At 43.8% G+C, this 72,089-nt stretch overlaps 1 protein-coding gene across 2 annotated transcripts; it reads left to right on the forward strand.

Moving 5' to 3' along the window:
- Positions 1-12,204: 12,204 nt before the first annotated feature.
- Positions 12,205-39,878, forward strand: AXIN2 (axin 2). 2 transcript variants are annotated; one of them, XM_034790054.1, is made up of 11 exons: positions 12,205-12,500; positions 14,489-15,437; positions 22,074-22,214; positions 29,127-29,229; positions 31,401-31,541; positions 31,841-32,328; positions 32,499-32,681; positions 32,999-33,229; positions 33,888-33,983; positions 35,247-35,414; positions 39,661-39,878. In XM_034790054.1, exons 2-11 carry the CDS (start codon positions 14,614-14,616, stop codon positions 39,785-39,787), a joined length of 2,502 nt encoding a protein of 833 aa, XP_034645945.1. In that variant the 5' UTR covers positions 12,205-12,500; positions 14,489-14,613; the 3' UTR covers positions 39,788-39,878. The 2 variants fall into 2 exon arrangements, with proteins under 2 accessions (XP_034645945.1, XP_034645944.1); XM_034790053.1 differs by lacking the exon at positions 12,205-12,500 and adding an exon at positions 12,857-13,281.
- The last annotated feature ends 32,211 nt before the right edge of the window (positions 39,879-72,089 follow it).

Consider the following 72,089-nt stretch of genomic DNA (forward strand, 5'->3'; position numbering starts at 1 on the left):
TTGTCAACTGACTGCTTGAGAGAGAGAGAGAGAGAGTATACAGATAATCAGGTTTGCACTTATTAAACTAATGATGTGAAACTAACTTACCAAAAAAAAAAAAAAAGGAAGGAAGGAATAACTTCAAAGGTATTAGCTCACATGTGGGATGCAAACCTCATGTCTTCTATATACAGGGCCTTCCTCTTATTTTGATCAAGTCTGTTCCCAACACTTCTGTTGAACTACTTGCAAGCCTTTGATCTTGTTATCAACATGACCACCAGTCAGAATACTGCAGCTTGCATAGCATATGACAGTACATATGACATCAGTCACAAAGTGTGAATAACACAGCTTTTGGGTTTAAATTTTACTGTCATGTTTCTTCCCTGGGCTGCTCTTTTTCCTTCAGTCTCATGCAGAAATGTACCATACTTCAATAATGATTCACACCTTGCACTTTTTCGTCCAGTGATCCTGATACACGTCACAAAAGTGGGAAGAGTAAATAGTTCTACCCTTTTCTCTCTCTCTCTCTCTCTCTCTCTCACACACACACACACACACACACACTCTCTCTCTCTCTCTCTCTCTCTCTCTCTCTCTCTGCCAGGTGGGGACAACAAGGTACAGAGAAGCTTGGCACAATTGGGATTGTGTAGGAGGGTTTTGACCTGCCTTATGGTACCTAGGAAAGTCAGGAAGGATACTTGTCACCACTGGAGGTGAGGTGACAGGGGTTTGGAGAGCTGAGGGTGGACAGGATTTGAGACAGCCAGCAGCTAGAAGCGCACTCATCTTTCTCCTTCCAGCCTCAAACTTCCCATCCTAAACAGATTCGTTAGCTCACTAGGCAGGCGGCTATATTTCTTCTTGACCTAACAGGGCAGACACTCCTCACAGCCAGGCAAGCAGCTCTCGCTAAGTGCATCTCCCCTTCCCACGTACCCCTCTGTCGCACACGCCTTCCAGATACATGCACAATTAAATGACCAAACAAGGCGGCATTTGCCTCTGCTTAGGCTTAGTTTCCCTCTTGTGCCACCAGCTGCCTGGTGTAATTGTGCATACTAGCTAGTAAGAGACAGGAGAGTATGCTTAACATTTTCCAATAGGTACTGTGGTAGCCAACATGCTCAATATGACACCAGGGTAGCAGGTGACACGCTAGCAGCACTGGGGCTCAGCAGAGGCAGCTAGGCCCTGTCTCAGTCCTTCAGTTGGTTAGAGCTAGCGGAGGCACCATGGAGAGAAAGGTCAAGGAAATGCAGTGGGGGAGTCACACAGGGGACAGAGCAAGGACACCATACGCCAGCACCTGCCCTGGTGGCTTTTTGGTGGGGTGAGAGATGCTTTCATTTTGCTAAGTATCAGGGGGTAGCCGTGTTAGTCTGTATCTACAAAAACAACAAAGAGTCTGGTGGCACCTTAAAGACTAACAGATTTATTTGGGCATAAGCTTTCGTGAGTAAAAACCTCACTTCTTCGGATGCATAGAGTGAAAGCTACAGATGCAGGCATTATATACAGACACATGGAGAGCAGGGAGTTACTTCACAAGTGGCGAACCAGTGTTGACAAGGCCAATTCAATCAGGGTGGATGTAGTCCACTCCCAATAATAGATGAGGAGGTGTCAATTCCAGGAGAGGAAAAGCTGCTTCTGTAGTGAGCCAGCCACTCCCAATCCCTATTCAAGCCCAGATTAATGGTGTTGAATTTGCAAATGAATTTTAGTTCTGCTGTTTCTCTTTGAAGTCTGTTTCTGAAGTTTTTTTGTTCAATGACAGTGACTTTTAAATCTGTGATAGAATGACCAGGAAGATTGAAGTGTTCACTTACTGGCTTGTGTATGTTGCCATTCCTGATGTCCGATTTGTGTCCATTTATTCTTTTGCGGAGGGACTGTCCGGTTTGGCCAATGTACATGGCAGAGGGGCATTGCTGGCACATGATGGCATATATGACATTAGTGGATGTGCAGGTGAATGAGCCCCTGATGGTGTGGCTGATGTGGTTGGGTCCTCTGATGCTGTTGCCAGAGTAGATATGGGGACAGAGTAGGCAACGAGGTTTGCTACAGGGATAGGTTCCTGGGTTGGTGTTTCTGTGGTGTGGTGTGTAGTTGCTGGTGAGTATTTGCTTCAGGTTGGGGGGTTGTCTGTAAGCAAGGACTGGCCTGCCTCCCAAGGTCTGTGAGAGTGAGGGATCATTTTCCAGGATAGGTTGTAGGTCGTGGATAATGCGCTGGAGAGGTTTTAGCTTTTTTTGTGAAGTAACTCCCTGCTCTCCATGTGTCTGTATATAATGCCTGCATCTGTAGCTTTCACTCTATGCATCCGAAGAAGTGAGGTTTTTACTCACGAAAGCTTATGCCCAAATAAATCTGTTAGTCTTTAAGGTGCCACCAGACTCTTTGTTGTTTTCATTTTGCTGCTCTTTCTGAGTCTGCAGCCCCAGATGGCTGCCTGTCTAACCCAAGCACTGGTTATTTACAACACACAAACTGATTCCAGAGATTGTGATTTAATTAAATGGAGAATAAAATGACCTGGTGATTGATTGATGTGCCAGGCACTTTATATCTCTTATATGTTTTGATGAAGGACTGGAGTGTTGTGTTTACTGCTGAACTTGGAAGTCCAAGCTACTTCTCTCTTAACAAGATGAACTTTACAACTAACAGTGTTGCTACATTGTCCACACCCTATGCCCTTGTGTGAAGGGGTTCACGTCCGGCAGGTGGTACCTCATTGTGGCTGTTCTAGGATCAGCTCTCAGCCAGTCCGGTGCCCTCTTCTGTCAGTTACTCAAGCTGTTACTCCCCCCTGTCCCCTTTCACAACTCAGCCCTCTGGCCTCATCACTATATAATCCTCCCCTTCCATGGTAATAAAGTATTTCCAGTTCAGCTATCCAGTTGGGATCTTCAACACTCCTATGCCACTTCCCCTACCTCATAGGGAAACCCAGGCCAACCCTCTACACTGGGTTCCCTTCCAGCCCAACAAGCAGCCAACATTTGCATAGTCCTACCCCTGGCTGCTGTTTCCCTGGGCTTCTTCCTACCTAGTCCTCTTAGGCTTTCTTTCCCCACAGCTCCTCTGGGGTTGACCCTTCTTGCAGGGCTAGAACCCCAGGTCTTATACTCCCTTTCCCCCACTCCCAGAGACTCTTTTCCTGCAGCCCCTTTCTGCTGCAAACTTCCTGGCTTTATAATCTAGCCTACTCCTACCCATCTGGGCTTCTTTTCAGTTAGGTCTGGCTGTCTTCTAAGTGCACCTAGCCACCTTAACCCCTTCAGCGGCTGGTGTGCAGTGAACTCCCCATCACACCTTCTGCAATAGGGATAACAGAAGGGATTTTCAGGGGAAGAAGAACACCTATATAAATAGACTCCAACTTTTCAATATTTTTCATTAGTAGAAAATATATAACACCAGATTCCATGGTGGGAATTTCAAATTTTGTGTCCACTTAATAGTAATTCTGCCAAGCCCGCATTTCTCCAGCTTACCTATCAGAATGTCACGTGGGACTGTGTCAAAAGCCTTGCTGAAGTCGGTATATTATGTCCACCTTCCTTGGTGATATGTCCCTACTTCCACTCCCCGTATGTATCCCTTTTGGTTTTTAGATGGCTCAAATATGCTCCTTTGGGCAGTCACATTGGCCTCCTGTGCCTCTGCCTTGGAATAGCCGCATGTTGAACCTCCAATATTATATCTTTTAGGAACTGCCAGCCCCCTTTAACTCATTTTCTGTTAGCTCAGAACAAGCATTCACATGAATAGGTCAAGTTTTTCCAAGTCTTTCCCGGAACGATTGGGACCCATTTTGAATAGAAGGTCCCCTTTGTTTGCTGGATCAGAAAGTAAGCCCCGAGACAATTTAAACTCAGGCTATTTATCCAAAAGTTTTCCTCTGGAGAATCCAGTTTGAACTAGTCTAGACAAGCTTCCCTAGGAGGTGGTACCTCTGTAGAGGTGTTACAACCTGAGTGAATTTGCCTAATCGCCCCTCCACTGTTCTTAATACCTGGAGAAGCTGTGGTTTCCATCCCCCAGGGAATTACATACAATCACTGGCCCACAATGGTATGTAAACTTAATTCAATAAGGTTTAACTTAATTCAGTAAGCATTGTCCAAGATATTGCAGGAAGCTGCCATAGCTCTCACACTGACTTCCTTTGTGAAGCACCTTGAGCTCTATGGATGAAAAGTGCTAAAGAAGAGCTAGGTATTATTATTTCTCAAGGCCTTAAGATATGATTGTGCAGTGGTGCTCTTCACATCATTATTCTTTCCAGGAAGCACAAGGTGCACAACACTTAAAACTAATGTTGGCCGTCAAAGGCAATTGCTTAGGATGCTGGTTATGTGTTTTCTTCTAAACAAAAATGAGCCAGATTCTCAGTCAGTGTAAATCAGAATAGTTCCACTGACAACAGTGGAATGACACCAGTTTACACCAGATGAAGATCTGGCCTAATAATTTGTCCTCTATTTCTTTTGTGAAAATCAGAGGTAGGGTCTAATTTAGCATCTTGCGAAACATCCACAAAACTGCTCCTCCCAGTGGTACCGGGAGGTGTCAAAACTGATCAAGTTGTCCTTGAGCAGGTGGACAGCTTCAGCTAGGTTTGAGCTGAGAAATGAAACAAAGCATTAGAAATTCTAGGAGACCAAAAGTGGCTTGATCAAATATGTCATCACAGACAGCGATATTCCAAGGTGAAAACAGTTTTTTAAAATGACCAAATTTAGCTCTCTTCGTTTGATTATACCCATAAATAACTATGGTCAGGAGAGCTGACCAGGGCTGCACTGGTGTAGTCTTTTGAGATTCAGCATTAGTGGCATTTGACCTACTTTTATGCGGGAAGGCAACTATCTGGAGACGTCTCTTTCAGAGTGAGACACCAGCGAAGCAACTGCCTTGTGGGCAGAGAAGACATTGATGGAGCAATATGCTTGAAAGTTAACTAGGGGAAGTTTGGAAGAATACACATTGGTCTAGAAAATGTTTGTGTTATAATGGGCCCTCTGACTGTTTGGCCTCATTGCTAGCATTACACAGAACCACTGAAAGCCGAGATGAAGAAACCTGATTTGATCAACTACTCGAGTTCCTAAAGAAGCACAATATTTTTCCATATGAATTTTCTTCCCCTCTGCTCCAAGGAGGCTTCTAGGAAAAATTCCCTTTTTTCCAATAAGCTGATTTCAAGCACTTTGCCCTAAATGTAAATGTCATGTCCATAATGTCAAAGGGGGTTGGCATGGTTGGCTGTCACTGCTTAAACAGACCATTTTGACACTTTATGACACTTTCACTGTGGCGTTATATAAAACGCAGAATGTAAGGTGCTGTGAAGTGAATATAAATTGTTAATTTTGCTATCTGTTCAGTGTGGGAATTCAGATTCAACTGTAGGCTGGTGAATCACGGGGAAAATCAAAGATATCCAGTTTCCTTGGTAGCTGTAGTAGCTCCCTGAACATAGAAACTTTCCAGTAGGCTATAAACAAGGATTTCCACAGTGCCAGATACTGGTAATGATGAAACAAACTCTGGAAGTTCTACTTGTACCCACCATTGTCTATTTATTTCATCAGTCTAGTCCCAAGTGGACTCTAGCAGTGTATGTACCACTCGGCATGTTTACACATCACAGATGATAATGAGAGAATATATTATTATAAGGTTACAAAGTTTTCATTGACGGGGAGAGGGATAGCTCAGTGGTTTGAGCATTGGCTTGCTAAACCCAGGGTAGTGAATTCAATCCTTGAGGGGGCCATTTAGGGATCTTGGGCAAAAAAATCTGTCTGGAGATGGGTTAGACTAGATGACCTCCTTGAGGTCTCTTCCAACCCTGATATTCTATTACATGACTTGGGGATGTTCACATTACCCAACAGTGGCAAATCACACATGATTCATGCAGGATTGTCCCCAGGTTCCAATACAAGCTTTATAGTACCCATACACCACCATGTATTCTGTACACCATGTATTCTGGGTTGTCCTTAACACCAGGCTACCTTCTTTACTATGAGTCCAACTGTCCAGGTGTTAGGGGGAAAGGGATGTGGTAACTAATACGTTTACAAAACCTTTCGAAGTTTCCCAAGTTACCTGGCCCATCTAGCCAATTCCAGCTTGTGCTTGAGGTTGGAGGGGAACGGAGTCCCTAACTGGGCTTGCATAAAAGTGCGCTTGTCTCTGCAAATGTGGGCCACGGTGACTGTTTTGAAGGACAATGATGGTCAAGTAGCCCCACGGGATATAAAAGAAATGGTACCAAGTCTGCATTAATGTATATTGGCCCCTGTGCTGTATCACCCTCCAGGTATCATTTCCAGGGCAAGGTCAGTGTTATTACATGAGGGCTGTTTACCAAAATGGCCACTATTTGTTTAAAATACACTTTGACAAAAATCACATTTTTGAGAAGCTAAACTATGAAAATGATGCCTGGAGACTTCTTTGAAAGGGGGTGCGTGTCCTGTCTCACACATGTTTGTACTGCTTTGACCCTGCTAGAACAAAACTCTAGTATAGCACATGATGCTGTTTCAGCCAATCAGACTAGAGTATATAGCCTGGATAATTAAATGGATGTTACCCATGTACGACCTTAGAGCTCCAGTTCTTCCCCTGTGAATGATTTAACCACAAGAGTTAGTAAATGGGAGAGAGAGCTTTTAATGTCCAAATTTCTGGTTCAAAGTCAGTCCAGGAGATAGGTATCCAGAAGCTACTGATTACCCTCTGATGGCTGTTTGGTGATCTCAGTCTCCTCCCTAATCAACAGGTGTCCCCATCAAAAATCTCACCACTGGAATGGACAATGAGACAAGAGTTGTAAGCTCTTCAGGGAAGCGGCCATCTTTTTATTATATGATTGTAGCGCCTGGCACAGTGGGGCCTAGATCCATGACTCACCACTAACCACAAAAAATACTACTACTACTAATACCAGATGCCTTGTAGAGAGAGTTCCTCCAAATCAGAGTTGAAACACAACAGTGGGGCAGCCATAGGGAAGCTTGCTGTACCTCCCCTATGGATAGAGGAACTCCATCTTCCAGGGTGGAAAAACTGAACACTTTCACCAACAATAAATCCCCTTAAATTATATTTTGTTTTAAATTGAAATGGCACCAAAAACCTCCCATGGTGCCCAGGAGATGCATATATTAATATGTGACTCTGTTAGATACACGGTTTCTGTGCTGTCCAAGATTCAGCCAGCAAACAGTTAATCAACAAATGCGCTCTTCAAGAGCCACCAGTCTCTTAGGGTACGTCTACACTACTCGCCGGATCGGCGGGTAGCGATTGATCTATCGGGGATCGATTTATCGCGTGTAGTGTAGATGCGATAAATCGATCCCCGGTCGCTCTCCCATCAGGAAGCCATGCAAAGGTCTCAAAACCACAGGTCAAGGGAAATAGCTTGTTTAGCAATACAATTAGTTATGGATATTGCAAACCTAAAACATGTTTTTAAAGGGTATAAAAGAGAAGAGAAAAAGATGCAGTCCTTGTCTGGGAAGATTCTTACAGAGACACTCTCACTTGAATGAGCATAATTTAACTTACTATTGTCACAAGTATCATCTAATATTAAGTGAAAGAGACTAGAGAAAAAGTATATATTTATTTTGTTTTTTCCCCCAATTTGCTCTGTGGATTGACAACACTTGTTATAATTTTCTCCCCTGTATAATCAGTTAGGGCCTGGGCCTGTGAGCACATCAGCATATGGATAACTTAGCTGAGGAGTCCACCTGTCTTCTACAGGACGACTCACATATGTAAGTGCTTGCAGGCCTGGGCCCTTCGTTGTTTGTGTGGGGTCTTTAACACAGCAGCTAGGTGTGAAACACATAGGGCCTGATTTTCAGATGACGAGCATCCACATTTCACTGCATAACCCTCTCACACTCCGATGGAAGGCAATGGGAGCTGTCAGGTGCCCAGCACTTCTGAAAACCAGGCCCTTAAGGAACAATCTATTCCACCTTGCATGTGACACTCCTTCTCTTTCCCACACCTGAAGAAGAGCTTGGTGGAGTTCAGAAGCTTTGCCAATAGAAGTTGTTTTTCACCTCACCCATCCTGCCTCTCTCAAGCCCTTAAGGAAATAGGTGTGATTGTAGAACACGATAGTTGACAGGGGAGTGTAGGGGCAGGTGCACTACTTCAAACTGCTTCCCCTTTTTTTCTTTCTTTTTTTAAACTGATGAAATTGGCGGGGCCTCTTTGATGTTTAAACCCAGGGAACAGATAGCTTTGGATGGGAGATGAGTTCACTGCATATCTCTCTCTCTCTCACACACACACACACGGATGACCAGATAGCAAATATGGAAAATCAGGACAGGAGGTGGGGGGTAACAGGTACCAATATAAGAAAAAGCCCCCAAAATCGGGACATCTGGTCACCCTAATCTCACACACACACACATACACCCCTCCCCCTTTCCACTGGGACTCCTGCAACAGGGCTGAAGAGAGGAACAGGATTCCCATCTATACTTCAACCTACCCAGCCCTTACGCTTTGCTTACAGTGGCTGGCCTTTGCGTTTCCCTGCCGATCACAAGGGATCGCCCATCCTCCTCCCTCCCCCCACCCTGCCAAGCGCGCAGCTCATTCATGAAAGGGAACGCAAGCCCCGCCTCCTCCGCACGCCCGACTGCAAATGTATCAATCGCCGGCATGTGGCTCTCGCCCCGCTGACTGTCCAATCAGAGAAGCCAGGGGAGGGCGAGGGGCCAATGGGAAGTGTCCGAATGACACACACCAGCTGCATGGTCGAACTAGAGCTGTCAAACCTCATGCTCTCTGGGAGAGATCACCCCCCCCCCCAAGGCTTTTTCTTTGACACCCTCGGACCTGCAGAGCGGCACGAAGACAAAGAATCATGCAATAGCACGGCGGGGAAGGGGCTGTGTGTAACCATCCATTCCCAACTCAGAAATAAAAGCCCCCGCTCCACCACAACATGATTATTCCCCCCCCCCCCGCACCACGTACCACTTATGGCACCCCAATTCCTCCAGCCCACTTACCAATTATTCCCCGCACAGAAAATGCCCGAGACCCTCATGCTGATTATCCCCCCAAATACCCCAGTGCCACGTGTTGATTGTAGCCCCCAAAATATGCACCACGGACCCTGGCCCCCCTGCCTATAATGTTTTCTTGCCCCGTGCACTTGGTACCTCAGGTCAGGAAATTAAACCCAAATATGCATTAGAGACAAGTAAGTGTCCCACCAACTTTCCCACCACGGCATTAAATGTGCATCTTTCCCCTGGCCCATAAAGTCTAGTGGTTTCACTTCAATGACACGCTTCGTCGGTTAGCTTTGATTTTACAGAAATAAGCGGCCAGATCCTCAAGAGATATACACTGGCACACATCCAGGAGAGTCTCTGTTTACACCAGCTGGGGGTGTGGCTCTATTGACTTCAATGGAGCGACCAGCTGAGGATCTGATCCCATTGATTTCAAGGGAGCTATGCCAAATAACATCCGTGGGGATCTGGCCCCATTGTCTTCAGTGGATATGCACGAGCGAGGATCCAGCCCAAGGTTGTTTTAAAGAAAGAACCCTCCAGGGACAAAGTACGTTTCTGTGTTATCCGCCTTTTTTCCATAGTATTTCCTCCCACTTACTCCCAAACCTAACCAAAAATGCACCAGTTACTGTTTACATCTGGCCAGTGGCGTTAAATGATGGTGAACAAACGAGAAAGACTGCTCCAGACTCTGGGTACTGGAGACAGGCTGATGGAAATTCTACATAATTGCTATTTGCATTGCCTCCACTATGTATACTTTGGGGAGGTGGGGGGAATGTGTGCAGAGCAGAGAGAGAGGCAAGTCTTGTAGTTAAAAGTTAGTCTGAAAGGCTAATAACAGGTTGCATGTAGCTTTTGCATTTCCAAGGGATTGTCATAAATTACATTCACAAAAAAGAAGCTGGTGTTTGAAAAGCATAGCCCACGTGCTGCTCGTAATTCACTTGCAGTGCCAGCCCTGCCCTGCAGTAGTCGCCATTCTAGACACTGACTTCTCCTCACACAGGCATTGTCGAAAGAGTCCAGCGATCTCAATTTTGGCACCTAAATCAAGTGGTCTGATTTTCAGCCTTTTCCACTGAGAACAAATGAGTGCTGAACCCTTTTCAAAATTCAGCCCTTGATGCATATAGTAACGTTCTGACCATAACATATTTTCCTTAGATTGTGAGCTTTTTGGACTGTGCTTTTTGAACTGGGGCCCTGCTGTAAATAAATAAGTACATCTAATAATGCATGTTTCAGAGTAACAGCCGTGTTAGTCTGTATCCGCAAAAAGAAGAACAGGAGTACTTGTGGCACCTTAGAGACTAACAAATTTGTTAGTCTCTAAGGTGCCACAAGTACTCCTGTTCTTCTTTTTGCTAATAATGCATGCAACTCGGTGCACATGAATAGTCCTATTGGGCCTACCCACGTGAGTAAAGATACTTACATGCATAAATATTTGAACGATGAGGACCTTACATCATATACTCAGGGACTCAGTCTTTGTATGTACTGGGACAAAGCACTGTGAGTGAACCTGTTTGCGGCCTCTGGGCGGAATCATAATCTAAACAATAACAAGAAAAATCTGATTGCAAAGTTTTTTTCATGCCATCGAGGACAAAAACACCAGTTGCCTTGTTTTGGCCGGGCAGAGGGAAGTTTTCCCTGCTTTTTGTTCATTCCTTTTAAAAAAATCTGAAATATGTGTTCTGTGTTCCTTAGAGGGGGACACGAAAAGTTTTTCAGTACACTAAAATAGAGATGAGCTGCAGCCACAAAGTTGGGACTGGACCTTCCACTTAGGACAGGGGTGTTCTGGTTCTTCCCTTCCCCCCAAAATAAACACATCTGCGTAAGGGGGGAAAGGAGTTAGTGCAGCCTATAATGTGAGACTCAGGTGACATGAGTTCTAATCCCAGCTGGATTGCGGGGTGACCTTAGATGAGTCCCTGTACCTTAGTTTCCCCTTCTGCAAAACGAGGGTAGTGATTTACTTGACCTCCCTTTATAAAGTGTGTTGAGACCTCCTGATGAAGTGTCATGCAAGAGCTAACCTCGGGGAGAGGAGACGGATTGAATGAGGAATACAGGTTTGGGGTCCAATCTCTAATTGAAGCCTTTTGTATAAAGTTTAGAAAAAAAACCCATTCTGTGTCTGGTTAATATTTCACATATGGGGAGAGAGGGATGTGAACACAGCTTAAACCAGAGTTCGGTTGATGTGCCAGTTACATTACAATCCGATATTGTTTAAGTAGGATGCACAGCCTGAAAACAGGCATTTGGATCATTAAAACGGGCCAATTTTCTCCTAAAATGAAGTTTTTTTGGAGGGGGACGTTAAGGTTTTTTTTTTATACCGCAGAAAAATGTCACAACCCTCCGGTACTAAAGTTGACCAGAAAAATAAAAGCAATAGACTGTTGGTTGGCATGGTCTAAGGAGGGAAGAGTTCAAGAACAACTGATACCTATCTCGCTGGCGGCTGGTTACAAAGCAGAGACAGAGCGATTGGGGGGAGGAAGGCGGATTGAGCACGGAAAGGGTTACAGGCCGGGCGCAAAGCTGCGAGCAGCCGTGGTGAAGGGGGTTGCCTGTCCCTTTAAGGCTCCGGCAGCTCTGGGAGAATTGCAGGGATAATACGATTGGGGCGGCAGGATCACTTACTTCTGACGTTCCAAGGCCTGGGGGAGTTGGCTGGAGATTGTTTCCCTTTGATAAGGTCCTGGCAACTTAGTAACAACTCAAGAGATGAAAAAAAAAAAATTCCAAGTCTGAAAGCTTTCATTAAAAAAAAAAAAAAAGCAACATAATAAAAAATCCTCCTTTGAAAAAGAATTAGCTCCAGCTGTGTGCCAGGCTGCCACGGGAGTGTCTGGCGCGATGGTGCAACAGGAAACTGAGGCGTGTATGGGATGGGTTTTTTTTTTTTTGGTGGTGGTGGGGGGGTGTTGCAGAAAGGCGCTTATCTCCCTTGCAGGACCGTTCTCTCGGTTCTTCACTTTGATGTGCACAGTTAAACCCACAGCTCAGTGTTTGTTGGAATAGCCTGGAGGACATTTGGTGCATGGAATGACTGCTTGAAACAGGACCTGAGTTGAAAGAAAGGGGGGGTAGGGGGTCAGGAGAAGCAGGGAGGGATCAGCTCTTTTGTATTTTTTTTAAAGGGGGGGTGGTTGGTAGAAGGAGAGGATCACCCTGAACTCTTTTGCTTTTACTCATACATTCCCTGCAGCCGCTTTCGTCCAATGCTCTCAGATGCTATTGCAAAGCCAGAGAGGAGGAGGAAGAAGAAGAAAATATAGGGGGGGCAATCGGGGCAACATTGCGGATACTTTTGGTGGGAAAGGGCTGGGGGGCGGAAGGGGGGTTGTTTTAAGGAGGAACGGAGCGGCGGCGGTGCGGAGAAAACTACTGAGATCCATGGTAAGTTGCAAAAGAATGTATGTGTGATCCTAGCGCTGCCCCCCCGCGCTTTTCTCCCTCTCCGGGGCGCTTTGATGTGCTCTTCGCTGGGGCTTTGAAGTTTTAAGGAAAGCTATTTATGTGCTAGCTATGGGCAAGCAGGGCTGGGCTGACACCGGAGTGGGGTTTTATTTTATTTTTGAATTATGTTGCAAAAATCCGAGCTCTCGGTGCCTTTTTTTTTTAATTTTATTTTCTGCAAGAGGGGAAGCTTTTATTTTATGGGCATGGTGGGGAAAGAGAGGCAGACATAGCAGGATGCATTTTTGTTAAAGGTGGATGTGGTGAGAATGAGATTTCTCTCCTCTCTTTCTCCCCCCCTTCTCCTCCTCCATACCCCTCCCACACCCCTCAGCACCCCCTGTGAACTCCAAAGAGGCGCTGCACGCTTAGTTAGGGGTCAGTTGTTGCACAGGACTCGGAGGAAGCAAGTAGTTTAGGACTCTCCCTCTCTCTCTTTCTCTAAGATCTCTTTCCAACCTCTCATTTCTCTGCCCGTCGCCATTTCTGGAGCAGGTTTTTTTTATTATTATTTGGCAGGATTGTCCTTTGAGGGCTTGGCGCCTCCTGGATTGTTTCTTCCCTTCTTTAGTTTTTATTTTTGGAGGGTCTCTTTTTTTTCTTTTCTTTTTTTGTTTGCAGGAGGGGTGGTTGGGTGTATTTATTTTTGCTCTAAGGTGGGGAGCAGGGGCTGAGCTTGGAGGAGATGAGAGCCCAGGCACGGGATGCCTCCAGCAATCAGGTACATTATAGATAAGGGGGAGGCACTTTCTCTCTCTCTCTTCCTTTTCTGCAAACGGGACTCGATATTGCGAGACTGATGATAATAGGGGTGACACTGCTTGTTTATGTGTGTGTGAATTTCTGCTTGGGTTTGTGCAGCAAAGAAAAAAGCCAGGAACTCAGTTCACGCTTTCTGATTAGTTTGAGAGCCTTTCACATGCTTATTAAACCAGCTTTTTATTGGATGGAAGCAGGTTTTATTAAAACTGTAGAAATAGCTTTTAAAAATCATTCTGCACCGTAGTGAGTGTTTACTTTTTATTGATCTTTTTTTTTAAACCTATAGCAAGATTTAGTTAGTTTCACATTTACCTTCTAATGATGGAAACTTGTTCTAATAAAAAAAAGTCACTAGTGAGTCAGCCTTTGGAGGCAAATGGGTTGGTGATTTCTTTTTGTTCTCTCCTTCAAACTTTTAACAAGTGCATGTGCTTAACTTAACCAAATCCATGGCAGTTTTTTTTTATTTTGAAGGCTGTAGTTAACTTCTAAAATGAGTCAGAACTGTTTTTAAAATGAAACATTGTAGTGATTCCGCCCCCCCCCCCCAAAAAAAGTCTTTCTGAACGTGCCGTTCCAAAACAGCATTCGGCATTGTGCTAGTAGGGCTTCTGGTGATCATAATCTAAATTTTTAAGGAGTGAGAGGAGAGGGGGGTAAAATGGAAACCAGATGCCGAGAAAGGCACGTCTTGTTCCCTGCCTTGAGTTATCTACAAAAAAGAGGCAAAATTGGGGGGGGGGGGGGGGAGTTGTGTGTGCGTGCGCAAAACTGGTTTACCCTGCAAACAGCAGGACAGAGCCAAGTTTGTGTGCCTGATGCTATCACTGAGAGGGGAGAAGGTTACCTGTATTTTTGTAAAGAGGGGTGTCTTCACTGGAGACGGGTTTGGTAGGTTGTGATTATATATGCAGTGTAAATGAAGGGTTAATTCTTTTTCTTTCCAGCCCCCCCCAACGCCCCCCAAGTTAAAAGTGCGCCGGGAGTTCAGAAAAGCATATCTGATACTTTTGATTAACACTGCAGATAGCTGTGCGTTGCCTTTTTTTTTTTTTTTTTTTTTTTTGAATGTGAAGAGTTGAAAAGCCTGTTTACTTTTTGTCTTTGATGTTGGGTGGATCTGGTTTTGATTAGATCAATACTCTTTTCTTTTCTTTTTTTTCCAGAGAGGAGGCTCAGAGGATCTCCTGCTGACTTGAGAGAGAGGCGCACATACACACACACATAGAGGTAGATTACTGAGGAATTTAAGGGGGGGCGGAAAAACCCTACCAGAAGAACTCGTGGAGCCATGAGTAGTGCTGTGTTGCTGACTCACCTTCCAGACCCCAGCAGCAACTTCAGGGAAGACGCCCCCCGCCCCCCTGTGCCAGGCGAGGAAGGAGAGACACCATGCCAACAGCCTGTAAGCTCGTTTGTCATGAAAAGCCAAAGCTTCAAGGCCATGTCAATTTCTTCCAACCCAAGGAGGAATGAGGATGGTCTTGGCGAGCCGGAAGGCAGTGCATCTCCAGACTCCCCTCTGGCAAGATGGACCAAATCTCTGCATTCCTTGTTGGGGGATCAAGATGGTGCCTATCTTTTTCGGACCTTCCTGGAAAGAGAGAAATGTGTGGATACCTTAGACTTCTGGTTTGCCTGCAATGGCTTCAGGCAGATGGACCTTAAGGATACCAAAACTTTAAGAGTAGCCAAAGCTATATACAAAAGGTACATTGAGAACAACAGCATTGTCTCCAAGCAGCTCAAGCCTGCCACTAAGACCTATATAAGAGATAGTATCAAGAAGCAGCAGATAGATTCTATAATGTTTGATCAGGCACAGACTGAAATTCAGACTGTGATGGAGGAAAATGCTTACCAGATGTTTTTAACTTCTGATATATACCTCGAATATGTAAGGAGTGGGGGAGAGAATCCTGCTTATATTAACAGCAATGGACTGGGGAGCTTAAAAGTTGTCTGTGGCTATCTCCCAACCTTGAATGAAGAAGAAGAATGGAGCTGTGTGGACTTTAAAAACAAAATCTTGCCTTCTGTAGTTGGGCTATCCAGCAAGACTTTGAGGGTTACAGCAAATGTCAGAGCTACAGAAACGGCTGAGAATGGATACAGGTAAGAAAACTCTATGGAAGAAATGGTCTTTTGTTTTGATTTTAATGACTTTGAGACTATTATTCTTTAAAAGGTTTGAGAAGTGGGTGTTCAGTGTTAGGTAGTTTTAAAACAGAAAGCTAACAACATAAGCCCCCCCTCCCCGTGTTTTGAAAATAGTCCAGAAATCCTATTAGTTAAGCATGCCATTGGTAGATTCAACACAGATGCTTATCTCAACCTTAAATATTCAGGTATTTATTTTGTTTTTTTGTTGTTGCTCTTTTCTGAATAGAAGAAACACTGTATTGTGCTGTTAAAGTTTATTGGCTCTTCCAGTTCTTATACACCAAAAACTTCATAGCAACTACATGAATTAATTATTGCAGCAACTTTCAAACATATTCCATGTAACGGTAAAGAGCATCTATATAGGCATATGAAAAATGAAACATTAGTTCACCAACTTCACCACTAACCGGTGCTTAAGTTGGTTGGTTACATGGAATGCAGTTGTGTAATAATGGAGCAGGAAATGTATGCACTTACTACATAATAAAATACATGTAAAGTTCATATGTGTAATATAAAATCTCTCTCTCATCACATTCATTATTGGTATCATGTCAAAGTCATTCCAGATGGCTTTGAGTCAGTGTATACAAGAGCATAAGATCTTAGCATCATGTATTTAGGGTTATAGTAGGTCTGGTATTCTCTTATTGGCAGTGTGCTTGAAGTTAAACTTATTAAAAGTTGGATCTATGTCTTAATGCCAAGTTCAGAGTGTGTAGTGTCTGTTATGCGATACCAGAGGCAAAGTCTTAATTATGCACTTGGGCAGAGAGATTTCTCTGATACTGAGCCCTTCATTTTGCTGTATGCTTTGTTGAAAAGGTGGACTGAGGGGGCAAGTAGCCCCTTACAAAATGACCATGATCATATTCCAAATGAGTAAAATTGTCTTCTGAAAACTTATTTTCCCTCCCCAGCCCCTTGTCCCTTCTCCTGCCAGCCTTTCCATTAATGTGAATTGTTGAATAAAGATCGGGGGCAAAGTGATCTGTTTTCAGTTGTATGCTCTGTCTGCTAGCACAGATGCAAGGAGTTTGTTTTTCAGTGTGGTGAGTGTTTGACATCTGGTTTACAGGAATTTTGAGAACAGTTTCTGTGATTCATGGACATCAAAGGGCTTCAGGCTTCTATTTCAGTTGTATTCTGCCTCTTAGAGGAGGGTGATTGTAGTGCATCTCTCTGTTCCTTTCCTGCCCTTCAGAGAGGCTGCAGCAGAATGGCTGTGGTGATCAAAGTGGATCCAGGGACTGTGGGGTTAATTCTTCTCTTACACCTGTGTAAATTTGTTAGTCTCTAAGGTGCCACCAGTACTCCAGTTCTTTTTGTAAATTTGGAGTGACTCCTCTGACATCTATGGTTACTCTCCATCTTACATCGGTTTGACTGGGAGCAGTATTTGGCCCCTTGTCTCTTCTTGAGACCAGCTTTTTAAGTGAAGAGGGGAGGGGCTATAATGCTCTTCCATTCAAGGGAGTTTGCCTGTCTCAGGGCCTAACTGGCAGCCAATCTGTGGGGACTTACAAGTGCTGTGAGCCTCACCCTCTTGCTGGAGTGTCATAGCTCAACAGTCTACTGTTCTCTAGTGTTAAACAGTGCTGAGTTGTGATGTTCTGTTATCTTTTGGTCTTCATTGGAATTCAACAGAGGGTTCTGTGGACCTTTAGTCTTAAAAGTGCCACAGGACCCTCTGTTGCTTTTTACAGATTCAGACTAACACGGCTACCCCTCTGATAATTGGAATTCAGTGCCCAGTTGGGAATGGATTTTACATTCTACCAGTTGCTTCTGGCTCAAGAGAACTTTTTCACAACCATGACTAGTGTTGCCTTCCTGGCCAGGAGTACTGATGGCCATCATGCCTTGAGATTGCAGCTCTTTCAAGTGAAGCTTTTTTTTTTTTTTTTTTTTTTTTTTTTTTTTTTGCGCTACTTAGATGTCAGATCTGCCCCCAGGAGGTCAGGTGGTGCTATCTGCTTTGATCACCTTCTCTTGCATTTTCAATAGCTTTTTGAATCAAGATCTCTTGACTCCATGGAGAATGCAGAGAGGGAGGTCAAGCTGAGATTCTTCCCAATCCAAAGGCCAGGAAACCGGTTTCCCTCCCCCTCTCCAAGTTATCCTTGTTCAAAGGTGTGTGCGCCCGCCAGCTGGTAGCTAAGGGGTGCATGGATGAGTTGTGTATCACTATTCACTGCATTTAGGAGTGGAGCTTGATAAAGAAGAGTTTTCACTGAGTGGTGGCCAAACCACACCTCCATCCTGGCATGTGTACGATTCAAAGCACTACACAGACGAACTGCCTACATCTGCCACTGTCTCCTAATAAATTTCAATTTAAGTATAAATAATAAGACAAAACCTAGGATTAGAGTCTGGAGGGAGGGGAAAAAAGGGAATTTGGTGTGTATTAAGTATTAGTTAGATATGTGGGCTCCTGATGTATAATAAATACTTTGAGTTTGTTTCAGATTTCCCCCTCCCCTGAAACACTTCTTTTTTAAAGTATTAGGTGTGTGTCTGATGGTTTTTGTGAGACTGCTACCCTCAAACCATTGAGTTTATGTTGGACCCAGGAATGTAAGATGGAATCTGACCATTATTTATATTTGGTTCTGAATTTATCATGCCTATGTTTTATGTACATGGAACTTTAGAGTGGTGCCTTTATAATATATTTTTATTCAATCCAAGGTGGACTCATCTGCCTCCCATTATGTTCTCTGTTCTAACATCTCTGAGACTGGCCTTGCTTTAAATAAGTTGGGGCTAGCAGATGGCCCTCTGCTGGCTCAAAGTGCTTCCTGTCCTTTGAAAGAACTCGCTGATGGAGCTCATTTTGTGTGAAGTTATTGGAACCAAGTTTGGCTTCAATTATCAAAGTAAATGATGCCATTGTAAAGCTATGCTTGAAGCAGTGTCCCACAGTTAGAGCATGGAAGCTGTGATTAACACCATTTTGCTAATACATATATTTTTAAGTTTTTTGTTTTTTTTACCCCTGTTGTGCAGTGATGTTTGTGTCTCAGTAAAATATTTAGTAAGCTTCATTCTTGCCTTGAAAAAACGCTGCTTGAGGATTTATTTCTCAGTGTATAAGTCTTTGGTTTAAACTGCCAGACTGATTTTTATTTCAGAGAGCCATAGGTTGACTGTGTGTGCGCTCACCAAAAATCAGGGGTGCTGGAACAGTGTGTTTAGTGGGGGTGATGAGAGCCATTAAACCAAACTGTAAACCCTGTATATGATGGAAACCACTGCAATCCACCCCTAGTTCCACCACCCATGCCAAAAATCTCCTAAATTGCATTGTTATAACAGGGGATCCAGAAAAGAGTCCCATAAATTCTAGTTGCATTGTAATCCCTCTGATTTTTTTTTACCCATTGCTTAACATAATGTATAGAGAGCTACATGCTGTGTGTCATCTCATCAAGATAAGAGATAAGAATAGACTGAGAAACATCAGTCGTTCTCCTTGACGCTCCAGAGCAACTGCTACCTGACAGCTGAAAACACTTTGCATATTGAGTTTGAAGATTTTTGTGTATGTGCAGAATCTGCATCAGAGAACTCCACTTTCCATAGGAATTTAAGATCCTTGAAGGCAATGTGCTGCATTACTGGAGTGTGGTCAAGTTTTTAAAAAGTTCATCGTAAAAAAACCCAGCCCTAATCAGTTTTCTTGAAGTATGTGGGAATTTCTATGTGGGGCGATTCTGAATCTTTTTCTGCCCCCCCCTTTTTTTTTAATAAAATGATTAAAGACAAAGTAAAAGTATGTGTGTTTTTAAGTTAACCAAGTTCTGAAAGGTGACATTCTTAATTATAACTTGCACAGTGGTTCAGTATCTCTGGGGGGGGAGGCGGGGTCGATTTTGGAGTACAGTACTCATCAGTGAGTTAAACTTGATTCACATAGGGTAGATTAAAAGCTGAATTTAGAGAGATGAAGGTATTTTACACACACTGAACCATCTTTCTATTAAGTGATTAGATAGCTCTACTGATTTGTTTAATAGGGTTGCAGCATAAACTATCAAATGATTAATTGCTTCTGTATTAGCATGATTAAATAGCAACACTGAACATGAAATAAAAGGACGGTACTTAAGACTCACTTAAAAGCAGGATTGCTTCAGTACATATGGTGAACATCTTGAAACCGAATACTTTACAATAATAAGCCTAATGGGTCTGGGTTTTGTAGAAGCAAGACATTAAACAGTTTCCAGTAGAGTGATAAAAAGTAGAGGCTTCAACCTTTCTGTGAGCTACCAAAAACTAGCAGTGGCCTAAAGAATGTCATTGGAACCTTACAAGCTGACTTGTATTAGCAAGAGGGTTGTATTATTTTAAAAGGACACCTTTTTTTGGGGGGTGGGGGTAACTTGGCTTTCATCAGCATGTGGAATTAATTTATCTTTTAAGACTTGACTTCTTTCCTGTGGCATTCCTTACTATCATCTATTTTTTTTTTTTTTTTTTTCACTAAAAAAAAAAGTCTTGATCTTCCCATTGAAATGACTTAGCATGCTTTGGAAAAGAATGTAATCCCAGCTGTGCTTAAATACCTGACTCTTTGCAACAAGGCCTCCTGCAAAGTTCAAGCCTGAAACTGGGGCCTAGAACTTCAGTCATGCTATTTGCAGTAGGGCTCTCATACCAAAGAGGCCCATCTTCTCCCCGCCCCCGCTTAAGCCTTTGCGAAGGCTCATGGTTTTCCCCTTGCTAGTGAAACAGAGGAATGCACCACAGCAGGGGAGTAGGGAAAACTTGTTGTTTGTGAGAGAACTGAATTAAGACCACTGAAGAGGTCGAAAGTGGGTAACTGGGGCAAATGAAACAAAGGGACTAGAGATACTAGCAGGAGGGGAAGTGCCACTTTCCATTAAGGCAGCTGTGCTGCTCACTTAAATCAAGCTGGCCTCATCCAATCCCAGAAGCGTTGGGGTGGGGAGTTTGAAAGACCATTTAAAAACCTGCAGAGCATGCTATCCTGTTCCTGAGGCCCCAAGTGCTGTGTAAGTGACCCTAATTATTAAAATCAGCAGACCTTATCAGATAATGAGGTTCTACTTTGAGACTCTATGCATCCGAAGAAGTGAGGTTTTTACTCACGAAAGCTTATGCCCAAATAAATCTGTTAGTCTTTAAGGTGCCACCAGACTCTTTGCTACTTTGAGACACAGACTCAAAAGCTTAACAGCCAAGACCTGCATTTATATATAAACAAATATACCTCTGAAAACCCCTAGGCACAGACCACTTACCACAGATTGAAAGATTTGTAAATGAATTTACCCTCTTAAAACTTGGAATCATTTTGATCTAAACATTGTCCAGTGGTTAGGTGGTCAGGGCATCTGGGTTCTCTCCCTCGCCCTGCAATACTGTGACATGTTAGGTCAGACTTTACAGAAGTGTCTGCTAATTCTTGATTTCTCCGTTCTTGGATACCCAACTTGAGACACCTAAGGCTGTTTTTTCATCCCTTCCCTAAGGTGCATTGATCTTAATCGGCACTGAGCACTCAGAACTCCTAGGCACCTTGAGGTGTCACTAAAAGTTAAAGTACTCTTGAAAACTGGCTTTGTAGTTTCCCTCTTTATAAAGGGGGCACCAGGGCACTCACCTTTGTAAAAGCAGTTTGAGATCATATTGTTAAACTGGCTTGTATAAATGCTTATTATTTATTAGTAATTCTAAAGCTTGTCTGATGTCAATGGTTGCAGTCAGTCATCTATGGTGCCTGAAAGGAAAGGTGGTAACATTTTCAAAAGCACCTAAATCCTATTTTCAGAAGAGACTTGGGTATTAGCTCAAGTCCTAATGACTTTCCGTGCACTAAGGGCTAGATTTTTAAAGGTATTTAGGTGCTTCTGAGATTTTCAGAAGCACTCTTTTGAAAATCCCAGTAGGTGCCTAACTATATCTTTAGGCACCTCAATACGGTTAAAAATCAGGCCTCAAATCACTTTTGAAAATGGGATGTTGGGTATGTCTACACAGCAATAAAAGACCTGCAGCATGGCTGAGGATGGCCTGGGTCCGCTGATTCAGGCTTGTGGGGCTTCAGAGCTAAAAACTGCAGTGTAGACGCACAGCATGAAGCCCAGGCTCTGAAACTCTACAAGGGGGTTGGTGTCTCAGAGCTTGTGCTACAGCCCAAGCCTGAATGTCTACTCTGCTATTTTTATCCCTGCAGCCTAAGCCCCTGAGACTCAGTGCTGGGGCTTTTTACTGCAGTGTAGACCTATTCTTCGAGTCCCAAATCCCTTAGGTGCGTTTGAAAATCTTGTCCAGAGTGCTCAGCCGCCAGGTTGATGTTAGTGTTTATGTAGAGAATGGTTGGTGACTGTGTAGTTCTGGGTCCGTCTTAACTCTGTGTTCGCTGTCAAGATAAACTTCTTGTGGACTAGAAGCATTCTGAGTGTCTATTGGACGTAAAACAGCGGAGGGATAGTTCTTTTTTTAAAGACATTCATTGTGTCTTACGTACACATCTACCATGAGCGCGACACTAACCTTCTGTGCTTTTTTCAGATTTCAAAATAACGCGACCACTATTTTGCTTGTCCCTAGGTCATTCAAGAGGAACGATCCTATTAACCCATACCATGTGAATTCTGGCTATGTTTTTGCCCCAGCAACTAGCGCAAATGATAGCGAAATATCTAGTGATGCCCTGACTGATGATTCCATGTCAATGACGGACAGTAGCGTGTAAGTATTCCACTTTAGCAAAGTCCTTTGGAATTTACCTCTTGAAAACTACCTGTGCTGATGTACCACAATGACTTGCCAGCATGACTGTTCTATCATTTTAATACTGCTTCCACTTTTTCCATTGGACGAAATCACTGGAAGGCATCTTAAGCCATCCAGAAGTATTGCTATTTACTCAAATGTCACAGAAATTGGCTGCAGTAACCATGGTGGGTGGTTCTTCCCTTTTTGTTTTTGTTTTTTGCCACTTTGCAACAATTCTCATTTTAATCCTCAACTGAGCAAATGTGTGTTCTCCCATACGCTGAAAGAATAAAATAGAAACACTGCTACTAACACATGAAATGTATTTATAGTTCATCACGCCTTTTTATTTGAAGGCCAAGCCTCCAATAGTATTTGATTTGTCATTTTAAAAAAACACACACAACTTTCTACAGGAATTGCTTTCTGTAATTCGGGTTCACCAGTAATGTCAGAATCAACACTAACAGGGTTACTGACCTGAAGGGACAATAGCTGCACATGACGATCTTTCAGAGAATTGTTTGAATGGAGCTTTATGGATTAAAATGTCAAGAGTCTTAAGAGCCTGTGGAGGAGAGGAAGGATGGTCCTGTGGTTGAAGACCAAGCTTGAGAATCATGAGGTCTGGGCTCTGCCACAGCTGGCTGTATAACCTTGGACAAGTTGCTTAACTTCTAAAATGGGGATAATGACACTTTTTTTCCTTCCTCCTGGGGGTGTACGGAGACTTAATTCATTAATATCTGGAAAGCACTTTGAGATCATTTGATGAAAGGAAGTATAATTAAGTGCAGGTCATGCCACTGAAATGGACCCAGTCCTTTGGAAAAGGTGTTTGTTAAATAAAGTAGTGTGTTCAAGGCCTTAATCTCATAACTGCAACTCCTTCAATGTCTCTGTTGGATGTGTATAGTTCCCCCCCCCCCTAAAGATCTGCTTGCTGGCTTTTTAAAGTCACCAGTCTGCTGCCTGATGATGTACACACGCTTTAATGGAAAACAGAGCACGTTTTTTTTACAAAACATCCTCGATGTACAGATGCGTTTATTTTATTTTTTTTAAAATGCACATGTGTGTTTTGAACTGATATTATGGAAAAAATAGCTTGTTGTCCCACCGGATTCGCTTATTGAACAATATTGGCATTAAATAAAAGAGCTGAATCATAGGGTGACTTCTTTATTTCTTCTTACTGGCTCTAGTTGTATGTGATCATGTGTCAACAGAGCATTCATTGGGTTAGTCATTTCTGGACCAATGTAGGGTCACTTGGGATTCACAGGGCTAGGATTAGACCCTCTCTTCACAGCAATGCCAATTGTAGGCCTTATACAGATGAGAGCACTGAGTGAGAAATAAAGTGCATGGTGGATGAAAGGCTTAACTGAATCGCTTTCAGCCTATTGTTAGTCTAGGGGAGCTTAGAGGGGATAAGAGGGTAGCAGGCCGCTTTGAAATTTACTTGAACAAGTGAATAGGAGCTCCCCATAAAGCAGTGCATGAAAGGAGCCTGGCTGTTTTTTCCTGCCGTAACAATAGCCAGTGTAGACTGTGAGGAGCTTGGGGAAGCTTGGCTGATTAAACTGCTGGGAGCTTCAAGTTTTTTTTTTTTTTTGGGGGGGGGGGGGAGGGACGGGACAGGGAAGAATGAGAGAAGAGAGGGCATGTGTGGATTTCAATAGAATGCAGGTTTACATGGTGTTAAGAGACAAACCTAGAAAAGTAATAGTTCCTGCTATAAACTGAGCCAGTCCCTGAATCTTTGAAAGTGCAGGACTCCCTCTAGCCAGACTTACTCCGTGGGGGTGGGAATGGCCCAACTACTGGAAGTGGTGGTGTGTGTGAGGTGTTTTATTTTTCGTGTGTGCGCGCGCGCGGGACGGTAGAACAGCTAAACTTGCAAAATTACCATCGCTAAGGCCTGATGTAAGTAAAACTGCCTCTACAGAAACGTCAGCAGCTATTGCCAATATTGTAATGCAACATGCATAAAATGTCTGGGATTAGTTTTCTTCTCTGCCTTGGATTATGTAGAAAATGGACTTTGCGAGAGATTCTGAGAACTTTCTGAAAAGTTCTGCTGCGTGGATTCCCACTGTTGTCACAAGCTGTGTCCTGGTGTTTTCTTGCTGCAAGTGTGCAGCACGCCCGCTTTCACACAAGGCTTTTACTATTAAACCAGTGTAAATGCAAATCAGCTCCTCGTGGAGTTACTCCCTGTTTATACTGATGTAAACTGAAGAGCAGAATTTGTCCCATAAAGCCTATGTCAGTCATACCAGTAAAGTGAGGTATGAATTTTATAAAAAATCTTCTAATGAATTGCAACTATAGGTAAAATTGCCAAACAATACACACCCTGTGTGTGTGTGTGTGTGTGTGTTAGTTTAGTTTTTTAAATGTCAAGTATAAATTTAATTTTGTAATAGCCATGAAGCATCATGCAAATTTCCCTTTCTTGATTGGGGGAGGGGGAAGAGGAAAGGGGACTTTTTTTTTTTTTTATTTGCTTATATCTTATTTATGGATTTACTTTGGACACAGGGGAATGCTGCTGAGCGAACTTCAAATATTACCTTATCTTACAAACCAGGCTTTTGATGTTGGCAAGATCAGAGGCTTGTTTCAGAGCCGTTGCCAAATGAAGATGGGAGTGAATGCATATGCGCATGAGTCTGATATTTCAAAGCAGCAGTAAAACTACATTCAGGTTAGGTCAGGCACATCTGAGTCAAAAGGCTAAGATAATTGGCTCAGTTTAAATGGCAGCTGACTGGAAAGAAGATTTCAAACTAGTGTTTCCCCCAGAAAGAGGTTGGCTTAGCACCAGACTGGGTAGCTGAAATGTTTATAATTAAACTATACTGTTTAGTGCCTAAACTCTGTAGCTCTTCAGCCCACAGCTTTTAGTAGCCAAGAAATGTGAGTGCATATGTTTACTGCTGGAGAAAGAGAAGAAGGTTATATTGAAATGACCTATTTGAGGAACTCTGTTTTTAAAAACAAAACAAAACACAACACCCCCTCTTCGCTCCAAATAGTAATCCTGTGCTATGCTCTATAACATCTGGCAAAGCCTAACCCTTTACAATAAAAGGCACTTTCTAGTTGTCACTGTGGCCTATACACATTTCAGCTTCAGATTTTTCTGTAATATCTTTTTCTTATTGCACCCAAGCTGGCTGTAAACTCCCAACTCCAGCTGCATGTCTTGTCTGTAATAAGTGATTGCCCATTCTTGTTTCCCCCTTAAACCTGGCATCATCCCCTGTTCCTCATTTTATGTGGAAGGCCTACATTTAAAAAGCAGACATCAAACCAACTACAAAATTCTCTTCCTTTTAGAAGGCCTGACTCTCCCAAGGCTACTAAGTAACCTTCCCATCTCAGTGAAATGTCTTTCCTTTTTTAAAAACTGTATCTTGTTACAAGCTGTATGAGCAAGGAGCTGATCCTGACTCGTGTAACTGCATTGAAGAGAGAATCAGGCCCCCTTCTCCCTAGCCCATGTTGGTGTCACCTTTTCCGTACCTTTTCTGCAGTTATCTATGACATATACACCCCACGCCCCACCCCTTTGTTGTCTTCCACCTGCAGCTATCTCATTGTGGCTCTGAATAAGTCTAACCATGGCTGGAGAGGGGTTCGTATGCTTGTTTCCAAGCCAGTGTTGTCAGTTGTCCGATAGCTGCCTGGGCTGCTCTTAAAGAACAAATGTACCATGCTTGGAAAATCCTGGCTGCTTATTGACTGAAAATGGTGCTGACTCAAAAGTCTTACATGACACGAAAGTTATTAACTTTAAACCAACCCAAACCAGGCACGTCTAAATGGAGATGGAAGTTCTGTCCTACGGTCACTTTTTGCGGATGATAGGGGAGAGATGCTTTTTTACTATGAGGCAAATCATCCCGGTTTGGTAGGAGCTACATCCCCATGGGAAGCACTGCAACTCTGTAAATTCCAGCTTGCTTTCCATTACTGCCCCCATGGCTGGTGCTGAAGGTCTGGCCTCTAAAGGCTGTCGTCCCCAAAGCTGGAGCACGGAGTGTTTTGGAGGGATCCGTCGGACGTGGAAGGGACTGGCAGCAGAGTTGTCCTTCTAGCCCTCGCCACAGAATGCCGTGGCCGAGATAAGCAGGACTGGGGTGAGCTGTTCAGGTTGTATATTTCTGCTGATTTTGGAGGGGAGCAATGCTATAGACAGTGGTTCTGTTCCCTCCCTCAGCTATCCCCTCTCAGTCCCTGGAGCCCTGAATGCGTGGGCTTCAGGCAGGGATGTTGCAGGACAGGCTTATCTTCTACCTCACCCCACCTCTCCTCCATCCATGCCGTTGCATTTTGGTTAGTGTTTGTGCAGGCTTCAGTGTGTGTGTGTTATGTACAGTACTAGCCCAGGCAGGTGGATACTTGACATAACGTGGAATTTCTGTCAAATAATACGAAAGCAGACAGTCTTACTCTGGTGGAAAAGATGCAGGGGGCCTTTAATTCCTCTGTATGGACAGTCTCATTTAAAACATCCTCACCTCGGTAACCCTCCAAGAACAAAATCCCTCTCACCCAATCCGCGTGATGAGCATTGACCTCCTTCCTCCTCTGTCCCCATAACTGCTGCTCAACCTGGCTACAATCCAACCCCTACTCATGTGTTGTTGCGAGGGGCAGGGCCTCCAAGCCAACTTCAATAGATATTTTCATACTTTTATTGCCCCTTCTTTCATCATGAGCATAAATGTTTAGTGCTTGCGATAATGACTGATAACCCCGGTCGTGGTACGAAACAGTGCAGACAGATGCTATGCGTGATTCTCCAGAGTGTGTTCCCATATGGGGCTCTGTGCAGACCTACCTGAGGCAGAATTGAAGGCAGATTTTCATTAGGAACTGAACTGAGGCACCCTAAACTCACTTTGCTTGTGACATAGCCAATGTCTCCAGTGATGATTGTCCACTCTGTTAAACATTGCCCCAAACATCTCTTCTCTTGACCAATGCTCTGTTCTGTCTGGATTTTCCAAAGTTTCAAACAATAAACTGGTTTGACCTTTTTCTTCAGTCTTTGCTACTCTGTATCACTTGTGAATTAGTTGCTTTGTAATGGAAACTTAGAAAGCACTAGGCCAAGACTTTCACAGATGACTAGGGGTTGTGCGCCTCAACGTTTGGGTACTCAACTCAAGAAACTACAATGGGGCCTGCTTTCCTCCATATTCCCCCTAGCCCCTTGGGGGTGGATGCTTGGCACTTTCTGAAAATTTGGCCTCTTCAAATTGTCTCAGGCTGGGCACCCAAACTGCATGCGCATGGCCTTAGTCCTTTCACTGTTGTGAGAGTGGGAAGTGCCATGCTACCATAATGGTGGTGGATCTTAAAATGGGGTTTGTGTGAGAGAGAGGGAGCGGTGTGAGGGATGGTTTTTTTTTTTTTTGTTTTTTTTTTTTGTGGGGGGTGGGGAAGGAAAATAGGGGTTGTGTGGGAGGGGAGATGGTACAGAAAGGGAGAAGTGCATAATAGTCTTTTCACTGGCTGTGAGTGGAATTTATATTCTACTCTTCTATAGGTCCTTACATCTAAGGACTTCAGAGCACTCTACAAATATTAATACTGAGGTGTTACCTCCCTATCCAACATGGTGCTGTATTATCTCTTATAGATTTGGGGGGGCGGGGGGTGGAGAGACTGGAGCACAAAGACCATGGTTGCGCCTCAAATTTATGGGAAATCTGAGACTAGAACTCATGATTAGTAGTCATGCTTTTCAAACACTGGACTATCCCTGCTCAAAGTTCATTTATTCATGGAGGATAGGTCCATCAATGGCTATTAGCCAGGATGCAAAACCATGCTCTGAAGTGTCCCTAAACTCTCTTTCCCAAAAGCTGGGAATGGGCGATATGGGATGGATCACTTGATGATTACTTGTTCTGTTCATTCCCTCGGAAGCACCTGGCAATGGCTACTGTCAGAAGACCAGATATTGGGCTAGATGGACCTTTGGTCTGATCCAGTATGGCTGTTCTTATATTCTTAATACTAATGTGGGTAAATCTTTGCATGACTAGATGACAGCATACCTCATTGCTAGAGAAAAAATATTGCTTCTGCTCTCTTGATGGCAATTTTCATAGCTCTTCTCACTTGGTCTGGGGATTTTTTTTTTTTGTTTGATTGCTTTATCCCAATGGGCTGACATAGCCAAGAAGAAGAATGATGTCCCATAGCTTTTGGAGCCTGTGTTGTAGTGACTTTACTGGCTTGTGCATGACAACCTCAAAGGCAGAAAAGGCATCTTGGGTCCCACCTGGGGGGGAGCCCTTTGTGACCAATCATTTTGTTATCTTATCTGCATAGTGTTGGCAATCTATGAAGTGCTTTAGACCTATCAGCCCCCCTCCAGTCTATAGTGACATACAGAACAAGTGTAAGGAGTGTGTGAAACCTATTACGGAAGGCCCCAGTCCAGTAAGCTGCTGTGTATGGGCAGAGCCCTGTTGAAGTCAATGGGACTCAGCAGGGATCTATCCACATTCAGATGCCTACACGAAGGGGGACGGGCTCGCTCAGCTACTGAACATCCAGGCCTAGTGACTAAGGCTTGGTTTCTTTTTTCAGAGGCATTAAACATCCATAGACTTATTGACTTCAGTTGGAGTCCTCAATGTTCAGGACTTCTGAAAATCAGGACCCTCAGTCTGTTTAGATTATTTCAAAGAACATGGAAGGGGGCTTGCTGGGAACAGTAAAATGATTAGATCATTTTGAATTCTTTCTTCTGTTTTGGAAAGTACTTGCAATGGTCCATTGATTTGCAGCATACTAAGTTGAAATAAATAGACCTAGGATATCCTGGTTGACTGTGACTTCTCTTTCTGTTTGCAGAGATGGAATCCCTCCTTATAGACTTGGGAGCAAGAAGCAGCTCCAGAGGGAAATGCATCGTAGCGTTAAGGCCAATGGTCAAGTTTCTCTACCTCATTTTCCGGTAAGTCTGATGCAGAGTCCTCTGAAAAATGGCTGGAGAGAAGGCCCTCTAATAATGCTAGACATTGCAACACCTGGAAGAGACTGGGAGAAATCATTGCAGGTTTACAGGGAAGGGAGGAAAATGGCTTCCTTCTCATTAGCTTGTTGCATCCTTTTGTCTCTGAATGCAAAGATTGACAGCTTCAAGAAGAGAAGCGAATAGATGGGTCAGCTCTTCAGCTGGAGTCAATAGAGCTACAGAAACCCAGAGGACCTGGCTTATTATTCTTACTTCCATTGGCTTGAGGTCTTTGGGCTTATTCTGTTATATAATTATTTATATTCTATAAACCCCAAACATCAGCTTAAAACACTCCTGAAAAGTTTGCTTGCATAGGGTTGCTTTGGTCACTGGTTGGGTTCTGTGTAAGGTTTTTAGCCTTTCTCTGGATCGTTGACTAGAGCTCACATTCTGGGTTCAAGCTGGGAGCACCCCATCTGGTTGATTGTATAGACATGAACATGGCTGCGTGGGTCCTTCCTGTCTAAATCTAACCTTCTCCCCCTCCCCCCTCCACCACGTTCACAGCTTCTGTGCTCTGATGAGGGTTGTGTTTTGCTTTTCCTGTACTGCCCCAAGACTTCAAAAACACAGTTGGCAGTTAATAGGATTTACTAGCTTCTCAGAAGAGAGAGATTGGTAGCCAGTATGTGCCTTCTAACAATAATAATAAAACAACTTCTGCCTTGGTTTTGAGGAAATCCAGTTCTTCTAGTTGTGTTGCTCCTGAAAACTAACTCATTGACTTGTTGATTCAGTGCAGACTTCAGGAAGGTGCTGCTGGTTCTTGCAGTGAATAAACTGTTTACACAGACAAGTAGAAACATATCTTGTCTTGAGATTAATATTCCAAAATTCCTCTTTCTTCTTTTTTAAGCAGCAAGACATTTTAGATACTGTTTCTGGGGTGGGTGTGTGTGTGTGGTGGTGGGGGGGTATGTTGGATTGAATGGGGATTTTATTTTTTGGAAGGGAGGGTGTTCTTCACCCCCTTCTATAAAGAAAGTTCTGTAGCCTGAGCTTGTAAATTAGATTATTTTGTCCCAGGGCGTGCAAATCGACTTTCTCTGTAAGGCAGTGCTTTGATCAGGGACTGAATAGAGCTGGCTTGTGTAAGAGTGACAATTCCAGCAGAGCGGCCTTTTTCTACCCTCACATCATTTCTGGAGCTAAGTGGTTGTCGGAGAGAGGCCCTGCCTCATCTGGTGGGTAGTACGGGAAAGAGTTGGCAGTTCAGCTTTCTGCTTCAAAAAAAAAAAAAAAAAAAGGTGGGGGGCAGAGGGGAAGCTAGGGGTGAGGGCGAAGACTGGGGTGTGTTTGGGGGGAGAAGATGACAGGAAGGAGGAGGAAGAACTCTGGTGGGTGGTTTCTCTTTCTTTTCTCCCATGTTTGCTTCTTTTGGCAGAAATTCTCGTTTGCCTTTTTATATTCTGCACTTGATTTGGAGATGTTCCCTTTTTCCCTTGATAGATCTGCTTGAGGCAGCCAAGCTCAGCAGTGTACCACTACTAGCCTGCAGCAGCTTTCTTCATTTTCTGTACAAAGAGATTGGGGGAGGGGGGGAGAGGGAGATCTAGGACACTGTTGAGACAACACTACCTCAAAGGTGCCCAGTGTGTAGCCAGGAAATAAATTACCAGCACTTCTCTGATCTGCAACTGTTTGACTTTTTTTTTTTTTCTCCTCCCTTTTTCTCCCCCATCTTATTTTTTTTAATTTCCAACTCCTTTCTGTTTATACTCCACTTTATTCCTTCAGTTAAAGGCTCTCCCTCCCACCTCAGAGGTTTTTTTTTTTTTTTATTTGATGTTTGACAACAGTCTTTGAAGATTTTCTACTTCAGAGTAGCTACTGATGGGCTGGTTGTACTACAGAGAGAACAAGCGGGGTTCCTCGGAGTGCGACCAACTGCTCCTGCCGAAGGCAAACGCTAGTGGGAAGGATGTCACTCCATGAGGCCACAGCACTAGCTCATAAAAATCCAGGGCAGGCGATGCCTACTTGCGCTAGTCTCTTCATCCAAACATGGAGACACAACAAGCATAGTGGGGCCAGAAATGGTGCACCAGCTAAAGTGCTTGCACTGCCTGCTAAACATGACTTACCCCTTTTGTCCCTGCTCTGTGTAGAGAACCCACCGTCTTCCTAAGGAAATGACCCCTGTGGAACCAGCTACCTTCGCGGCTGAACTGATCTCCCGGTTGGAAAAGCTGAAGCAAGAGCAAGAAACGATGGATAGTCTGGAGGAGAGGCTACAGCAAATCAAAGAGGTAGGAGGATTAACCCCTCCGGCGCCGGCGTGGTGCTTGGCGCCTGCTGAGCCGACATCTTTCTTGGGGGTGGGAGGGAGCGGCATAGCCTGTCTGCACTTAGTGTAATGGAAGACCGCTTTTCTTTGTAAGCTGTATTTTGCATGCTTTAATGATCTGTCCTCAGTACCGGTGTGTCTGCTGTCCAGCAGCAATGCACGCTCTGCTTTCCCCGCTCGCCTAGTGGGAAGAGCCCCTGTTCCAGTGCAGCTGGCGCCCTGTGCTTTTTATTTAGCTCTTACTAATGTTGCACCTTCAAGGAAGAAGAGAAGGAGGGATCAGAGCTACCTGCCAACACGCAGGCCAATCGGGAGGCAACAACCACTCAGCATCAGCAGCACTCGCTCACTCTCCTGCCATCCGGCAGCTACGAGGAGGACCCGCAGGCGATCCTGGATGACCATCTATCGCGAGTGCTGAAGACTCCCGGCTGCCAGTCACCTGGCATGGGGCGGCACAGCCCCCGCTCCCACTCCCCGGACCGCCTCCCGGGAGGCAAGCCACAGCCAAGCCCGGCGTTGCCCGCTGCCTGCACCCTCATCAGTAAAGGATTTATCACCAAGCAGACCACCAAGCACGTCCACCACCACTACATCCACCACCACACCATTCCCAAGACTAAAGAGCAGATAGAAGTCGAGGCAGCACAGCGGGTCCAGTGCTTCTGTCCTGGGGGCAGCGACTCCAACTGCTATTCGAAATGCAAGAGCCACTCGAAAGGGACGGAGCTTCCGCTGGAGCAGTTTGGGTAAGTTACAGGAGTTTATTTTTCAGTAAGAGGGAGGTGGGCTTGATTTAGAAAACCAGGTGGAATTAGCCCCTTAAAAACATTGGGAAGTGTGGTCATGACACGAGCCCAGGATATTAACGGTGCCTGCTGGGGGCGGGGAACCCTGTCCCCTGGTATCTCATCCTTAGCAAACCCGGCACGCTGACGAAGAGGAACGGCAAAGTAACAGATGGCGTCGCCCTGCCGGCCGGGGAAGCAGGGCTATCCGCAGTGCCCGGGCTCCAGCTACCTGGGGGCGAAGCAGATCGGTCACAGAACGTCTGGCAGTGGATGCTGGAGAGTGAGAGACAAAATAAGCACAAGCCTCATAGGTAAATATACAGCTGTCTACAGCAATATTGCTCCCGGTAAATATTTATATATTACATAGGCTGTCTATTTTTACAATCGCTAAAAACAAATGAGACTCTTTGCTCCTCCGGTTTAATATAAAAGCCATTCTGCAGAACCAGAAAAACCACAAAAATGTCATGTTTTTGGCAGTAAACCCTTTTCATGTTATGACAGACTTTGGGGAGGGAGCGAGCAGAATAGGAGCTGCTATTGAAGTCATATTTTCCAGCTTTTATAAGCCGGTTCCTTTCCTTTCCTCTTCTCTTCCTCCCCCCTGCCCTACTCCGCCCCCCAGCACACAAAGCACAAAGAAGGCCTACAATTTGGAGTCCACCAAAGGGATCCCCAGTGAGCGCCCGGCCCGCCATCACCTGTGGGGGAACAGCAATCACTCACGTGGGGCACAGCCTGCCCATCCGTTCGTCCAGGATCCCACCATGCCCCCGCTGACCCCGCCCAACACCCTCGCCCAACTGGAGGAAGCCTGCCGCAGGCTAGCGGAAGTGTCCAAGCCTCAGAAACAAAGGTAACTACAAAGGGGAATGGCGGGGAGGGGGAGTGAAAAGTCTCCTTAACTTTTCCAGCCCTGAGTGCCTCATTTTATTAGTTCTCTCTGATAGGCAGACGCCCCCTGCAGGGAATGGGTGTGAATCACCAATATGGCTTTCTTTAGGAGGAGCCTTATTTCAGGCTGCTTGTTTCCTTCTTCCCGCAGGCTCCCCGCCATCTCCCAAGGGGCATTACTGGCTGGCAGGCAGGTGAACTTAGCAAGCTAACAGTAGACATCCAGGTAGCTAGAAATTTTATGTGATGTGCATGTAGTCTTGCCTTCCACTGTAGGAAGAGGTCCAGATTTGTAATGGGAGGTGAGAAAGGGGACGCATTGCCACAAAACATATAACTTAAGCCCCGAAGATGAATTGGTTTTGTTTCGTTTTGTTTTGTTTCCCCCCAGTCCTCAATAGTTTGAATTCCACATTCTGCCTCTCACTATCACAATGTGTTGAATTAGGTTGTTTATCGTGCATTTGGATACGGAAGGGTAAATTAGTCCATAGCATTCTTAATTCTTCCTTTTGATTGTGTTTTGATGCAAAGAGGGAACTTAATGGCCTACAGAAGACTTCAATTAAGAAGATGTATTTTAACTTAATTTTGTTTGTTTGTTTATCCCCCAACTTCAGATGTTCAACCTCAAATCAGCAGAGGGATCGAAACCACTCATCTTCTGTTCAGGGGGGAAATGCCCCTTTTTGCAATGCAAGTCTAACTACAGAAGAGTATGTACATATATACATTCCATGTATTTCCACGGCTTTTAACTATACTTACATTAAATGGATGGCACTTTGAAAATAGAAGACATTTTTATATCTGAAGTTTAGTCTTTCAAACATACTTTTGTTCTCTTTCTTTAAAAAAAAAAAAAAGAGAGAGAGAAATTTTAAAATCTTGTTTCTGGTTCTTTTTAACTTGCATTCCTGTAAAGTGGACAAAGATTGGATTAGTCTAATTACAGGATGGTTCTTTTAACAAGAAATCTGCTACAGAGAGGTCTAAAATGGCCTAAATAATTAAAGTTTTCTTTTTTACCCTCTTCATCTTAAGCAATGAGCAATGTTTGAAGTCCAGACTAAGCCACCTGACTAGAGTCTTTCATTTTTAATTGGTTGACCTTAAATCCACCAGCTGTCTTTGCTAGGAGCTTTTTTTTCTGAAGCCACTCTACAAAGACTTAGAACAAATTAGGAAGACTACATTACTGTGGACTAACACTTTGTGACCTTTTGACATGCCAAGTATACATTGCCTCAGAAGTAGTTCTGGATTTAGCTACATGGCATTCATTGCACTGTTACTATTTTGTTATGTAGTAATTTTTTATTATTCTTTAAGAAGTGTTCCTCATTTCAAGTAACAAGGTCCACCTTATTTTTGCCTGGTTGTTCACGGCTACAGTAATGCTACCTGTGCATTCGGGACAAGTCATCTTAGTGCTTTGAGCACTTTTTGAATGGCAGACTTTGAAATTCCAGCAACACCCATTAACGAGTGTATACCTGGAGTGAAATAATTAAACTGTTATTCTCTGCCATATAATTTGTATGAATGAAAATGGTGCGAGTTATCTTTGTGACCTTTGAAGGCCACACATGAAATAGTTAATTTGACTTAATGGGAATGTGTTTAGCATAATGGTTAGCGCCCTAACCACTGGGGGTTACTGTTTGAGCCTCAGCAGACCATGTGATCTGTGTCCCTCATCCATAAAATGGGAACAGTTCTCTGTTGCACAGGTGTGCTCTGAGGCATGGTTCATGAATGAGCCTCTTATTATTTGTATTAGCACAGCACCTAGAAGCGGGCCAGGACCCTGTCGTGTTAAGTGCTATACAAACATGGCACATACGTTTGCCTTCATTGCATCGGACTTTCAAATCGAACCTGGCATCAATCTGGTTGCCATTGTCTATAGTAGAAATATTGGATTTCAGTGAAGTCTTTGTTTCCAAATAAGAAACATGCTTTGTTTTTTGTTGCAGTCACAAAGAGCCAAAGAAACTCCCAGTGGTTCATGCCTCCCAGTCCAGCGACTTGGTCGTCACTTATTTTTTCTGTGGAGAAGAAATACCCTACAGGAGGATGTTAAAGGCCCAGAGCCTGACACTTGGGCACTTTAAAGAGCAGCTGAGCAAAAAGGGAAATTATAGGTAAGAATCTCGTGGTTTCTTTCGTCTGCTGAGACTATGAACCAAAATAACCAGCAAATATGTTTCTGCAAACCCGCCCACAAGTAAAAACTTACAGCACCTTTTTCGGGAGGTTGGCTGCACTGGCTCACTCAACTCTCTTCTGTCCTTTTTCTATTCCCCCACCAAAGCCAGGGTGGTTTAGAGAGACAGGCTTGGGTACTATGTTGCTGAACTTGGCCTTGTCTCATGGGTCAGTGAGCTTGGTTGATGTCCCCCCTGATGTCTGTCCCCCAAGAATTGCATAAAAGAACACTGATTGGCCATGGGCAGCTATTGCCTACATGTTGACTCCCACAAAAAGGAAAGATGCTTTTGTGGTTACGGGGTTGGGCTGGGACTCTGAGAAATCTAGGTTCAGTTCCCTCTACCTCTGACTTCCTGCCAGACCTTGAGCTTAATCTATCGGTGGCTCCATTCCCCATCTATAATGGGGATAATGGCACTTCTCCGCCTCACAGGCGTTAATGTTTGTGAGGCACTTGGCCTCCTTTGGCAGAGCCTCCACATAAGTAAGGTAGGTTCATTCTGGGGTTGGGGATGTGAGAGATGCTTTCAGGAATTTTGTTTTCAACCTAGTTGAGTTCCGGCAGATGCTCTTGGCCTGTTTCTAAGCGCCTTTCAGTTAGAAATACCAAGCCTTGGAGGATGAATTCCATTGAATGACACTTAAAAAAACAAACAAACCCCGCCTCCCTATCTTCCCGCTCCTCCTTATAGCCACCCATATGAATATAAGGAATTCTAATGGTCTAAGATTGTGTCTGGTATCTGCGGCTTAGAAGCCAGTTTCCCCTGTTTGCTGTCTTTTTGTAACGTTCATTCCAATTACAGTGGCTTTGTCCTCAGTTATTTTTTACTGTATTAGCCAAACGGATCTGCTCAGTAATGAACTGACCATGTCCTATCGGTCGACAAGGCTCTTTCATCTGTACAAAAGAAACAGCCAGGTTTAAGTATTTTTAATTTTTTGTTTTGAATTCGGCACTCCTCCCAGGTGCCAGAGGGCGCCCTCTGGAGACAGAAGTCACAGAAATGTCAAAATAGTACAACTTTCCCCAGGTGGTCCCACCAGTGAATCTTCACTGGCTTTGAAAGGTCCACTAGAGTCTAGTCACCTGGTGGCTTTCTGTTTTATGTGGATGCTTGTCCAGTGGGGCTGGGGTTTGAGACCCCCATATCCCCCGTCCCTCCCAACTGCCTTCGGGTGGCAACAACTTGTAATTGCTACCAACTTGAGCTGGATCTGAACTGGCAACCAAGCAGTGCAAAGGGTGTCTCTCCTATTACCCTGTTCTCTCAACCGTCATTTAGTGCCTCCAGAACATCTCATTCGGTTTCCTATGAAATTCTTTCTTGTGATGCTAGGGTGCTTGAATAGGATATTAAAACTTCTGTGGCCTTAAAGCCCCTGCAGGTGCAATTATTTGTGCCTTGTCAGACTGTAATTACTTTAGAAAATGTTTTTAAGTGACTGACAAGGATGAAACAATGTTTTGCTTAGATCTCTCCCCTTTACACCTGGGTAAAGACAATACAGAAATTTATAAAAGGAACTTGGGTACGTGCCCAGTATTTTATCTTGCACAGACACAAGGTGAAACTAATTACACAAATGTGTGTACCTCCAGGGAATCATTTTGATCTAAGCTTTGACTTTTGGCTGGACTTTGAGTGAAACTGCAGGTGACCTTCAGGGAAGAGGGCCGTGCTACCCAGAGTAGAGTGAGTGTGTGTCTGTCTGTCTGTGCTGGGGAGGCAGTAACTAGACTGCTTTGGTCACATCTGGCATTGATTTCTTTTTAAGGCACACTTAATAAGCATGTCTTTGAAGCTTTTGCCTTTCATTTAATGCACAAAGACATGCATAAATGGTCGACTCTCAAAATTCTTTATTGATTGAATCAGTTTGCAACATGGGTACCTAAAAGCTCTATTATTGCTCCCTTTTCAATGCCAAAGTCAGGTGTCTGACTATGCAGTGGGATATTCACCCAGCACATTGTGTTTCCGTCTTTTTCTTAAATAAATAAATAAAATTAAAAAAATTAATGCTGATGACACACACACACACACACACACACACACACACACACACACACACACACACACACACACANCACACACACACACACACACACACACACACACACACACACACACACACTGGGTGGTGTCGGGTAATCTTAACATGGCAGCAGTTCAAAACAGAACAGCAACACCAGGCCTGCTAGATTCTATTGGTGCCAGATGTCAGGGGGGAAAAGGAGAAGCAGAGCTTGCCACATAAAACATGTTTGAATGGAAAGCCCATTTCTGTGAGCAAATAAGTGCAGAGCGACTTGTTTGAAGATGATGTGCGGGAGGATATTGCTTTGCCTCTCTCTCTCTCTCTCTCTCTCTCTCTGTGAAATAAGGTTGTAATTATGTAAAAGGTCATAGTGTGTTTTCTGAAATAAAGATTCAGTGTTCAAACAAACACAACATTTTTTGTAAACCCCAGCAGAGTTTGTTTGTGGGAAGTTATTGGGAAAGCAGGCTGCTCTCTGAAAGAGGGGTGGGGATGGGGAAAGCGGGGAGAAAGTCCTTAAAACCCATTCACATTTTTTTGCCTTTTGGTTTTGTTTTGGGCTTACTGGCTCATGGAATTACAGCTCTGACCTGCACCATTAAAATCAGTGGGAACTTTGCCATTGACTTTAGTGAGTGTAGATTCAAACCTTGTATGAAGAACTTAAATAAGAGCTATTTTCATGACCGAACCATTAAAAACACAATGCTGTACATCAGTCCAACTGGGAATGACTTTAAAAAAACCCAAGTAAATGTACCTTGACTAAATGTAGCTGTTTCACTCGCCCCTCTTCTCTCCCTCCTAATTTAGCTCGCCTTAAAAAATAAATTAAAAACTTCTTGTTACTAGGTGTTTAGTTTTTAAATACTATTTTTATAGCAAACTCATTATTTTAAAACTGCTAAAGCCCAATCCATGTTTTTAATAAAGTGAAAAATCCAAGTTAAATTTTGGGGAATCCTCCTATAAAAGTTATGACCTTTAACCCTCCAACACCTTGTTTGAAAATTATGGAGCAGGGGATTTTTTTTTTTTAAATCTTATCTGATGAGGATTTTCTTTTGCTGGTGATCAGATCACAAAGTGCTTTTTAAAGAGCGCGAGAGAGCAGGGCAGATTGGAGGAGGTGTGTGGTAGCAGACGGGCAGGCTCCTTAAATGCTAACCTTCTGAATGGAAGCCCTTCATTTGTGCATATGCAATTAAGCAGCCTTAGAAGGAAGAATGCTAGAAAAGGGATAAAAGGAACCTTTAATCAAGAAGCTGAACGGTCTAATTCGGGATAATAGAGGGGTCCTTACTGTTTGACACAAGAGGGGTGGGGGCACTTTTTGTCTGGGTGAGCATTGGCTTCATGATCTAACGACCCAGAGCAAAAGAGAAGGAATGCAGGACACTTCTACTTGACCTTCCAGTGTCAAATATTGCAAGCTTGACCAAGATTGCTCTTTGCATGCGACCAGTAGGAAGCATCCGAGAACAAACACAGCCATATCTGTGGATGCATGGTTTTAGTTTTGTTAAATGCAAGGCACCCTGTTTCACAAACTGGAGTAAGGGAGAAGTGCCACATACTTAGTCTTGTTTTGCAGAAAGCATGTGACAGACTTTGAGTTACTGTTTTTTTGTTTTTTTTCCTAAAGAGCCTTTTTTAATAAAAGCTTCTCAATGCCATATTGTGCTCCAGAATTTATGCATGAAAGAAAGGAGAACAAAAACTAGTTTTTTTTATTTTGTTAAGTAAGATGTTTGGCCAGAGTTTGCTCTGCTTTTTATTTTCTCCTGTTGAAAATATCTGCTGCCAACATGTATAACTTGTTCAAGGCACTGTCCCTGAGGTGCCCTATTTTATTAAGTAGTATACTCCATTCCTTTGCTCTTGTTCCTCAAACGCTGCTTGGGCTGGCTGCAGTTGCATTCATTCTAAATCGAATATTGGCATATGCATGCAAACAGATCACTTGTGAGTTATGGAGGATTTTAATGGTATTGGACTTTCTTGGTTATCTTGTTACGCTCATGTGAAAGGAGAATTGGACCCTTTGTTGGAAATGTTTGCTGCTGTTATCTAAAAAGAATTGTAAAGTAACACTTCATTATTTAAACTGCTTCCTCCCCCCCCCTTCTCCCTCAGGTATTATTTCAAAAAAGCAAGCGACGAATTTGACTGTGGTGCAGTTTTTGAAGAAATTTGGGAAGACGACACAATTCTGCCCATGTATGAAGGAAGGATTCTTGGGAAAGTAGAGAGGATTGATTGATGGCATCTGTGTTTCTTGAACGCAACCTAAGCTAAAGATGTCTTTGGACACGCAACAACAACAAAAACTTTGAAGGAAAGTTTTGAACCAATGAAGAAGAAAGTGAGGCCTATGAAGACTTTGCCAAATTAGCCTTAGAGAAAAAAAAATGGCATTTATTATTCATGAGTTGGGTACTGAGATGATAAAAAAAAAAAAAAAAAAACAACAACCCTGAACTATTTATTAAAAACATGACCACTGTTGGCTATTGAAGATGCAGACCATGTTTGAGAGACTTCCATACATAATATATGACTTCCTGGGGATCTGAAATCTATGGACTAAGAGAAACTGTGTATAGCTTACCTTACCAGTAATCCTTATTGATATTTATTGAATAGTCTGTTTTCCCTTAAGTCCAGTTTATGGATATGCTGCTTTAACAATGGTGAAAAGAGGGGTTGTGGGGGGAGAGGGGGAAAGAGTTGAAGGGGTTATTTTTTATGTCCCACAAGCTACAACTTGGGAGTTCAGCTCTAGGAGTGCATTAATAACTTCTACCACTTTAAAGGGATTGGGGTGGGGGAATTATGCTGTGCCCAATATTTCTCCAAATGAAGATAAAATTCTTTTCTAAAGAAATAATAATTTTAAAAAATGGTCCTGCCATTCACTCATTTAGAGATTGGTGCATTTTAATCTAAGCTGCTCTAATGTGTAATAAAGGTCTTTAAGTGTTAAATATGTTAGATGCAATATAGGAACAGCAATTGGTTTCTGTCCCTGGGTGGTGAGGCTTTTTCTTTTTGTTGCTCTCATTGTGTGGGACTCCATGTTCTGTCCAGTGCCTATCTTTCGCAAGGCAGACTATGCCAATCCCAAACCGAGGAGGAGGGCCGTAAGAGAAGCCAGTTTTCATTTACATTGTTAACACACCAAAAGGACACATTGCAAAAGCCAGGTTAAAACCCAGATGTGTATTCCACATAGCTAGCTAGCCTTTTATTTTGTTGGTAATTCTACTTCAATGTTAGCACATCTTGTATTTAAACTACATTCATATATGACAGGGTGAATTTTCCGATGCGTTTTTTGGTCTTACCTAAATGACACCCATTCAAGCCAATGGGAGTTGTGGGTGAAGCTCCTTGCAACACTTTGAAAAGCTTCCTCGTGTGAGTGGGTGTGCGTGCATGAGTGTGTGTGTGAGTGGGTGTGCGTGTGTTGGGACAAAGCAACCCTTTTCCAAGAAAGACCTTGCATTTCTACATTTGGGTTTTGTGTTGATTAACTTAATCTGTGCATTCTGTTTGCCATTGCTACTTTGTATAATACGTCTGTATATATTGTAGAAAATGTATGGTGGAAAAAATAATAATACACTATCTCTAGTGTTTGAAAATTTATTCAGTACAGTACCTGTGCCGGCATGGTGTTACTTTGCCATGTGTTGCCCTATATTCAGGGTTCAAGCTTTCCCTTGTTTGTTTAAGGGGTTTATGTATAAATATATTTTATGCCTTTTATTACAAGTCCTGTACTCATGACTTTTGCCATGGCATTTTGTTCTACTTATACTGTAAATTATGCATTATAAAGAGTTTCATTTAAAGAAAATTACTTGGTACAATAATTATTGTAATTAAGAGATGTAGCCTTTATTAAAATTTTATATTTTTCAAATTAATATGGTCTGGTTTTTAATGTCTTAGGTTTATGGTTTTGAATGATGGTAGCACCTCAAGGCCCGGACTGAGCTCTGGTCCCCATTGTGTTTGCAAGCTATCCAGGCCAGGGATAGCCCATAATCTAAATAGACAAGACGGACAAAGAGTCAGGGAGAGGAACTATTACTCTTATGAGACGCAGTAAGGGCTAAAATTTTCACACACACAACCTTAAGTCCCAGTTTCAAAAGTAACTTGAGTACTTAGGAGACTAAGGCCTTGGCTACACTCAGGACTTCCCAGCGCTGTGAGAGCTCTCTCGCAGCACTGTAAGTACTCCACCTCTCCGAGGGGAATAGCTTGCAGCGCTGCGAGTGAGCGTGCAGTGCTGCAGGCACTGATTACACTGGCCCTTTACAGCGCTGCACTCGGGGGGGTCGTTTTCACACACAAGTTGCAGTGCTGTACAGCGCCAGTGTAGCCAAGGCCTTGGGGGAGTGGGGAGGACGCTCCAGAAAGTTAAGGCGAATTAACTAAAGGTGTTAAGTCAACCTGTGTCAATCAAAGCCTATTAATCCCCTATGTAGATGTCTCATTCAGGAGGAAAGTGGCCTTAGATTGCGGTAACTTAATCCTCCTCCAGGTATAGAAGATCAGGGTTGGAAGGTCATCTAGTCCAACCTGCTCAAAGCAGGACTAATTTCCCAACTATTTTTTTGCCCCAGCTCCCTAAATGGCCCCCTCAAGGATTGATCTCTCAACCCTGGGTTTAGCAAGCCAATGCTCAAACCACTGAGCTAGTAAATCTCATTGCCTAAATCCCACTTTTTTTTTTTCACTTTTCACTCAGCGATTTAGGAGCCCACGGGAGTTGTCCCAAGGTCCCACAAGAAGTCTCTGACAGAGCCAAGAATTGAATCCAGATTACCTGAGTGCCAGTCTGATGCTTTAACCACAAGCTCCTCTTCTCTCATGTTATGGTGCAGAAACTTGTTTTAGGGATGAACAAACCTCATTAGGCCCTATTCATCCCTGGTGGAAGTTATTGGTTTCAGTAGCGTTACACCAAGGATGAATCTGACTCCAAGCAATCACCGACAAGCCTCCAAGTCTCATGCAAGTAGCTCTTGAAGAGTGATCATGGGAATGCCTTTGGCCCGTTGTGTTAGTAACTGAAGCCTAATCTTTTTCTTTTTGATACACCTGTGGCACCTATTGCTTTTTCCCCCACCCTCTTTTTTTTTTTTTTTTTTTTCCATGTAGTTTAAAGTATCTGGGTTGTTTTGTGTGTATGAAAAGACTTCATTTAAAACATCAGTAAAACTTCTATCAAAGGGCTCAACTTCATACCGAGTACACAGAACTAAGAACTGAATCCTTCAGTTAAAAAATAAAAAAGCTGCAGGCGCTCTTGCACATTTAAATGCATGGTGTCTTTTATATTAAACACCTTTTGAAGTTCATGGGGTTCATCTTAATTGATAAGCTGGACATAACGGATGGGTAGGGAGACTTCAGCAACATGGGGGAAGAAAGGTGTTTTTTTTTTTTTCCCTTCCCCATTCTACCATCAAAAGTTAGGAACTTAAGCACTGCACAGTAATATTATTTTTCTTCTGCTATTAAAATGAGTCACACTGTGCCTAATTCTTCTTGGGAAGATAAATGTGTTTGAGGCTGCTTGAAGTCATTCACTGCCATACGAGCCTTTGCATCTTTTTATCAATGTTCCAAAATACTCACCTCTGGTTTTTTTTTTCCCGGATGTCTGTAGAAACAAAAAATAAAATGGCTTCAAATACATGGCAGGCTGTTTAGCAGAGATGAAAGGGTATTTGAATAGTCTTTTTAAAATGAATGAAAAGTGAATACTCTTCTGTTTCAATTATAAGTGGGATGTGGAGATCATTAGACACCACCTTAATGTGACACTTTGAAAGTGTTCAGCTACCTTGACTTGTTCAGAAACCTTGTTTTGAACTTGTCCCAGGGGCCAGAGAACCTAGCCACAAATGTGCCCATGAAATGAGAGACCAGCATGAGCAAGGGCTGTCTACATGAGAAAGTTGTGCTGCTCTAATTTAATGGGTGAATTTAAGGCAATCTAATTAAACGGGTAGCTGGGTGCCATACAAGCTTTACCTCACCACACCACTGTGGGAAGTGCACTGACAAGAGCCAGATTTTTAATGGTATTTAGGGGTCACGTGACTTGTCTCAGATCACACGGGATGTCTGGCACAGCAGGGACTGGACCTTCCCAAGTCCTAGGCTAGTGTCCTAATGACACAACCAGCCATTTTTGCCTGCACTGCCTTCAAAGTTTGCAGCTCAGGTCAGCCTATGTATGCTAGCTTTAATTTAGCTATCGTGGTTTACTATAGCAGTGAAGACATGGGCAGGGTGGGTTATCAATACCAGTACGTACCTAGGGACCCAGTGGATGTGTACACCTCACATTGCTGTATGCTCACCGTTATTTTTAGCTATGCTAGTACCAGCAGAGCTAGCACGGGGCTGCCTACCCAGGCTGTAGGTGCACCTCTGATGTATAGACATACCAAAGTAAGACTCTCTAAGAGTGGCTTATATTGGGTTAGCTTAAGAAGGCTGTTAAGAACAGGTTTAACTCAATCAGAATAAGCTGCTCATACTGAAGTAAGTGCGTCTTCCGCAGTTTAACAGTATCAGTTTGAATGCAGCTTCAAGTTATGCCACGGCAGCTTGCTTGTGTCTTTGACTGGTGAACTGACCCCCCACACACAAACTCCCACCAAAGGCTAGTCCCGGGTAGTTGCTGGGCTGGTTTGAAGAGTCACTGATGCTAATTAGCCAACGTGATTTAGTATAGCCACCCTCCCTGGCCAGATTTTTTGGGGGACAGAGGGGTGGGGTTGTTCCCAAAGGGGTAGTGTCTTGTACAAAACATTTTTCTGCAAAAACACACAAGCCCCCAGATATGGTGCCCACAGACTACATGGTGCAGACACAACTGCTCTCCACACTTAAAGCATATGAATACTTAGTACTCACTGAGCTTTTTCCAGGTTTAGCACATGCCGGAATTAAACATTCATTAAACCTCGTGACACCCCAGTGACGTAGGTGAAGCTAGAACGTGCTAAACTACAGTGTGGTTTATAATTGGTGGTGCGGCCAGGGCAACTGCCCCAGTCTGTAGCTCAAGAACACTTCAAAGGGAGTTCTGGGCCTGCTGTAAGGTGGTTTGTGTTCCAACAAAAATAAGGAACTTGGTTACAACGTCATTAAAATGTGTAGCTACAACTGTAACGGTCTCCTATAGCTGAGCTAAATAACCAAGTTATGATGCTAGGCTTTGGTCTGGTACTAAAACACAGTTAAAGGCCTGGCCATGCGACACATTTTAATTGTATTGCCTCACCATTTTGTTCTGTTGTGGTTGTAGTGTGGGGTTGCCCTTCAAGAAGAGGCTGGGACTGTGGATTTTGGTCACAGTGGGCATGTTCTCACTGATGGCGTAATGTCCCTGGGACCCTTTGGCAGAGAAGTCGGCTTCTTCAGGTGCATGACAACGGCAACAGCTGCTGCTAATGATCAGACTTGAGATAGATGGTCCGGCACTTCATGAACTGTATCATACATTAGACAGGTGCTCCTTATCTTGCAGGCCCAGATAAACAGTAAGCATGACATTAATTCTATGAGCGCTCTCCATTCTGTTGGACACAGGAAGCAGAGCAGAGAAAATATGTAGCATCCCTTCCTCCTCCAAATAGCCTGGAAGGGGCAAGGAGGAAACACTTCTGATGCTCCTCCAGCAGCGAGGATAGCCCATGCACTAGACAACTATCAAATAATCATGGCACAGCACATTGCTTTGCAGCAGAAGATCAGCACATGAAACTGACCCATGCTAGTACAACAGCATTACAAACATGGTAACACTGGGTCTGTGGTCTTTAGTTCGAGGTGGGTGAGGATCGCTGCATTAGACAACACGTGACCTTAGCTCCGAGGAGCCGAGAAGACAGTATTTCCAGTGTGAGTAACTGGAGGGTAACCAGGCTCTTCTTTGACCTATGACTGTGAATACTTTAAACGTGTGGTCCAAGCGGGTCTACCATTGCTAATAGCATGCATGTTTCGGTGGCTATGTAGTCCATTCGTGACTGTGTGTTACAGGTCTCCCTCTGTGCTGAAGCCACATAGGGTGAGAGTTGTTACAGCCCCCACCTCTATAGCACCGACTCTTTAGCTCAAGCTGGAGCTCATGCTTTTAGCGCTGGCGCTGACACCGTGGGTGCTCCGGGGCTGGAGCACCCACAGGAAAAAAATAGTGGGTGCTCAGCACCCACGGGTGGCCCCACCGATCAGCTCCTCCTCCTCCCCGCGAGCACCTCTTGCCTGCCGGTGATCAGCTGTTCAGTGGTGTGCAGGAGGGCTGGGGAGGAGCAGAGGCAAGAAGAGGTGGAGCAAGAGCAAGGGGGTGGGAGAGGACAGGAAGAGGTGGGGCTGGGTGGGTGGGGCTTTAGGAGAAGGAATGGAGTGGGGGGCAGGGCCAGTGGTGGAGTGGGGGGGTCGATCACCCTTGGGGAAATTAGAAAGTCGGCACCTATGCTCTGGAGGGCTCTGGTGTGTTGGCTATGGGGAAGGCCCTCACATACGTACTACGCGGGGGGGGGGTGTCAGTCGTCAGACGCAGCATGTTACCATCATTTCAGGGTCAATGATGCAAGGGCTGACCAGCTGGCTTCACGAAATCATTTTCTAAAACAGGCCTCCCTCATCCAACCTGTATTTCTGACTCTGAGGATAAACAGGAAACAAAAGCCAGTCAGCTCCTTGGTTTAGCTGTCAAACAGATAGGCCCAAGAGCAAGCGAGTGTTCTTATTAATGACATATGTACTGTGAAGCATTTGTTCCCTTGCTTGTGATGGATTAAATATTCAGTATTACTAATGCCAAAAAAGTTCAAATCTCATCAGTCACAGCTGCTCCTCCCCCCCCAATGCATGAGCTTGGCCCCCCAATAACATGCGATTAAAAATATAGATCTATTAACTCACATTGGTGGGGCTGTTTTTTGCATGCTCCATGCCCTTACAGTGTTGTCAACGCACGCAAATTTATAGCGGCTGAAACGCTTTTGGCCACTGCTGCAGGACTGCTCACTAGAAGACCCACCTGACATCAAATTATACACCTTTGTGTAGAAGTGCACACAGCTGAATCACGTGCTCCCCTCAGGACGTGAGGGAAGGTCCTTCTAGCGTCTCCTAACACCTCCCTCCCCGCATGCCAATTTATTATTCATGCACTCCTCAGCCCCACATCAATGCTGCGCCAGCCAGCCCCACATTTGCCTGTCCCTAGCTACACATCAATGCTGTGTTGCCTTTCTCCCCACCCCCACCACACAACAATTAATTAGGCAACCTCTGCCCCATCTCATGTAATGTTGTGCCCCCCACCCAGCCAGACTCTACATTTGCCCCAACCCTGTACCCCCGCCCCCCAAAAAAACAACTTCTGCGCCTATTGCAGCCGTACAGGATCTTCAAACCTCCCCCATCCCAGCCATCAAGGTAAGCAGGGCCAGCCAGGATCTTCCTCTTTCCCTGTCCAGGGCTGGTGTTGCAGGGCTAAAGCTGAGGAGCTGGGAATGGGGAGAAGGGAGAAGAACCTCACTGAGCTGCTGGAGGGGCGGGGTCCTTCTGCTCCCTCCTCCCTCAACCCCTCTTGCGAACATGGAATCAGCTGCTTCCCAAAACCCAAACAATCTGTCAGTTCCTGGTTGGGGGGGCAGGGAAGAGTTCAGCCTGTAGTTTGCCACGGGTGTGGTTGGCTGGTCTTCCTCCAGAGGCGGGGAAGTGGGGCTGGCAGCCATTCAGTGGGGTTTTCCCTTTGGCTGGGCTGAAAAAATCGCTGGAGGCCTCACCAGATCATCTGCAGCAGGGGCTGAATTCATGACAGTTGGCAGCACTGTGCTAGTAGACATTTGGGGCCTACGTTTCTGGGGTGTCGGGCACCCAAAAACCCTATTGAACTCAACAGGCGTGGCACATGCTCAGCGCCTTCAAAAGTCAGCCCATAATTAATCTTTTAGTCACTATTAAAATGTTAGTCATAGAGCTAATGAGACAAAAAGCTTATTAGGCCCATCAAGGCTCTCCCCTTGCTTATACGGGGGTGTACCCTGCAGCTCATTGGCTAGGGGTTTGCCACAGTACCATCCACTGGACGCTCACAGAGGCCCTTGAATTAAGCTTCACCGTTCTCCCCTATGTGGTAGATAAGCACTAACCCCATTTTACGAGACAGGTAACTGAAGCACAGATTGGTTAAGTGCCCCGCTCAATGTCTTGCCGCCACTCTGTAGTAGAGGCTGGAATAGAAGAACCAAGACTTCCCAATCCTTCCATCCCATGCTTTATGCACAAGAGCCTCCTTTCCCCATTTAAAATGACCCAGCGCATCGGGGAGGGGGGTTTCTCACTTTATCCTCGCACTGTTTTCGATAAACCCACTTCCCGTAGGCAAGTGCCATGCGTGCAACAGTTAATTTTCATGGGCACCTATCAGGCTGGAGGATCTCTCTAACTGTGGAAATTTCGTCCCACTCCACCAATCCCATTGCAACTCTCCCCACCCTTCACCCTTCTTTTTCAGCCCCTTCATTAAATCTTTTTCTAAAACAGTTTATTCCCTTCAAGTTATGATTCAGATGTATCCCTGGATTAGGCTGAGGAAACCTATTGTGTTCACATTTTGCTTGGCTTGTGTAAGAGCTTCATTTTCTGTTCTTTCACTTTCCATTAACATCACATTAATGAAGCTAAATCAAACACACACATCCATCCATTTCACAACAGTAGAAACCAAACCCTGGATTCATTTTAGAAAAATACCAGGGATATCGTGTCTTTAAAATAAGAATCATATTCCAGCACTCTCAAACATTTTCTCTATTAATCATCCTGCCCAGGAAACACCCACACAAAGGAGGATCTGACTGGCTGAAGAACTATTTAAAGCAAATCCTTTTCTCTATCCCCCCCATCCTCCAACCCCCAGAAAAAAAAAAAAGATCAGAGTAGTTATGGGTATAGAAATCAGCCCTAGTTTGGGTTCTTTGAATTCCACAAGACACTGGTGATGTCCTCGATTTCTGTGAGTGATTTCGTTGATGAATGTGTGGGCACTGGCTGCTTCTTGTCCTAAACTTCCTTAGACAGCATTGTACTCCTTGGCTCTCTAGCCATTTCTTCCTTTACACTTTATTTCATTAGGACATTAATAATAATGGTTTAAAAAGTCCTGATCTGCATTTCCACGGCTTTAAACTACATGCGCCGTAAAACTGCAGACTCCCCTGTTAGATTATATGAATGCTCGGATACATTTAGGCTGCAGGGATCTTGAAATCACGTAGTGAGAGGATGTTAATTTTGGACACCAGGTCTAAGTAGTTGCATAGTTTAAGACAGTCTCTGCTGACCTCCCTGGGCAAGGCACCTCTTCTCTTTCACAAGAGAATCTATCTATTGGCAAGGCAGTCCATTAACTCTCACCTTCCATAGTTCAGTGGTTCTACTTGATAAGATTTGATGGGAAGAAATTTTTCAGCAACCAGAAAGAACCTCTGGGATTTCTAGCTTTCAACATTTGTCTTGGGCCCTACAGGAGTCTGGAATGCTTCTGAACCCTACAGTTCATTCATCTTTGAGAGCGCCACAGGTTCACTCATAATGTGCAGGCTACCAGTACATCCTTCTAATCTGTAGTCAGAACACTTTTAGCTACTTGCTTCCGCAGATAGCAACAGCACCTTACCAAATCATCTATAGCTGTTGTTCTTTCCAAAGCAAGGTCACGGGCACCTTCTCTGGTTAGGGCAAAGGTCCTATTTAATTGTTACACTCAAGGAGGTTAATGAAACCAACTGGGATGATACCTTATAGGCCTAGTAGGACATTATAATAATTATTGTCTTCAGCCACTGGTGCAATGACTCAAAGTGTTTTCTCATCCTCTCAAGCAACCTTGGTATATTTGGAGGGAGGAGAATATGGGAAGGCGGTTAGACCACTTGTGGTGGCATCCAGATTGGCTGCTGTACAAGGAGTTGCTAAAATTCTCCAGTGCCACAGCTGGTGAGGACCCTGCCAGCAGATCTGTTCCAGGCAGTGTACTGTTTCGAGAATATGGATTGCTTTCTCTTGGCAGGCGAGATGAACGGTTCTCACAGAGCAGAGTCCTCTATCTCCTTTGGGGACAATGCCAGGAAGATTCTGGTCAGACTGACCGGCTGCGGTGGATCTGTCTTTGGAAGAGGTTAAAGGAAACATACATTATCTCTGGCAGGGCAGGGAGTTCTCCATCCTTTCATGGCCTTTTAACCCTGCTCACTGCGTTTTGGTCATTTTCTTTCAGAGTGGTTCTAGAAGTGCAGGGGGAAATGGACAACTGGCCCTCTTGACTAGTAAAGCCAGGGCAGGAGGCACTGGGCCCATTTTTGGTAGATATCATTAATGCCTCCACCTTGGAGGAGAGGAGCCATTGTCCCTCAAATCAGTGATGGGCTAGGTCTATGCTGAAGAAACCAGGCTTGATTCTATTGATCTCTATGTCTAACCTTTTCCTTTTGATGAAGGTTGCAGGGCAGCATTTTTGTCATCTGGCGTCTTCTGATTTCTTTTATCCTGATCTTTATTTTATATCTGTGTCTATGTGGCCCATATATAATATGACACATAGACTGTACTCTTCTCATTGGTCGATGAGTTCTTCCTAGTGATAGACATAGGTTTGGCATCCACGTTGATACATTCAGATCTGTCAGCATGTCTTGATGTAGGGGGAGGGATAGCTCAGTGGTTTGAGTATTGGCCTGCTAAACCCAGCATTGTGAGTTCAATCCTAGAGGGAGCCACTTAGGGATCTGGGGAAAAATCAGTACTTGATCCTGCTAGTGAAGACAGGGGGCTGGACTTGATGACCTTCCAGTTCCTGTTCCAGGAGATAGGATATCTCCATTATTTTAATTTATGAGGTTTTGCTGAGCAGCCTGGGGTAGGGATGGGAGCCAATTAACTCTTGGGGAATTTTGATTCTTGCACTATTGCTCCACTGCCTTGGGGGAATCTCTAGTCTCTCGGACACCCCATCAGCGAGGCTGCTGTGGGAGATACTGAGACGATTTGGCCTATGATGCAGCCATTATGCAGCTGAGAAGCAGCTGTATGGCTGCTTGCCATCTTGCCCTGACAGCATGGTGTATCCTGCTCTCTCAATGCCCAGCCAAAGCAGAACAAGCTCGCTGGAGCTCAGCTCAACTGAGATGGAGACCATGTATGTAAGGGGAAAACCTTTATGGTATGTTGGGCATGGTGCCTTTCATCGCTGTTGAAAGGGTTCTCGATCTGCAGGAGCTTTTTGGATCTTGGATTCCTTGATGCTATTGGTGGCCAGAAGTGGATTTTTTATCGACAGCAGGCGAGGCACATATTATCGTATCGCTCCGTGGGAAAGTGTGCCCCAGCTACCCATACAGCTGTGACTTTTAGAGCTACCCTTGAAGATACAGCTGGCACAGAAGGCAGCTGCCCACCTATATGGTAATGTGAGCTTCTAGGCATCTCTGACACCATTACATCAAGTTTCTAAAGACTGCCGGGAGCAAGGTGGAAATTGGTCAATAAAGCCTTCTATGGCTTAGACCCCCAGCTACTTTAAAGACGGCTGCTATGCCCAAGTGCTGCCACAGCATTTGAGATCAGCTGTGGCACTCTGCTAAAGTGCCCTAGATTTGCTCTTGTCACCCAGAATCCTTCAGACCATTCTCTTCACTTATGCTTAGCCTGCTTTGTTAAGGAACATGGAATTGCCAGACTGGATCAGACTTATGAGCCATATAGTCCAAAACAGTGGCGAGTACCAGATGCTTCATAAGACTATGCCTGGGAGTAAGTGGCTATTGAATAACTAGCTCACAGAGAAAGTTTCTTCCTAACTCCTGTCACTTATGACTTATGTCCTGAAGCATGAGGGTTCATAATGCTTCCAAAAATTTGCCCTTTAAAAAAAAAATCCTTACTGTTGTAGCTTTGGATTTTCTTCGTTATCTATACAAATGTCCAGTCCTTTTTGAGTCCATCTTTGTGGGAAATGCTTAAGACCGCAGTCGGCTGCCTTTTCATTTGCATTTACTTATCAACTTAATTTACGAAACTGAACAAAGTGAAAGTGGAAATGAACAATCCTAAAGAAATAACACAGGGGACAATAAGGGTAACTTCATTACGAAAATCTGATTCAGAAAAATACCAGAGGAGGAGAAAAGGAAATTGACTTTATAGGATTATTCTATAGATGTATATATGTAAATAGTTAGTAAATAGATACAGTGCTAGTCGATGGTGCACAAGAATATGTACTTACTGGGTTTGTAGGACCAATAAAAGTTGTTGTGTGCTGCAAACAGTATATGAACAATGGAATAGCTTCCTCTGGCAGTTCTTTACATCAGCGCTTGAAACTTACAACGCTCTGTTCAGTTTCAAACAGTAGCATGCACAGCATATAGGCCACCAGGATTTATGGGGAAAGAAATGGAGCACAAATCGATGGCGATGACAAGGTCAGTGTAGGAAGAGTGGACATATTTTTACAGGACGAATTCTGAAAAACAGGCAGGTGCGTGGAAGAGGGTGAAGATAATAAACGGTTTTGAGAGGCTATTGTCTATGTGGCAAGGGTATTCACCGTCAGAATATGTTATTAAATTGTTAAACTGGGCAGCGTTTGTGGTTTCCACACAAAAGCAGATATGAACATTTTGATTGAGTTTTGTGTTAAGATTCACTCACAGCTCAAAGCAAAACTCGGGGAGGAATGTGCCAATTTAGACTAGAACTAGAGAAAATGTTCTCAGCAAACTCCTAGGAAGTTAAACCAGCAAGTTTCATAAAGCTCAATTCAACAGGTAATTTGAAGAGAAATAATTTTCCTGCTGACACACTCACTCCCAGAAAGGCCCCTATTACTGAACACCTTCTAAATAGCAATACACCCTATATATTTGACATTCCCCAGTATCGTTTGGACCTGTCATTTAATTCCTTTTCAATTCTTTCATGCCTTTTAGAAAGAGATGGGCCTAAACAAATAGGCTTGATCCTATCATCATCAAACTTTGGTGACATTCATATGCAGGATTTCCAGTCTCTCTAATGTATTAAATCACCCACCTTAAACGTGCAGAGATAGTTCACATCCAGATTTATACGTCGTTGCCTTTTTAGATGGGCTTGGACCCATCTCGAGGAGGAATGACCCAGGTGACAAAATAGCCAAATCGTATCTCCACGTTTTTCTTCCTTACTGTTTATTTTAAAACAAACAAACTAGGGCTGTCAAGCAATTAAAAAAATTAATTGCGATTAATCGTGCTGGTAAACAATAATAGAATACCATTTATTTAAATATTTTTGGATGTTTTCTACATTTTCAAATATAGAGATTTCAATTACAACACAGAATACAAAGCGTAAAGAGCTCACTTTATATTTATTTTTGATTACAACTATTTCACTGTAAAAAACAAAAGAAATAGTATTTTTCAGTACACCTCATACAAGTGCTGTAGTGCAATCTCTTTATCATGAAAATGGAACTTACAAATGTGGAATTATGTACAAAAAAATAACTGCATTCAAAAATAAAACAATGTCAAACTTTAGAGCCTACAAGTCCACTCATTCCTACTTCAGCCAATCGCTTAGACAGATAAGTTTGGTTACAATGTACAGGAGATAATGCTGCCCATTTCTTGTTTACAATGTCACCTGAAAGTGAGAACAGGCGTTCGCATGGCACTGTTGTAGCCGGCGTCGCAAGATATTTACGTACCAGATGCACTAAAGAGTAATAAGTCCCTTCATGCTTCAACCACCATTCCAGAAGATATGTGTCTAAGCTGATGATGGGTTCTGCTTGATAACAATCCAAAGCAGAGCGGACCGACGCATGTTAATTTTCATCATCTGAGTCAGATGCCACCAGCAGAAGGTTGATTTGCTTTTTTGGTGGTTCAGGTTCTGTAGTTTCCACATCTGAGTGTTGCTCTTTTAAGACTTCTGAAAGCATGCTCCACCTCGTCCCTCTCAGATTTTGGAAGGCACTTCGGATTCTTAAAGCTTGAGTCGAGTGCCGTAACTATCTTTAGAAATCTCACATTGGTACCTTCTTTGCGTTTTGTCAAATCTGCAGTGAAAGTGTTCCTAAAACAAACAACATGTGCTGGGTCATCATCTGAGACTGCTATAACATATAACTGCGAGTAAAACAGGAGACATACAATCCTTCCCCAAGGAGTTCAGTCACAAATTTAATTAACACATTATTTTTTTAACAAGTATCATCAGTATGGAAGAATGTTCTCTGGAATGGTGGCTGAAGCATGAAGGGGCATATGAATGTTTAGCATATTTGGCATGTAAATACCTTGCAACGCCAGCTACAAAAGTGCCATGCAAATGCCTGTTCTCACTTTCAGGTGACTTTGTAAATAAGAAGCAGGCAGCATTATCTCCTGTAAATGTAAACAAACTTGTTTGTCTTAGCGATTGGCTGAACAAGAAGTAGGACCGAATGGACTTTAGGCGCTAAAGTTTTACATTGTTTTGTTTTTGAGTGCAGTTATGTAACAAAAAAATCTACATTTGTAAGTTACACTTTCACGATAAAGAGATTGCACTATGGTACTTGTATGAGGTGAATTGCAAAATACTATTTCGTTTATCATTTTTACAGTGCAAATATTTGTAATAAAAATAATATAAAGTGAGCACTGTACATTTTGTATTCTGTGTTGTAATAGAAATCAATATATTTGAAAATGTAGAAAAACATCAAAAATATTTAATACATTTCAATTGGCAATCTATTGTTTAACAGTGCGATTAATCTCGATCAATTTTTTTAATCTCGATTAATTTTTTTGAGTTAATCACGTGAGTTAACTGCGATTAATCGACAGCCCTAAAACAAACTGATGAAAATGTTTTTTTTAAAGTTCATTATTGTTAATTTGGGGCTATTAGTTGGTCTGTCTGTCTGTCTTTATTCTTTCAGAGTCACTACTGTGAGCTGGTCATCATTGGGGGTTGAAGGAGAAGTCATTTAGGACATACCTTCCCTATGTGACAGACTGCCAAAATAAGGCAAAAGCAACTAGTCACTTATTATATTAGCATGTAGAGCCTTTGTGTTTAGAGTCTTTGTAGATTTGCACTGCCTTTAAAAACCTTCACAACTGTCCAACATGGGGTGTTTAATTACCAGGTAAAAGAATTTTTTTTGTGTGACTCCATTTAATTATTTGATTGCACAGTAACCAAAGAGTGTAACAGGGCTGTAGCCAGAAGGCACTTCAAAGCAATGCCTTGATGTTTCTTAGTGGGCATTAATGGTTTCTGAAGGCAGGAGATTGTTTAAAAAAATATTAAAACCCTCCTCATGATCCCGCCAGCAATCTCAAAAAAATGCATAAACACTGGAGTCCTCTGCCAGCGAGGAGGAGAAAAAAAAAGTTCAAAGGGATCTGAGAGTTTTCATGTAAAGTTTAGAGTTTAAGGCGTGACTGTTGGCTATGGAGCCCCACTGTTTGAACTCTTGTTTATTAAAAACAGTTTCCCAGCATTTCACAGAGTTCAGAAAGACAACAGAAAAATGCAGGCTTTTTCCCTGTGCAATGTTTAAAGGCTCTATTGATTTCTACCGATATCCTTCATCTTTTGTGTTTTTTTATCACTTTCAAAAGTATAGCACAATATCCAAGAGAAGGCTGAGCAGGGTTTCAGGAACAGAACAGGCCTGGAATATGTTTCCCTCCCCCACCCCAGTACTGCCTTAAAAACAAACAAAAAAAACACGAGTAAGTATTCACTCCAAGTTCTCAAGAGACACAAACATTTGGATGACATCAACATTACCTTCAATAATGAACTGACAATTCTGTTGGCATAACAACACGTTTTGCTGTCACTATCTACCCTCCCCCCTTCCCTGACAACAAAACTGTTGATTAATGTCCCATCAAACAATGGGACACTGGGAAAAGAAAAGATTGCAATGTCTCTGGTGGGAATTGATCATTCAGCCTATCTTGTCTCATCACTGTAATATGCAGGCACCTCTTTCCTCGTATTATCTACTTGTATCTGGCATCCGCTGATTTAGCCAATCTGATTAGCTCAAAAAGCCCTCCATGAAATCCAGGGCTTTTCATTCAGATCGGAAATGGACAAAGGGGGCAATGGAGTTTGCAGTGCTCCAGTGTAATACGATTATGGTGGCTTTGGTTGCTTAAGAGCTAGGCTTGTGAGTGTGGCATCAACTAGACCTTCCATACGGTAGCTACATTCAGCCCAAACAGAATGAGTTACAGTGATTTAACCAAGAGGTCAATGGAGTTATACCAGTGAAAGGTATCTAAGTATCTAATTAGCTAGCTATCACTATAGTATCTGAACACTGGGGGACGTATGAGCACCTGGTAATATCCTGCATTGTCCTGGAAAACAAGCTTACAAGTTGTACATTTTATACAGAATTCTTAAACCTAATTGAATATATTTGGAGGTAACAAGGCTCAGAGCCACCCAAACTTTGCATTTAACGACAGAGGCTGCCATCCATCCAGCATAGGCCTAAAAATCATGTCAGGAGAGATTTAAAAGGTGTATTAGGAAGAGAATCAGAGTACACATAAAAAAACAAAAACAAATTGAAACATCTGCTGACCAGGTAGCATTGGTAACATGAGGTCTGTTCTCAAGGCCAAATCCTCAACCCTAAATCACTGGAGCTACCCCAGCTGAGGCTCTGGCCCTGTCATTGTCTAAACAATGTGTAGGAGAAAGTGCTGATAATAATGTAGCATCAGAATCCAGTCTTCCCTTGTGTAAGCATAACAAAGAGATAAGAGAATATGATGGAAATAAGGGAACAGATGTTAGTTTGAATCAAACTGGGTTCAGTTCTACTCAATTTCATTGTGACGATAGCTTGCAAGCATTTATGTTGTTTAAGAAACAGTGATCTTTCTGTGAAGGTCTCTCCACTTCTGTGGCTTCTATTTCAGCTAGTTGGCGGGGCAGAGGAGGGGAAGGGAGTACTGAGGCCACGTTCTGATCTCTCTTACACCATATAAATCAGGAGTAAGTCAGGTGAAGCCAATGCAATTATAATGGCATAAAACTGGTTCAAGGGAGATCCGACCCGGTATACTGAAGATTAGCATAGAAGGCAAAGACCCAGAATCTGAGAGTGGTTGAATGTTGTTCTGTTGACCAGCTAACAATGATTAATATAGTTTATATACATTGATATGGATAGAGAAAGAGTTTTAGGAGCTTTATAGTCACATGAAAGTGTTTTAGGAGCTTTATAGTCACATAGGACGATGGGCTCCTGCCCCTAAAGAATGAACAAACTAAGCAGAAAATACAGAAAGGCTACGAAAGGACGGAAGGCTACAACACGTGCCTTTGTATGTGTAGGTAAAATGGTATCCTTTTCACTTCAACTTATTACTCTGACGGATGCCTTAATGGCAGGACTGTGTCCCACACTCACTGTCACCTCACCACCTGACGCTGTGTGAGCGGTAGAGCTGAAGAGATTTCTCCTTGCCAGCCCCACTTCAGGGAGAAAAAAAAAAAAAAAAAGCACTCAAACTGCAGGGAGGGATTGATGGAAAAATATGAACTTAATTTTGGGTTCTGTTTTCCCTAAACCAGAGCAGCACCAGTAAAATCAGATTAAAATACCTCCAGTTCCTGATGTTTGGGGATATTTAAAGTCAGATCAAAGTCCTTTTAACCAGCTCTTTTGGTAGCACGTTTGATGAGAAACACAGGTGCACTAATATATTAAGCTAGCAGTCAGGCTGATTTTAAATACCGCCTTGAAATCCTGTTTCTGATCTCCTTAAATATCAATCAAGAGGGAAAATGATGTTTTAATAAAACCAGGGATTTTTTTCTGGATACAATTTGAGCTGCTTCGCTTTCTGCATTATTAAACTTTTGACTTGCTTCTTTGTTAAAATAGTTACTATGGGAAAAGGCCTCTCACTTTGGAGAGGCAACTCTGTTTAACATTCAGAATATGCCCAGCCACATTAATATTGAGGACAGAATGACTTTCTAGGGGACGTCTTCTGCTGGGGGACTGCATGGCCTGCACTTGTGTTTGCACAGAATTACATGTGCCCAAACATATAGCCAGCACAAACACCTGCTCAGAATTCTAACACTTGTGCCTACTCTTTAAACAGTCCGATGCCAGCACCTGGGCAAGGTATAGCACAAAATTTGCTAGATTCAGTGGGACTGTGGCTTCAAGTGTTAACGTTTGTGCATGAGCAGGCATTAGGCTATTTAAATGGTGTTCATGGAAGTATTTGTACCTGCAAAATGCAGGCACAAGTTTGTCATAAATGGAGACTGAGGGTTGAAAATCTGTCTTTGTGAACCTAGCAAGAGACACCTTTCCATTCCCACATCCACTCGCTCTTTATAATCATCGCAAGATTGAAATTGGAACAGCATAAGGCAAATCAGTAAATGAGGCAGACACATGCTAATTGCATAGGTTAGCTCCTCTCCCTTTGTTGTATGATCACATCAGATAGTAGAAACTCTCAAATGCCAGAGTGGTGGGGTGAGGGAGTTTAAGGGATTTCCCCAGAAGCATTTCTTTAATGAAGATGGGTATTTTTCTTTTTAAACATTTAACAAATGTGATAATCAAATAGGAAAGAAACGGAGATATTTCTAAAATTATTTCTAACAACAGCGGTGGTATTGTAGTGGGCAGTGCATAAAGCAAGTCCACTTTGAATAGAATGGGCATCTTTCATTTGCACACAGATTTTTGTTTTTTGTGTAGATTGTTTGTTTGGATGACAGATTCTAGAAAAACTCTTAGTGATCAGGAGAGCTATGTTTCTTAGTGGCTCCAAATACTTACTTAAAAAGCATAATCGGTGTCTCCTATCCTCCATCCCAAGTGAGAATGGGCCAAATTACGTTTGTTATTCATAACTTTTTACTTTTAAACCCCAGGAAAATTAGTTGCGTCTCACTAAGGGTTCACTCCTGCTTTTTTTGTACAAGCAAAACTCCCCTGGCATTTCATATGTCATGGGACTGGATGGCATGCAGTATAAAGCTTTCTGAACAGGGAGCATTTAGGTTTTATTGTGGTTGTTTAAAATGCAAATAAATAAAGTAAAATTAAACAATATTCCATACAACATTCCCTGGTGAAACAAAGCTGTCAAAACGGAAGAAGAAAAAGGGAGGGGGAAAAAAGAACAAAGATTATTTCCTCTCAATAGAAAACATGAAAGTTTAACCAAATGTATTATTCTTATCAAAAAGAGATCAGTTTCAACAATTTATTTTCCAATTCTCTGTTTTCTACAATTAATATAGAGGCCCCTGGACACTGATATACAGGTGTATGCATCTCAGAGTTTATGGCCCAATCTTACAAAGAGAATGGTGAGGGTGGACCAGCCCCATTGAAGTTAGTGGGTAAATTTAGAGGGGAATATAGGTGTTTGTGTGTGTGTATACACACAAACACACACATATATACATATATATATATATACACATACACACACACACACTCTCTCTCACATCACTTCATCTAGTGTAATGCAGCTACCTCTGGGTGGAACACAGCTGGTTCAGAAGGCAGAGTATCAACTACTGAGTCACCAACACCACTTTCTACAGCAGTGATTCTCAAACTTTTGTACTGGTGACCCCTTTCACATAGCAAGCCTCTGAGTGTGACTTCCCCTTCTGAATTAAAAACATTTTTAAATATATTTAACACCATTATAAATGCTGGAGGCAACACAGGGTTTGGGGTGGAAGCTGATAGCTCGCAACCCCCCACATAATAACCTCACGACCCCCAGTTTGAGAACCCCTGTTCTACAGCAACTACAGAGCTTCCATTGGAAGTCTCCCATCCAAATACTGGCCACACCCAACCCTAATTAGCTGGTGAGAGTTGAGTGGCTCAGCCTGAGGTGGTATTGCTTTAGGCCATATGGAGCACTATTGTAGTGACACCATTCTGTCTACATGAATTAAGGGTCTGGTTAGACTAATTGCTTTTGCTAGTTTGAAGACACAGTGTGAATTATTTCGTCATTCAGAATGATATATTTTTCTTTTCAAAGCAAATGACATTAAAATAGAATTAAAAAAAAAAACACAGAGACATGAACAAGATATTTCAGGATTAACAGAGGGGTCACAATTATAAGGGAAGATGGCAACAACCCCCATATGTAAGTTGCCAAACATTTTTCTTTATCAAAGATTCTTATGACCTTTTTATGAGAAGCTCTAACACCTCCATTGTTTGCAATTGGCCTTTGAAATTCTGCAGAAAGAAAGCCCCGGGGCCAGACAAATGCCTTTTCTTTGTCCTATGAAATTGCCCTCTGGTTTGACTGAGCTATAAACTATTACAAATACCATTTCCCTTCTCTTGCTTGCATTCCTCATGAAAATGTTGGAAACATGACAAAACAATAACTGAATATGGACAGTTTAAGGAGGCCCATTATGCCACTAAAGCAGCATCAGTCCACTGCACTAGGAATGCCTGGGAGCTGCTGGATCAGGTGTAGCAGAACAGGTATGTGTAGGTGGGGGGAGGCCACCCAGGGTTCTTCATACCCTGATCACTCCCTTCTGCAGACCTGGCACATGGCCCCAGCAGCCCATCCCCCACTCTTAAAATACCACATGGGACAGGAGCTTCTGCCTCCTGGTGGAGAAGGAACTGGATCCCCTCCCCAGCATACGGCACCAAGGGCCCATCTTCCCCTCTGGGATAGCATCCTTTGCCTGGTGTCCACTAATGTTTGCATCTCAAGTAGTTGCAGTCTATGCTGCAGTACTAAGGGTTCACAATGAGAGGGTTGTACAGAATATAATTAGTCTTTAAAAACAAACAAACAAAAAAAACCCCAACCTAGGAAATCACATACAAAAAATGTCAAAAGGATATTATTTCAATGGAAAGTCAAGCACTTGAAAGTTAACAACTCCCAGATTTGCAGTAGCCAGATCAGTTTTAATTTTGCCCCTTGTGCATATACCTTAGATACAGTTTTTAATTACATGATCACATGCTGGTTTTTTCACAGGACCCAGAGGGCATAGAATGAACACAGAAGAGGACAGAGTTAAGTTTGCACAGGCAACTGGAAACCAGGCATTTCCTATTTTTCAAGTGCTTGACGTCACAACCTAAATAACATTCTTTTAGCATAATTCTTTTGTATGTAATAATACAAATGATGAATCAGCAATTATACCAAGCCTTACATTGTCTTTTATATGAACAGATCTAAACCTGTGGTTTAAAACACTATAAAACAATAATTAAAAAAAGACTATAAAGCTCTACTCGTTGACTCTTGTGATAAATGACCAGACTGAAGAGCAAACAAGACCAATATTAGGGAAAAGAAAAACAAAACGTTTCATCTATTGCTTATCTTAGTCAGGGAGCTCTTTGAGGCAGGAGCTGTGCATTTGGACACCATCTGACATAGAGGGGACACTCCTGCCATACAAATAATAAAGAAGAACAATTAGCTGATGATGGAAAAGAGGAAATTTCAGGAGTTCTCCCTATCTGCAAAATAGCCCCCTAAAATCTGTGGGTCGCACCTGCAGAAGGTGTCAATTGTGCAGCTCAACTGACTTCAAAGCTCAGAACTTCAGTTATTGCTACCTTGATTACACCAGCTGAAGATCTGGTTTGTGGTGGGAACACCTGTTCCCTTCGTTCTCACTGGTTATTGTACTTAGAGTTGTGATTTTCCTCTCCCCCTTTCCTATAGCCGTCGACCTTCTGTTATCGTCCCAAATCAATAGCAATGGCTTCTTTTAAGCTTCTTCTTGGCGCTCACTCTTTCCGACAAGTTTTTGGTAATTTTGATTCTCCCCAACTCTTTTTTTTTTCACCCTTCTCTCCTCACACTGCTTGTCTGCCTCTAATTCACAGCATTTCTTCTGAGATAACATCAGCGGGACTTGAGGGTTTGGGTGACTTCTATTGCATGGATGGGAATCAGACACGAGATATTGAGAGAAGCTGTAAATCTCAGACTCCTTCACTGTGTGTGTGTGTGTGTGTGTGTGTTTGCACGCGTGAGGATCATTTTATGAAAACGTAGCTCTTTCCATAGTGATTCCTATTCAGAGGCCGCCTTCAAAATAGACATTTGGACATGGGGTGGGGAGTAACCTGTAGATTCCGTTCAAACCAGATGACTGATATGCACACAAGACAGGACCCTCAGCAGGTGTAAAAGGGCATAGTTGTAGTCAACAGTTATAGCAATTTGTAGAAGCTGAGTTTCTGGCCCAAAGAGTTTTCAAACATGTGGAGATTAGATTATAGGACATGGGCATGTCACCAGATTCTGCCTACAGTTTGGAACACATGGTACTCCACTTTAAAACTCTGGTTAATTGGCCAGATTCACCCCTGGTGTGACCTCATAGACTACAAGTGGGTTACACCAGGAATTTATTTGGCGGACGATGTTTTAAGGCTAGTATACCCAAGTGACTGGCAGAAAAAGAAGGGAACGTCCTTTATCTACATTTCTTAATGTGTGAGATAAATAAGAAAATCCCAGCGCTCCATGTCCCACATGACACCAGTTATCAAGACAGAGAGTGGTTGAATTCAGAAACTTAAAATCACACAGTGCAAAGAGCCTAATGAACTGCTGATGACAAGTTTAGCTTCAAATGATGACTTTCCATAATTGTTACATTTCAGCACCTCTCTGCTCCTATGATCACTCCATAAGTGGGGATAAGATCTCTTCATTTGGTGGGAGAAGATGACAGTGTGAGACAGGCATTGTCTAGCAAGAAACCATGCGTGGTGCACACACTCACTAGAGCAGGGGTAGGCAACCTATGGCACGTGTGCCAAAGGCGGCACGTGAGCTGATTTTCAGTGGCACTCACACTGCCCAGGTCCTGGCCACAGGTCCGGGGGGGCTCTGCATTTTAATTTAATTTTAAATGAAGCTTCTTAAACATTTTAAAAGCCTTATTTACTTTACATACAACAATAGTTTCGTTATATATTATAGACTTATAGAAAGAGACCTTCTAAAAACGTTAAAATGTATTACTGGCATGCGAAACCTTAAATCAGAGTGAATAAATGAAGACTCGGCTCACCACTTCTGAAAGGTTGCCGACCCCTGCACTAGACCTTTCCCGCTACACCCAGAACACCAGCAAAGATGCTTTGCAGGATGGCTCCTCTGGGGGTCTTCTCAAATAAGGAATAATAAGTGAAATTTCACATTTTTTCAGCGACGTAGGAGCAAGACTATTACATTCATGCTACAAAAGGGTAAGTAGCTGTTGACACAGATGGGGAGGACATGTCAACAAAGATCCCCCGCCCCAAATATTGCAAAACAAACCCAAACATTTTGAGAAGGCCATTCTGAGGGCCTGCGATCGAGTGTGAAGCAAGCCCTAGCCCTGCACTCATGGCGCCACAACAGAGGCCCATCTGCCTTATACGCGAGATGTTGGAGAAAGTGCGATGGAGGCAGCACTCACCCAGCGTGAGGCTTCGTGTTTGGATCCCAGGTTGATTATCCAGGCCATTGAATTCAATGGAGTTACGCCCACTTATACCAGAACTGAACTTGGCTTGCTGACATTAATAGCACCACTTGCTTGAGAGTAAGGTGAGCAGTACTGTGCCCTTAGAGAGGAGGTCATCAGTTGAGTGCCTTGTTAATGTTCAGAGCAAGCATTCTGACATGCTGAGCCCCTGAAGACCCTCTCCGAGGTTGAGCTGTTGGCGGTAGTTTCCCCCTCCCCCACCCCCAACTTTGTGTCCTGTTAGTAGGGAGGGAGAGAAAGTGGATGAGTGGGGTTCTAGTTAATTGATCTTTGCACCAAGGCCCAGATCCTCAAAAGGTGCCTGACTCCCACTGAAATCATTGAGAATTAGGAGCCTAAATACCTTGGAGGATCTGGGCCCAAGTGAGTTGCGTTCACATTTTGACTTGGTGAAAAAAGTCTGAAAACAAAAAATACGATTTTTTTTTTTTTTTTTTAAGAATGACAGTGACTCACTCTACCCGAAGCTGTCACGCAGTCTCAGACACAGATTGCTCGCCGGCTTCACTGCTGTCTGCTTATGGGCTGTAAGATCTGAACTGCCCCTGAGATCTTTCAAAAGAATTCAGGATTGGGGAGAGATATTAGACGGACAGATCTGGAGACTGGAGGCCTCCGTTTATGCAGCGCACAGACAGCAGCAGCAGCAAAAGCGCCCTCACGCCACTCAGCTAATAGATCTCAGCCCTGACCTCATCTCTGGGGCTGAAGGGCAGCACAGCTTCCGTGGCCCTTTTACTTGGCTGAGACAGCCAACCATGGTGTCAGGTAGAGCTTGTAAGGTGGAATCTTGTCCACAAAGAAGCTAGCCGTGAACTAGAGGTGAATGGTTTTATTGATCAGCTTACACGGCCACAGCATCTGAGTGACTCAGAATCTTTAATGCATTTATCCTCACAACATCCCTCGAAGTAGGGACAGCGAGGCTAAGTGATAGAGCAGGGATGTAAACCCATGTCCCAAGTCGGAGGCTAGTGCTCTAACCACTGGACCATCCTGCCTCTTAGCCTGTACTCAGTCTCACCACATTATTTCACATAGGCATGATTTGAACTGATGAACTAGAGGTAAAAGGCCTATTACCAATTCCCGGAACTAGCCCATTCCCCCAGTTACACTCTCAAGCAGGGCTGGCTGTTCTTAAAAATCTAATCACCCACAGGGAATTTCGTTTTTTGATCCTGGGCTTTCATTTTTACCCCAGAAGGTATGAAACTCATCTTGCTAACCAAGGCAGAGGAGACCTCAGTCTGACTCAGTTGATGGATCACAAAAATGATGGATCTCATAAAACTCAGTTAAATGAAATGTCTTTGGAGGAGAATATTTCCAGTGCCACTCTGATTACTTGCCCTCTGTTGTCTTCTACAAAGGATACTGTGAAGCTAATGCTCCAGCCGTGGAATTTTAAATAGCTGCTTCATGACTAACAACATGTGCTCCGGATCAGCTCAGGCTTGTATTTACATATTTCCCATGATAAGTCAACATATGGTTCTTGTTTGTAATGTGGAGTTGCACTCTTCATATTATTGCTATGATTTTTTTCTTTCACAATTATGGCGGAGAAATCTTTTTTTTATATAAATTATTGTTAGAGAACGTGTCATACAAATAATAGGCTATTAGGGCAACAAGAAATCGGCTAATTGCTTTGTTTTGATTCCCACTAAATCCTGAGCCACTGTTAGTCATGAAGGGAGTAGAGATTGTGACTCACAAGCAGTATCATATGCACAAGGTCAGTTATATTATGCTTCATGCTCCTGCTGCATGAAAAGGGATTTCATGACAATCTTTGAGGGCTCAATAATGATTTTCCTTGGGAAGCTTTGTTGAACGGTTTCTATTTCTTGTCTCCTAATTTTTCCATGTAGATAATTTGTACAATTATAATTTCCCCCCTTATTTTCCCCACATCAAAGAGTCATTTAATTACTGGATACAAATGTTCTAAATATTCTTTTATGGCATGTTTGGAAGCATAGAAATTAAAGCTGGAAATCCCCTATGTCTGTTCCCTGCATTACATTCCCTAGTACTGGGTCCTCCTGTCTAGTTTGCAATGACTCAAGTCAGGGGGCTTCTCCTACTTCTCCTAGGAGACTATTCCACAATGAATAGATGTAACCATGAAGAATATTTTCCAACTCTTCAGACACAAAAGTCTTTTCCTTTATTTAATCCAATTACTCCTCATTATAACCTCCCTCCCCCACACCGTTTTGAACCATTCTCAATAATTCCTCTCCTCCTTTAGTGTTTATACCTTCACATACTTGCAGATGGTTATTATATCCCACCCTTAGTCATCATCTAGCCAAGCTAAACATATGTAGCTCTTTTAATCCTTCCTCATAAATCAATCCAGCCCTTTCATCATTTTTATTGCTCTTCTCTGAATCTTGTCCAATTTGTTGACATTGTTCTGGTATTTAGCTACCCGGAGAATGGATATTTCAGAGGAAGTCTCATCAATGGGGCAGTATCATTGCAAAGTTAAAACAATCGGCTTACTCCGATTAGCCTCAGTCATTTTTAGCAGCCTGGGGCTTGCTTCTACAATCCTTACTAATGAGAGTAGTGCTGATTCACACTAGTAGGCCATTAACTACACCTGGGCTAACGAATGAGTAAAAGCTTCCAGGGTGTTTTCAAGCTAGCTAAGTCCAAAGCAGACTGTGAAGAGTTACAAAGGGATCTCACAAAACTGGCTGACTGGGCAACAAAATGGCAGATGAAATTCAATGTGGCTAAATGCAAAGTAATGCACATTGGAAAAAATAATCCCAACTATATATATAAAATGAGGGGGTCTAAATTAGCTGCTACCTGTCAAGAAAAAAATCTTGGAGTCAATGTGGATAGTTCTCTGAAAACATCCACTAAATGTGCAGTGGCAGTCAAAAATCTAACAGCATGTTAGGCTTTGTCTACACTGGAGTTTTGTTGGTAAAACTTTTGTCGTTCAGGGGTGTGAAAAAAACACCCCCACCCCCAGACGAGAAAAGTTTTACAGAAGAAAAGCGCCAGTGTGACCAGCGCTTTGTTGGTGGGAGAGCTCTCCTGCCAACAAAGCTACTGCTGCTCTTTGGGGGTGGAAGTTTTTTATTGGTGGCAGAGCTCTCTCCTGCTGTCAGCCGACAAACAGCGGCTACACTGCGCGCCTTTTAGTGACACAGCTGTGTTGCTAAAAAGTGGGTAGTGTAGACATAGCCTTAGGAACCATTAGCAAAGGGATAGATAATAAGACAGTAAATATCATAATGCCACGATACGCCCACACCTGGAATACTGAATACAGGTCATTCGAAGAACTTCTCTTTCTTGCGCTTTCACTCCTGTGTCAGGACAAGGGCAGAGCGTCTGGGAGATGCTGGTGGACATTTCAGTGGCGTTTCTGACCCACCAACAGCAACTGACAGAGTTTATGATGGACCAGGAGGAAGAAGATGAGGAGAACAGAGACACAGCAGACTTGAACTGGCTGATGCTGTTCGTGACAGTTGGTGCATCCGCTGATGCTTCCTATGTGGGCCGGCACCTCTGGAGCAAGGTCACAAGCACAGACGGGTGGGACCCCGTTTTCTTGCAGACCTGGGATGACCAGCAGTTGGTCCAGATGTTTAGCATGACGAAAGCTACAGTTCTCAAGCTTTGTGAGCAGCTTGACCTGACCCTCCAGCTTAAAGATATACACACTAGGGCAGCCATCCCGGTCCAGAAGTGGGTTGCTATAACATCTGGAACCTGGCTCCTCCAGACTGCTACAGGTCCATTGTCAACCAGTTTGGTGTTGGAAATTTGACTTTGGGTAAAGGGGCGGCAGAGGTTTCTGAGGCGATCAGGCGTGTGCATGAACAAGTGCAAACAGTGAAACCATCTACAAGACAGAAACCGCCTATCATTGCACGTTCCCCGGCCCTCCATTTTCTGCACATTTGGCACCGGGCGCAGAAGGTGGAGGCATCCACAGAGGAAGTCAATATGGAGGGCTGCATGGGGCAAAGTTGCCCTGCCCGGCCCCTCGTGGGGCCCAACTACACGGACCAAGCTGCCATGGAGTTTTCCAAGCTGTTTCTGGACTGCATCCCAGGGTACCGCACAGGGGACTCAGGCTGTGGCGTGAGTGATGCAGCAGGAGCTGGTATTGCTGCGGCCATTAGTGAGATCAGCTGCTCAGACAGTTCTTCTTGCTGAACTCTGTATTCCTCCCTTGGCCACCATTCCTGTCCCAGGAGACAAGTGCCTGAAACCCTGATCTCAGGCTGTGCAACCAGCCGGAGCCTTTCCTCTAGCCGTAAGCCCTGTCTTTGGTTCTGGACCTGCTTGTTGGCTTTGACCAGAACTTCAACCATAAGTTCATCATGGAAACGCCTCTTCTTGGATTGGTCCATGAAGGTATGTTGGTCCAGGCTTCTGCTGCAGTATGGGTGAGCTCTAGAGGTACTCTGAAATCTAGAGGTACTGCAGCCAGTAGAGGCAGAGGGGCCTGGAATAAGACAAGACACAGGGGGTTATTGTCTCAAACAGCTCAGTGCAGGAGCACATTAAAAATCCCTATGGAATTTCAAGGACACAAAATGTTACTTTTCCAAACAGAACTTCAGTTTATTGTGAGAGGGATGCTACAGACCACAGAAACTCCCCTGGACAAACCCTGTTTAATCACAGTGAAAGACATGCTGAGACAATGGTATATTAAAAATTCAAAGCTGTTTTTTGTTTTCTAAAAATTGCAGAACTTCTTGGGTTGGGGGAGGGAAGAGAGAGAGTGCCATCAGTGGCCATGCTACCAAAGCTTTTTCTATCACTTCAGGCCTTCCACCTTGTGGAGGACATAACAGTTCTCATGGTGTCCGATTGGCAAAGGGAGATGTTATTCGAAGCTGCCAGTAGGACACCTGCGGCGTATGCAGCTGAAGTATTCCAACGTATAGTAACTTGAACCGCACATCTGTGAGTGGAATGGGCTGATCAGCCACTGAGGTTGCCTGGGGAAATATGCCTTTCCCCAAAATGTGACTACCTATCAGGAACTCCAACATCAGGAAAAGTTTGCAGCTATATGCACCCGGGATTGGGTCAGAATTCATGAAGGAATCACATGGCCTGTTACGGCTACATGCAAACATACAGAAATGCAATAGCCATCCTCCTTACCCCCTTTCCTCCTCTCCACTCACTTCTGGACAAAATTTCAAACCCTAGTCAAAATGATTTTGTCACCTATGGACTGCATGGACTGCCTTTAACTGAAATGGACGAGAGTTTTAAATGGAGAGCATTTCCCTCTCCCACTCAGTTCACTGTTTCCAGGCAGCTCGTTACTCCGTTAAGTGGTTACAGAGCAGCGTCTTTCAGGCAGGGCAACGTAAGGTCATTATTTTTAAGGAATGCCATAGCAAAAACCTGTGCCTTCGCAACTAAAAATTCACTTTCCAGGTGTTTATACTGTTTGCATTTCCTAGTCACCACAGTCAACTTCACATGGTGCGGGTGGGGAGGTGACGGGGGAGTCAAGTTGCTGGTGGCATGCCCAATACCGTATTAATAAATATTAAAATGGAGCCAGGAACTTACTAGGCTCAGGGATGGCTTTTGTCCCTTCTGTGTCTTCTCCGGGAACTGCAGCAGGCTGTTCTCAGGGGGAGCATCAAACAGCTCCTCTGAGCCCTGGTCTACACTGGAGGGGAGGGGGAATCGATCTAAGTTATGCAACTTCAGCTACATGAATAACGTAGCTGAAGTGAACGTACTTAGATCGACTTACCGTGGTGTCTTCACTGCGGTGAGTCGACTGCTGACGCTCCCCCATCGACTCTGCTTGTGCCTCTCGCGGCGTACAGGAGTCGATGGGAGAGCGCTCGGGGGTCGATTTATCACGTCTAGACTAGACACGATATATCGATCCCCGCTGGTTCGATCGCTGCCCACCGATCCGGTGGGTAGTGAAGACATACCCTGAGTATGGCTCCAGGATGTGCTGCTACTGCTCTTGCTCCAAAACCGCCTCTGGGACCAATTTCAGCAACAAACTGACTTCACTGTCCTCACACGGAGCCTGCTGCTAGCTCCCATCAGTCCCCATGCTGGTTTCTAGGGCCAGCAAGGTGCCATCCCAGCTGGCCAGGTCCTTATGCATCACCACTGGCTCCATGCTCAACACAGTGCCCAGCACCCAGTCAAATTCCTTATAAAACGGGCATGATGTTGGCAAGTTGCCTGAGGTGCAGTTCAGGCCCCGGGTTTTCCTGTACATACTGCATAATCCACTCCCTGAACTGGTCACCGGTCTGGTAAATTTCGCTATGTGCTGGTACACCTGGTCATTTCTGGTATGCTTACTAAAGTCCACTGTTTTGGCCTCGCACCAGAGATGCACCAAAATCTGGCTGTGCTCCCTGACCATGAAGCTACCCACTTTGCAAAAGTCTTCTTCTGTTCAGTCTCCATTGCAATCGCAGATGGTTCTCTGATGGTGTGGTTGCAGCTGGGTGTTCAGAAGACATTGGGAGGGTTAAACACTGACTCGCTGAGCTGCTGTACTACACCAAGGCGGGCTGCTTCCATTTCCCTGGAGTCGACTGGATATTCTTGGGATAGAGTGGACAAAGGAAGTTGGCCCATGGGATTGTGGGATACTTTTGGTGAACGACCAGGACCTGTGTTGAGGGTGTGGGGGTTGTGTGTATAATGCTAAGCAATAGGGCTCCAACCTTGGGTCCCAGTCTGATTTTGGCTCAAACTGTCCAGCCTCCCAGAGTCCCAGAGCCCTTGATCCAAGCCTAAGTCTGAGAGACTTGTGTCTAAACAGAAGGGGGGCTTGACTGATCCCAGGCTTACATTGCAGGGTAGACATGGCTTCTGAGACCAACAGTGTCAGAAAGCTGTCAGGGAAGGGTTAGGCAAAGCAATGGCTCCACCTCCTCTACACGCTGGGAATGTGCTGCACTCCATAAAACCCTGGGAGGAATTTGTGTCTCTTCTTTCCAAAGGGAAACTCAGTATAAGACAGACCTGGGCTCCATGTGAGTAAGCACTACTCCTTTGGGACCGAGGGTCAGGCCCCAAAACATAACTAGACAGAGGTTACTGGGCTCAAAGTCAAAGTGGGATATCTACCCCTTGGAAAATTATTGTAAGGAAATTCCCAAGACTGTACCTCTAGGGCTGGGATTTTGAAAGGAGCCTAAGGACGTTAAAGGCCCAGGTTTTAAAAAGTATTTAGCCATTACTCCACTCGGCCCTGTAAGCCCTAAAGCCCAGATCCTCCAAAATACTTAAGCTCCCAACTCCCACTGATTTCAATGGGACTTAGGCACCTAAATACCTTTTGAGGACATGGGCTTTAGAAGTCCAAGTCTCATTGAGAGGTGCCTAAGTCCCACTAAGTGCTTTTGTCATTTTTAGAAATGGGCCTTAGCCACATAAGAGACTTAGGGCCAGATTTGTACAGGTATTTAAGTCCTGAAAGATAAGGTGCCTGTCTTCAGCTTGAGGCAGCTAAATAACTTTAAAAATATTGTCATTAGGCCTTGCAACACTGATGGAGCAACTCCTAAATACCTTGAGGGATGTGGGTGTAAGTGTCTAACTCCCTTAGGCACCATTTAAACCCCACCCGAGATGTACACAGATATATTTCATATTGTGACCCTGTTCCTAGTTTAGCCATTGCTTGCACTAGCTCCCCCTTCTCCCCCCTCCCCCCTGTTCTAACATAGCAGCAGGCAGGGAATAGGAAACATTTCATGTAAGATGCTACTGCATAGTTGGCAAGTGCAAATATGTAATCACTTTAAATTTCACAATTCTGAGCAGGGTATTAGGAAATAACCACTATTCTAATAACAATGTGTTGTAAACTAAATGAAAAAATGCAAAGAATGCAGTCACGCCTGTGCCATTTTAAAGAGAGCCGAGGGGCCCATCTAGTGAGCTCAGGGAAAAACTTTGGCATTGAAGGTCCAAATAACAGAGGTGATGAACCAGATTTTGCCCCAGTGCAAATCTGGAATAATCCCACGCAGGCCATTGGCATCACTCCATGCTGCAGAGCCTTCCCCAGAGCGGGAGCCCTGCCTTCTTTCTGCTCTGAGGATGGTGTTAGTGATGGGCACCCCCAACAGATCTAGTTCTTTGCATGTGCCAAATGGGTTCCTGCAGTGGGCCGAGCTCAGCCAGCTTCCTCTGTTTCCCATCATATGCCCATTACGTCTCCAGTCCATTCCTCTTCTGGTGACACACCCGCTGTGGAAGATTGATTTGGGCCTAGCTGCCTGGGGGTGGCCCCTCCACTTTTAATTTTTCCTGGCCCCTCAGGAGTGACAAGGTCCTTGATAACACCACCCAGCTGCCATAATCTCCCACATGTCCCTTATGTCAAGCATCCTAGCCTGACATCCCTTCCCACGCACCAATGCCCAAACCTCCTACTTCCTTGGGCATGTTACCTTGGTCATAGACTCTGGCAGAAGCCTCCGCATCCCTTGTATGGCCCCCAGCACCTATGAACCAGTGGCTTATCCATGAGGGACTGGGCGGAGCCCACCCACTCATTCCACACAGGCCTCCTGGCATTTTAAAAATGTGGCTGGAGCTGTGTGGGCAAAATTAGGGGCTCCATGCCTGAACCTCAGCCCCCGCTCAGTGAAAACAGACTGAGGGCGGCTGCCCCCTTCACAATCCAGTGAACCTTCCCTCAGCCATCTTCTCTTCCCCTCCCCTCCCCAACAGTCAACTGGTTCCCCCGGCAACCAGTCCCATCAAGATATTTAAGAAAAAGGGGATCTGGGCCTTGCTGACTGTTGGCTGCGGTGGTGGGAAAAGGTAAAGCAGGGCTAGCCGTTGAAGAGCTCCCCTTGAAGTTTGGATTTAATTGATCTTGGAACCGC

Source organism: Trachemys scripta, chromosome 14, assembly GCF_013100865.1.
Source record: "Trachemys scripta elegans isolate TJP31775 chromosome 14, CAS_Tse_1.0, whole genome shotgun sequence".
NCBI lineage: Eukaryota > Metazoa > Chordata > Testudines > Emydidae > Trachemys > Trachemys scripta.

Bases quoted from the DNA above. Each gene is read 5' to 3' on its own strand.
- AXIN2 (XM_034790054.1), top strand. From the start codon at position 14,614: ATGAGTAGTGCTGTGTTGCTGACTCACCTTCCAGACCCCAGCAGCAAC. The intron at 31,542-31,840 runs GTAGGAGGATTA...TGCACCTTCAAG, and splicing joins GGCTACAGCAAATCAAAGAG to GAAGAAGAGAAGGAGGGATC. The intron at 32,329-32,498 runs GTAAGTTACAGG...TCTCATCCTTAG, and splicing joins CTTCCGCTGGAGCAGTTTGG to CAAACCCGGCACGCTGACGA.